General features: G+C 37.0%; 7 protein-coding genes, 2 long non-coding RNA genes and 2 pseudogenes across 10 annotated transcripts in view; 8 read left to right on the top strand and 3 right to left on the bottom strand.

The window, feature by feature from the left end:
* The window catches only part of LOC125222334 (phospholipase D beta 1), a 1236-nt gene extending 939 nt beyond the window's left edge, over window positions 1–297 (top strand). Inside the window, exon 1 of the mRNA XM_048124866.1 lies at window positions 1–297. This exon is cut by the window's left edge and continues 939 nt beyond it. Within this exon, the coding sequence (XP_047980823.1) occupies window positions 1–32 (32 nt within the window). The 3' untranslated portion in view covers window positions 33–297.
* Window positions 298–2552: 2255 nt separating this feature from the next.
* Window positions 2553–3340, top strand: LOC125188296 (the record flags this gene model as incomplete). The annotated part of the gene is made up of 2 exons (XM_048085075.1): window positions 2553–3000; window positions 3075–3340. Coding segments are annotated over 2 exons (495 nt in total), but the record flags the coding sequence as incomplete, so codon positions are not given.
* Window positions 3341–4364: 1024 nt separating this feature from the next.
* LOC125202725 lies at window positions 4365–5188 on the bottom strand. Of its 2 annotated transcripts, none has more exons than XM_048101170.1 (3): window positions 4936–5188; window positions 4690–4872; window positions 4365–4630 (listed from the first exon to the last, which is right to left on the bottom strand). In XM_048101170.1, the coding sequence occupies exons 1-3, from the start codon at window positions 5128–5130 to the stop codon at window positions 4559–4561; spliced, it is 450 nt and encodes a 149-aa protein (XP_047957127.1). In that variant the 5' UTR covers window positions 5131–5188; the 3' UTR covers window positions 4365–4558. The 2 variants fall into 2 exon arrangements, with proteins under 2 accessions (XP_047957127.1, XP_047957128.1); XM_048101171.1 differs by having other exon boundaries at window positions 4939–5188.
* A 13555-nt stretch (window positions 5189–18743) lies between these two features.
* LOC125188287 lies at window positions 18744–19178 on the bottom strand. Its single transcript, XM_048085064.1, has one exon. It carries the CDS (start codon window positions 19176–19178, stop codon window positions 18744–18746), a length of 435 nt encoding a protein of 144 aa, XP_047941021.1.
* Window positions 19179–20085: 907 nt separating this feature from the next.
* On the top strand, window positions 20086–22784 carry LOC125202720 (exo-alpha-bergamotene synthase-like). The gene is made up of 7 exons (XM_048101166.1): window positions 20086–20189; window positions 20637–20892; window positions 20999–21374; window positions 21442–21660; window positions 21734–21872; window positions 21963–22208; window positions 22292–22784. Exons 1-7 carry the CDS (start codon window positions 20100–20102, stop codon window positions 22583–22585), a joined length of 1620 nt encoding a protein of 539 aa, XP_047957123.1. The 5' UTR covers window positions 20086–20099; the 3' UTR covers window positions 22586–22784.
* A 1064-nt stretch (window positions 22785–23848) lies between these two features.
* Window positions 23849–44445, bottom strand: LOC125188277 (transcription factor DYT1). The gene is given in 7 exon segments (XM_048085053.1): window positions 23849–23984; window positions 24044–24225; window positions 32261–32293; window positions 37050–37065; window positions 44104–44160; window positions 44163–44213; window positions 44290–44445. Coding segments are annotated over 7 exon segments (567 nt in total). The 3' UTR covers window positions 23849–23912.
* On the top strand, window positions 40016–42125 carry LOC125202722 (annotated as a pseudogene).
* A 10008-nt stretch (window positions 44446–54453) lies between the features above and the next one.
* On the top strand, window positions 54454–57517 carry LOC125202727. The gene is made up of 2 exons (XR_007173176.1): window positions 54454–55229; window positions 57322–57517. It is a non-coding gene; the product is annotated as an uncharacterized LOC125202727 (long non-coding RNA).
* An 8102-nt stretch (window positions 57518–65619) lies between these two features.
* LOC125202721 (exo-alpha-bergamotene synthase-like) lies at window positions 65620–68005 on the top strand. The gene is made up of 7 exons (XM_048101167.1): window positions 65620–65750; window positions 65836–66091; window positions 66180–66555; window positions 66634–66852; window positions 66923–67061; window positions 67154–67399; window positions 67481–68005. The coding sequence occupies exons 1-7, from the start codon at window positions 65664–65666 to the stop codon at window positions 67772–67774; spliced, it is 1617 nt and encodes a 538-aa protein (XP_047957124.1). The 5' UTR covers window positions 65620–65663; the 3' UTR covers window positions 67775–68005.
* An 846-nt stretch (window positions 68006–68851) lies between these two features.
* The window catches only part of LOC125202724, a 4555-nt pseudogene continuing 1317 nt past the window's right edge, over window positions 68852–72089 (top strand).
* The window catches only part of LOC125202726, a 1410-nt gene continuing 605 nt past the window's right edge, over window positions 71285–72089 (top strand). Inside the window, exons 1-2 of the long non-coding RNA XR_007173175.1 lie at window positions 71285–71385; window positions 72030–72089. The exon at window positions 72030–72089 is cut by the window's right edge and continues 5 nt beyond it. This is a non-coding gene — a long non-coding RNA (uncharacterized LOC125202726). The remainder of the gene's footprint in view (window positions 71386–72029) is intronic.

Genomic DNA, 72089 nt, shown 5'->3' with positions numbered 1-72089 from the left:
AGTCTCTCTACCAGTATGATCAAATTTCTTGACTTCAGTAATTATTCTTGGTATGATTTTCGTGTTATTTCTTGGCTGCAAAATAAACATGTCTAGTTGGGTTATTGAATTGGGCAATAAACTGTACTATCCACATTGAAGAAGCATTGTGCAAAATGCAAATTGGTGGAAGGCAAAATCATGGCATTTTTTTAATAATTTAATTTTGTTATTCTTGCTTTCTTCTTTGTAAAGGGATGTGTAACCCACCTCTTAACACACTGTAATAATGCAATGGCACACACTTTATTTGCAAAATCCGACAATTTCCTATGCGTTGTGGAATTATGCAACTAGGGCCAATCTCAAGAAATGATGGATTATGTACAATTTTCTTCTAAATAAGTATGCAAAATGAAGGTAAAGTATAAATGAAAAATATTCATGAAATGATGAATAGTGAGGTCAACATGTGAATAGAATACAATGAGTGTTACATGTACGAAAATGTTACTAGGAAAGATAAAAGTCATAAAGTGAAAGCATGGCTATTTTGAAAAATAATTTTGTATCCATTCCGCCTCTTAATCAATGGATTGAAGACTAAAAAGCAAGTAACTATCGGTACTGCAAATTCTTGCAACAGGAATCTTTGGGAAAGGTATATATCCACATAAATTTTTTTAGGATTAATCATGTATGAGCCGACGTTGCTTTTACCAATTTATAATAGTGAAATACTCCAATTTTCAACTAAAACTTACCCAACTCTAATTCTTGGCGGCGCTCTCTGCCATTAGGGTTTGCAATCAATATCAGTTTTCTTGGTGAGGGTATTTTGGTCTTTCACCATTTCTTTTTTCACTTTTTTTTCATTAGTCTCCCCACAGTTGAACTTTATACATAAGTGAGTAGGAATGTGATCAAATGAAAACTCTAAATATTGTACAAACTCAAAACTATGATCTGAGCCATTGAAAAATGTCAACGGATCACAAAAAAGTATCAACAATAAAATATCAACAGAATTTCAACGGTAGTCAATCAATGATGTTGTGTTGATATTGTGTTGATACTGTGTTGACATTAAAATCGTGAACTTTTACACTATGTTGATATTGTGTTGAAACTGTGTTGAAGCTGTATTGAGGAGTTTGGAGTTTGTACAAAATATATAAGTTTGCATTTTATCATTACCCTAAGTGAGTAAACATCACTATGTTTGTGAATTGTGGTTATATATTTCTGTTAACTATGGGTATTTGACTATTTGTCCATGTACAACAAACATATTTTTCTGCCATTTAAAATAAATATTGAAGAGTAGTGATAAATTATATACATGTATATAGATAACTGGATAGTTTTGTCGATTAATAGAATTTATATATTTTAATTGAAAATTGCTATTTAGTTAATTACCCCTCATATAATCAAGGAAGAGATTATATTGATTATTTCACCTCTGTTTTTGGATATTAAATGAGAAAGAAAACAAGCTAACGAAAAACACAAATGGTAAATAACATATAAACAGAAGATGCAGAAAAAGCTTTAATCATTATTTTATTATGTAATTCACATTTCAATAAGGAAAATTTTTAATTAATTTTTGTTTTCATATATTAAGATAAATGATTTTATTATTACTATATTGATGATTTATTTTAAAAATTACAGTTGAGCAAAAAAAAAAAAAAAAAAAGGAAAGAAGCCATGACTGAATAATTCAAAAGAGAAAAGATAAACTAGATATCAAACTAAAGTGACAAAATAAAATTTATTTGAAAAAAAAATATAGTGTAAAATTATTCTATAATTATAGCAATTGAATCATATAGTACGTACGTTAATTAATATTACCATAATTAATTTATAATCTAAATTAATAATTTCTTCCTAAATGATAGTGTTAAAAATATCCAAAATAGAACTAAATTAAACGAATACGCTGAGAATATAGCAATCCATCATAGTAATAATATTTATATTTGAGATTAATAGGAATAAATGAACAAGAAAGTTCCAAAAGTGGGGACAAGAACCTCGTCATTTCCGTCATCGGACTTGCTCTAAAGAAATGCCAACTTTATCCTGCCCAATTGATGCATCACCATATGATCTTTCCTTTTCTCATGATTTCCTCTTCTGCTACATACACTTCTATATTTATTACTACTACTAATTTACAACTTTTTTTATAAGTATTTGGTGTATTTCATAATCTTCCTGTTTGGTACACTAACCATGTCACAATTGATCACTAATTAACATTAGTAATTGAAATTATCTGGTTTGTCAATGAAGATATATAGTACGACATGAATTGAGACATTGCCTCGTCAATACAATAATGACAATCATGTATTGGAGTATAGTATGTCCAACAATTATTGGCTCTTAGGTAGATCTCCTCTGGCAAGAAAATGCATTTTCATCTGTCACCAAAACGCCAGCCTTTTTTTTAATCACACACTCCCAAAAATCACACACAACATTTTAGTAACAAGACAATGCTAATATAGAAATAAAATTTCATGACCCCACATTTCAAATTCACCCCATAATAAATAAATCCTTGCTCTTTCACATTTCACATTTCATTACTCACTATGCTGCTGCTATTGAAAATTCTAATACTCTGTCTGGTCACACTGGCCTCGGCCTCGATTCATGACCTGCTGAGGAGCCGGGGCCTCCCGGCCGGGCTTTTCCCGAAGAATGGGGTGAAGTCGTACGAATTGAGTGAAGATGGATTGCTGCAGGTGTTTTTGGAGAGCCCGTGCATGGCGAGGATGGAGACGAGGATTTGGTTCGAGAGCGTGGTGAGGGCGAATCTCAGCTATGGAGGGTTGATGGGAGTTGAGGGGCTGTCTCAAGAAGAGCTGTTTTTATGGCTTCCGGTGAAGGACATCATCGTGTATGATCCTTCCTCCGGCCTTATCTTGTTCGACATCGGCCTCGCTCACAAGCAGATGTCTCTTTCTCTGTTTGAAGAACCTCCTCTTTGCTATCCCACTTGTAAGATCCTTTTTTTTTTTTTTAATTTTTATTTCTAATGTATCTGATTGTTGTCGTTGTTGTTGTTGTTGCAGCTGTGATGCTGGACCGCGGCTTGGGTTTGGAGCCCAGAGAGGAATAATGTCTCATTTGTTTGCCTTTGTAGGCATGCCAGAGAAGTTGCTCCGTACCCAAAGTCAAAGATCGGTCTTGTCTCCCTTTGGTTAAGGATGAATGAGTCTCTCCCACTCAACTTCGGGACTGTTTTCTAATATACATCTTTGTAGAATTGTAAAAACATGGATGCTAACTGCAGATTTTTTGAGATGAATGAAGAGATTGTGGCTCTGATTTTGTTCTACATGACTAATTTATTGTGTTCTGACAAAATCTTGATGAGTTTAAGGTTGGCAGAATCATTCCGGTTGAAAAATTAGTAAATGGCAACTTCCTAACTGGAATTGGTTGCTATTCACATTATTTTCATGAATAGATTGTAGAATACCTGAAGTGAGATGGAATGAGGAAAGAAGTGAGTTAATTGATGTGGGGCCAGGAAATTTGGTTTTATAATGAAGCTTTTCAACAGACCATTGGCATATGATCTGTTTGAATGATGAAAATGGGGCCCACAAACGGTTGGAGAAAAAGATTAGAGTTTGGTTAGAAATGGAAAATTGAAGAGGAAGATTGTCATCAAATCAGTAATTTGGCAAATTTAAGGGTTAAAGTTGAGAAAAAAGAAATGTTTTGATATCTTGTTGAAAGGCACATTTGATAGTAATTATTAAATTAAATTGTTCACGAGTCCAAAGACATGCATATATGGACAAATTTAAGGCTGTGAATCATCTCTACTGGGCCTCTTAATGTTTCTGGAAAGCACCATTAGTTTAGATATTAGCTATCTTGTACCTCGTGGTCCCAAATTAGGCTGTTGTATTCTTGTCAATTTGTTTTTGACATTCATGGTGTTTGGAATCAAACTTAACGATTGGCATAAATCATACATGTTGAATACGAAGTGAGAGCTATTCATTTCGTCTTTTGAAGAATTTGAAGGAAGGAAATCGTCTTCAAGTAATTTCTCGTTTGTATCATTGATGAGAATTAGATTTTATCGATGCATTTATACGTTTCACTTGGGGACCATGACCCGTATCCAGTTAAATCTGTCTGTTTTGGGCCTCTTTCGCACAAATACAGAGCCCATAATAACATGAGTAATCTGCTTAAGATTAATGGCCTGAATTTGTAACCAATGTCTAAATTTGAGTATTTTTATTCATGTTATTGATGGACTAAAACTAAATTTAGGTTATTGCATATGTTTTTTCTTGCTGTAGAACAGAGTGTAGAATAGAAATTCTTTATTGCCATCTCTGTAATAACTGCAAACAAATAAGATTTTGTTCACTTCTTTTACCAGAAAAAATATTGAAGAATACAATGGCCATGTCCAGAATTAGTGTTTAGTATTGGACTTGTTCTGTTTTTCAACACCTCAATCTCAAAACTTGTTTAATTATTGGATGGATTAATGATCAATCAATGCGAATTAATCGCGGTTATAATATCTCTAGATGCTCCTTATGATCTCCAACAAGTATATCTTCATCTGGTCAGCCTCCGGCAGTCCACCACGAATTCCCTATTCGAACAAATAAAATCAGAATCTCTTCATTTTGTACTTAAGTGTGATAGTTATACCTGACCAAATGAGGTGAAGAGAACTGCTCCTCTGGAAGTAGTAATGGCGGTGTCAATGAGATCAATCCCGAGCAAGGTAATCGCTTCCATCAGTTTAGTAAGCGCGCCTCTCTTCTTCTGGAACACGATGCGTATCCATAGCTTAGTCCCACAGACACGGTTCACCTCAACCTCAGCCTCCACCTGTTAAGAAATGATAAGTAAGAGCACATTATAATGCTGATCAATTTGAGATAGAATGCATACTACTTTTATTCCATGTTTCTTCATCTCTTTCTCATCGTCAATCTCCTTCAGTTTGATCTTCTCTTCATCGACGCTAGTCTCCTCCAATTCCAGGAGATGGTTGCTTAGTTCTTCCACGGTCGTTTTCAGCTCTTCGATGTACGTGATTGCATCAGTTATTATAGTGGATTTAGTCATCTGCACCAACAAACTCATATTCAGAGAGACTAAATTGCGAGTAAGGATTCATACTGAGAGGTTTTCGATTACTTGCATTGGTGATGTTGGGTACTAAGGCGCGCAGCTCTAGCTGTCTGTCCCCGAGCTTCTTGCGCCTTCTCCTCTCAGCTTCGAGGTTCTTGGATTTGAACCTTTCATCGCCCTCGTTGCTGGTGTTGTGGCACTCGTTGTCCATGCCTCCTCCCCCCATTGCTTTGCCAAATGATGGGAGGGGATTCCTATTTATAAGTGTATTTCACAAGATTAGCACATGACAGAGTCAAGTGGGAATCTTCTTGTTGAAGTTTGTTAGGCTTCCTTTGGTCAACATACACATTTGATTAGTGTCTTTGGGAGTTGAGAGGCTCATTTCTAGCATGAGAGAGAGAGAAAGAGAGTGGGAGGGGTTTTACAACTTAATGTAAAAATATGTTATATCAGATCAAAGCCATTAAGAAATTGAGTTTCTGACCCTTTTTAACCGTAATAGCATCAAACTACTCGTGGCCTTGTTATATATGGTTGAAAGTAGCATAGTACAATATAGTGTGAGCATAGCTGTCTAAGCATGCAGAAGTTACAAGTACATTATTCTCTTGTCAAGTTGTTTTTCTCTCTACCTTCAGTGTCAGTTATGTTTGTTAGAGTGGAAGCATCCTGATATCTTATTACTAGTACATTATTTTTGTAGAATTATGTTCAGAGGATTTTACTTGTTCAGAGCATGATATGTACAAGTGATGGTTTGGATATTAATTATGCACAAAAGACTAGACGTTATAAGTGTTGAATTCCACAATTTAGTTGCTAAGAAATTAAAGTGATACAGTCCTAAAGGTGAAGGTCACAAGTTCAAACCTTCATGGATACAATTTCATGTTTTTGAATCCAAGTTAGAGCTAATTGGCCCAATCTATTTGACAACTATATGTGATTTTCAGCAAAAGATGTGTTAGTTGGTTTGACTCACACTGAGTGTTATTTTAGTTAATGCATTCATCTCCATCTTTATTGCATCTCTATAGTGCTTTGACTTCAAAACATGTTCTATTAATGCTCGTAGAATTTTTTCTCATTCATAAAGAACATGTATGCTTGATCACATTCCATATGAAAGGCTTAACCAAGTTATCATTTCAAATGCAATACTCCTCCGTTCCCATATAGTTGAGGCAAAACTTTTTGGCACAGAGTTTACAAAATGAGTGTGTTAAATAAATAGATAAAAAAGTAAGAAAGATAAAAAAGTAGAAAGAATAAAGTAAAAAGTGAATAATGTAAGAGAGAGTAAAGTAAGAAAGAGAAAAAAGTTACTATATATGGAAATGACTCAACTATGAGGAAACTTCTCAAAGTGAAAAATTGACTCAACTATGATGGAACGAAGATAGTATTATTTCTTAAGTTAGGTTAAGTAATGAATGGTTGTAATGACTGAGTTTTTTCAAGTTTTTCCTTGAGCCTATAAATAAGTGTAGGCTTTGCAAGAGAGAAACACACCACATTCGTACTTCTACATTTAGCAACGCTTGCCTCTCAAAGTTTACAATAGTTTGCATCATACGCATTCACCACTTAGTTTCTTTAATAGCATTGTGTGCTCAATTCTCGAAACTCTATTAAATTAACCAATGCCCAGTAAATTTGAGATACTTCTATATAAAAATAGGGTGTCTTTTTTTTTTTATCATTAGTGACAATATGTCAATATGAGTGATCATCAGTCAAAGGTGTAATTTGGTGTAATTTGTCTTATGTAAAGAGGATTTCCTTTCCCTAGCTTAACCCAAACTATTACATATAGTCTGAAACACCCTTGTAGGGGTTGGAGATTCTGATTTTTTACAAAAACTAAACAAGGGCTTCTTGGGTAACTATACCATAAGTTTAGGAACTAATAATGCAATTTTTTTTCTAAAGCATTCACAGTGAAACGGACGATAGTCCGCCCGATGCATCGAGCCGGCTATCGTCCGTCACTGTAGCCATGCGGACGATAGGTCTTGGAGCACGCATCGGGCGTGCTATCGTCCGCCTCATTGCGGGCGACGCGGACGATAGCGCGCCCGATGCAACACGTTTTACATTTTTTTTAATTCTTCAAAATTTACATATATACACCACAATTCTATTTCGTCCTTTCACTCTTTCATCTCATTCTCTCTATTTCAATTTATAAAATGAATCCCGGTGATTTCCCAAGTCAGAATTGTCCCGACGGATTTCCGTTGTTCGGTGATGGTGCACGGTGACCGGGTACAAGCCTTGATGAATACCGGCCCTTCAACTCCAACACCCAGTACGATCCCGATTTCAGCACGGATTCGTACAAACTGTCAGACATGGAGCCGTCTCCCACCTACGCCCCCGCTACACCCCGCGGCCGCGCCTCTGCCTCTGCCGCCGTTGCTGCCGCCGCCGCCTCGGGCTCCACCACCAAGAAGAAGAGGAACAAGCAAAGAGCCCAGAAGTTGCCGCCTCCGGAGAAGAATGAAGAATTCGCCCCAGGGAGGACGAACTACAACCCGGATGAAACCAATGTCTTGACGAAGTGTTGGGTTGATATTTCAGAGGACCCGGTGTTTGCCAATAACCAAAAGCAAATCGCGTACTGGGAGCGCATCGCTGATCGCTACAACGAGGCCAAGCCGACGGCCGCTTACAATCGCCATAGGGAGCAGCTCCGCAAGCACTGAGATCAGGTGAAGAAGCAGGTCAATTTGTTCTCTTCAGAGTACGAGAAGTGCTTGAGAGAGAAGGGCAGCGGCGAGAGTTTGACGGATGTGCGCGTCGTACATTTCATTGTACGGCGATTTCAAGCATTACAGCTCCTGGCTCATCTTGAAGGACAAGCAGAAGTTCCAAGGCGGGATTCTGCCCATATCGGTTGTGGCGAAGAGGACGAAGAACACCACCGCCGGTGATTATAAGAGCAGCGATAGCGGCGCACCTCCGATGGACCTCAACCAGCCGATGTACGAGGATGAGAGTTCCGGCACACCGTTGTCCTCCCGGTGTCCCATTGGCAGCAAGACTGCCAAGAACAAGGGCAAGGCGAAGGCGACATCCTCACAGAACCCAGCCCCGGCCCCGACCCCAACCCTGATCGCGACCCTGGCCCCTGCTTCGTCTTCGGCTGCGGGACATTCCTACGCGGAGTTGGTGGCGGCCGCCAACCGGAGGATGTTGTTGGACACGCACCACGCCTTCAGGCAGTGCGAGGACCCGGGCGAAGCCGAATACCACAAGTGGTTGATCGATGATCTGCGCCGCAAGTTGGGAATGATGCAGAGTATGCTTTGATCTGTAGTGCACTTGTTTTTTTATCTCCATTCTTTTAACTTTTTTTAATGAAGTAAATGTAGATGAGTGGCTCCGACTCGAGTGAGGAGAATGGAAGAGCTGACAGGAAGGGGCGATCGAAATAAAAACCTTAACCCACTAATATTAACTAATCAGAATAAGGAAGTAAGGATCGATCCCACATAGATGAGGCGTTTGATATGTTTGTGTGATACGGCTTGGGGCTTGGCTGCTGCCACGCTTTACTTTGGGGTGAGTTAAGTTTAACTACGAGTTTGGAAAAGAAGAAAACTAATTAAGCTGAACAACTAAACTACCTAACCGATCAACTCGGAAAACATTACTATAAAAAGACAAACAGAATAAACGGGGTTGTCAGGCCCTGCAAAAAGGTACGAAAAGCATAACAACTTTAACAGAATCGTCTTCCTCAACAGATCAGCATAAAGAAACAGAGCAACAACAGATCTGAAAAGCTGAAGAAGACGAAACAAAAGAAAACACATAAAACTTAAAATCACTCCTACGATCTAAACTACGACAACGTAAAAACAAGAACCACGACTATCACATGCAGAAATGAAAAGAGAACACGTAGATCTAAGCAGAAAACGAAGACTCAAACAAAAACATCAAATCTAAGCTAAGACTCAAACAAAACAATGAAAGCGAAAACAGATCTAAAATATTAAAATGTAAAACAAACACGAAGCTAAGAAAACGAAAACAGAAAACTTAGATTTAAACTAGAACGAAACAGGAAAGAGTCGATTACATGAAAATAAAACAGAACTAAGCTAGGAAAGCAAGAAATTGTTTCATCACCCCTTCTCGGAGTGGGATTACTGAACAGAAACGGAAATGCGAGTGTAAACAACAATCAACCAGCTAACTACCAGCTATCTAGACTGAACCAAGTGTGTGCAGGAGATTGAAAAGCAAGGAAACGAGGGGAACTTTGATTTCAGCTCTAGAAGAGAGCTAGAAATCCTGCCTACTCTAAAGAGAACCCCCTACACTACAAAGCAAGAAATGAAATTGGGGGAACTCCCTTCTCTTAGTGTGAAAGACTCCTTTATATATGGAGGCGTAGGGCTCTGATCCCTAGGGTACCATTCCCCTGAAATGACGCTTCTGCCCTTCACACTTTAGAGTGGAGTTCGTAGTCTTCTCTCCAGCGCAGAGGTTGACTGGCTCCTGGCTCCGGTTGAATAATGACTTGATCAGCTCAAATGCCGCCTCTTTTTTCTCCTTCTTTTCCCAACTTTTGCTTTCACCCTCTGAAATGATGTGATCTTCGGTTTTCGGCGAAATCTACACACACCTGGCTCAAAAAGGGTCGTTAGTTCGCTGATTTCATTGCAGTTTTACTATAAAACACATGCATGAATCAGGCCTAATCAGTAGGATTTGCCTTAATTGTGGTGCTTTTTTATTTATTTATTTTGCTTGATATATTTGCAAACATAAAAATTAAATACAAAATTAAATTGTGGTGCTATAGGGCGGAATATAGGGCATCCCACTGTAGGTGGAAGGGTAGGAGAATAAATTGCAGATGTGGCAGAGGATAGGGCGTCCTATAGAGCGGATTATAGGGCACCCCATTGTGGATGCTCTAAGGATAACGTGTGCTATTGACGGATCCAGGAATTGATCACCATGGGCAGTGACAGAGCAAGAATTTAATCCTAGAGGGCCCAATTACTGTTGAAATTTGTTGAGTTGTTTTAGTGTCAATGACGCAGAAACAACTCTAACATATAATAGAGAGCTGCACGCAAGAGATGAATACTGGGATAAAATTTTGAGACATCAAATATTGATAATTTTTAATGCAGATAAAGATGTTAATTTATTTTTTTTAAATATACCATTAATGTTTTAAAATCGTCCTCATTCTTGGTGTTTCAACTAAAATTAATTTATCCTCAATTTAGAGATGCTTTCTTTTGCGTCCTACTCCCTCCATCCGGGAATAGGAGTCTCATTTCTTTCTGACATGAGTTAGTGGGTGGAAGAAAGTTAGTGAAGTATACATGAGTCTCACTTGTATATATTAGTTTTAATGATATATGAAAGGAATGAGGTGGTGAATGTGGGGCCTTTTTAACATTTATGGTAATTATGAACTGAGACTCCTATTCGCGGATGGGCTAAAATAGAAAAAAATGAGACTCCTATTTACAGACGGATGAAGTATAAATTATGGTCATTTATGGTAATTATGAACTGAGACTCCTATTCGCGGACGGACTAAAATAAAAAAAACGAGACTCCTATTTACAGATGGATGAAGTATAAATTATGGTCATTTTTCAAAATTTCCAACAAAATAATTTGTCTCAATTTTTGTTTCATTATGAAAAAATACTATCTCGTCTCGCTGTAGTTGAGTTAGACTCATTTCTTTTTTAGAAAATAACATACACATCTTAACTACTTTATTCTCTCTTTATCTTTATACTTTATTTTCTCTCAACTTAACTCATTTAATAAATTTTTTTGCATCATGTGCTAAAAAAATGACTCTAAAAGAAAAAAGAATAAATCTTTTAACTGATAGTAGTACTCAGTATGTCCCTGAAAAATATGAACATATAGTTCGACACAGGTTTTAATATACAGTAGTAATTGGTAAAGTAAGACGGAGAGTGATAAAAGGTAGTGTAAGTAGTGTTAGTGGAGAGTGAGCTCCACAGTAGTGGAATGTAAGAATATTTCCATGTATACTAAACTCAAACCCATTTTTGTGTGTAAATGTCATATCCAATATGATTTTACACCAGTCATTTACACTAAACTCAAATTTAAAAGAATATTCTTTATATTATGTTTTTTTTACTCATAAAATTTGAAAATATTTTGGTTTTGGTTTAGAGTAAACCTAAAAATAGGTAGTTCATCCGTCCCAACTAAATTTGAGTGGCATTCCATTTTGAGAGGTCCCAATTAAGTTGAGTCATTTCCTTTTTTGACAAAAAAATTTCCAGTCACTCCTACTTTATTCTGTCTCCTACTTTGCTCGTCTTTATTCATCTCTTCCACTTTTCAACACAATTTCTTAATCTCTGTGCCCAATAATTTTAGTTCAACTTAGTTGGGACAGATGGAGTACTATTTTTTACTCAAAAACCAAAATGAGTCGGATTGATTTTGGAGTATCATTGAAGTTAATTACCTATATCTCATTTTAGGTTTTAGATTTAATTGTATAATTTGTAGTAAATAAAATGATATGTAAGGGTAATATGTTATTTAATTATTCCAAAATTAGAAAGTTCATACTTTCCAAGGACGGACTAATAAAGAGATAGTTTATACATTTCAGGAATGGAGGAAATAGTTTATACTTTTCAAGGACGGAGAGAATATTATTTAATTTATTTAATGCGCCATAGAAATAGTGTTCGATGATTCTTCTAGCTAGGGCTGTCAAATCGTGCGGGTTGGGTCGTTATCGTGTCGACCGATTATCGACCCAACCCAATAAGGTCAAAACCCAACCTAACCCGAAATCATAGGGTTCTTATCGTGTCCCAACCCAACAGGTTCGTGTCGGATTCATGCATGTTATCGTGTACCCAAAAAAAGTCAACCCTCTGTTAATGATAGTCAGTTAGCTTGACACGACACGATAACGACTAAAACATGATACAATTATACGATTTAAACATGATATTACACGATAAAATAAAAAAATTCTAAATTAAAATAATTATTTTCTTAATCAAAATAATAAAATTAAAGCATAGCAATATTAAATCTAAATAACGAAATTAAATAATTTAAAAAAAATTAATTTATAATAACATTAAACAAAAAATTTTCTTAAAATTCATAAAAAATAGTAATTAATAGTATTTTTTAATTAATAAAAGTAAAGTATAGTATTTTTTAATTAATTAAAATTAGAGTATAATATTTTTTAATTAATTAAAGTAAAAGTATAATCTTTTCTAATCAAAAAAATAACTAAAGTTAAAGTTTAATAATTTTTTAATAAATAAAAAGTAATTATTTTTTTCTCAGCGCATAACACTAACCCGACCCAAACCGGACCCGACCCAACCCATTATCTTCGGATTCTTATTAGGTCGGCCCTATAAGGACCCAAATCCTAAACGTGCATGTTTGTGTCGTGTTAATTTCGCGCGGGTCCGTGTCGTATCAAAATTTGCCAGTTCTACTTTCAACGACATTGAAATAAAGAAAAAGATTGTTAAGTGGATGCTATGTTTTTGAACCCCACATATCATAAATATGTTTTTCCAATCTACTTGACTAAATAATGTAAGTGTTATTATTTGATAATGAAACTCCCTGTGAGGAATAGTTTTAGAAGAAAACGTTTGCATCGTGTATCTCTAATATATTAGCAATCCATTATGTTTCATTATTAATGAAACGTCCTATTTATATCATTAAAAATAATACATTTCGTAAAGTATAAATCACATTATTTCAATTTTTTCTCTATTTTATTTTATTATTTCTATATAAACAACACTAAATAAAATCTTTGTTTAAAACCAAATATTTCATATTTAAGCGTGATTTTGTTTCTTCTTGTAGTTTTTCTCGTTACTTATTCAAATGATTATCATTAAGTTCACGTGTGAATATATGTTCATATTTCTTAAATTTATCACAATGTCTTTATAGAGTTGTTGTAATGTATATATATTTTGCGCATTTAACAAGTTGAAATATGGGAGCCGCAGTGGCGGACACATGATTTCAACTCGGGGGAGGGTCCAAATTACTCATTAACAGTTTCAGGGTATTTTGCGATATTTACCTCATCACAAATAGTTATGACATGAGTGAAGTTGTATTTTTCGATATTTACCTCATCACAAATAGTTATGACATGAGTGAAGTTGTAAGATATACTCCCTCCGTCTCATTCAAGATGGCCACATTCACGGAATTTTAGGAAGAGTTGTTAGGTGGAATGAAGCAAAGATGAAAAAGATAGTTGAATATTTTAATGAGGAAAGAGGGGAGAGGATGTTATTTCCAAAATTGAAAATTGGTCATCTTGATTGTGACAAAAAAAAAAAAAAAGGAAAAGTGGTAATCTTGAATGGGACAGAGGAAGTATAGATTATAGTGTGACAAATAATAAAAAGGGATGACAATAACTAGAAATACATATAAATATATATGTATCATTGTCGTTAAAAATAACGTGGGCATTAGAAAAGCTAACATTATTATGATATTATTTGTGTTCCATAATAATAAAATTTCAAAATATTTTATATTGAATAATAGTAAAGACAATGACTATTATGAGAATACTTTTTATTGCAAAGAGTGTGTAGTTTGTGGTGGACAAAATAGTAACTGTGTAAATATAAACATAAACCACATAAAACCATGCGAATAAATTAACGAGATCAGCAAGAATCGTCTCGGCTCTCTGTAATGGTTACACCACTTGCACTATAAGATCTGCATGTAATATTGTGAACCTATTATATATATATAGTGAAATTTATAAATCTTGGGGGTTCCATGGGACCCCATATATGGCTCCATGCATGTAGGTCTGCCAGTGATGGGAGCTTAATATTATTTCTGATCTTCATTCTCCTGATTAAATGTGATGGATTGCAGACTTGCAGTAGTATATCTATCCAGTTGATCCATTACTTTTGAGCACATATTTTAAAAAATAAAAAATATTAAAATTTATATGAATTGAGAGAATAAAATACGAATATCAAATATATGGTGCATGAAATAACATGATTCGAATTTACTAAATTTATAAAATCCGAACATTCTAAATTTAAAATCATAAATATTGAAAAGAGAGACAAATTGGATCAGACAATAAAATATTGGGAATCCTGCAAGCTTATCGTTTTATTTTAATTCTTAAACTAGTCAATTTTATTTGATTGAGGGAAAACGATATTTATGTTTTTTTCGACCAGAACATCAATAAACTTAGAATGCGTGACATAACATGATTTGAATTAACTAAATTTATAAAATCCGAACATATAGATTTAAAAATCATAAATATTGAAAAGAGACAAATTGGAGCAGACAATAAAATATTGAGAATCCTGCAAGCTTATCATTTTGTCTAAAATGTCGACCAGATCATCGATAATACTACTCTTCTAAAATTCTAGTTAGCCCTTGTTTAATTCAAGGTTACGTATTCAATTTTACAACACAACAATTTTCTGAGATGCCTGGAAAATACAATCAATTTCATAATTGCTTGACATAATAAATTACAACACTCCAAAATATCATATGCGTGTTATCTAGACGTAGAATTGTTATTTTTGGTTCTTGTTTTTTTTCTTACTCTATTATGCAATTTAAATAATGACTAAAGTACAAAATTATTTTTTGAATATTGTTATGCAATATTCTCTTGAGTTTGAGACAATGAATTGGTTCTAACCTCGATTAGATGCATGCACCATATACATAATTTAGGATTAGATATATCACCAGAAAAACATAATAACTTGGACCTCAGTCAGTATACCATATATCGACCAATAACCAAGTTACCAAGATGATAAGTTTAGATTTCGAAAATGTATTGTGTAACTATAAATCATACGCAGATCTCTACACCAAAATACATTGACTTTAAAAGTACTTTTAAATAAATACACAAACTTATGCATTGCTATATACTCCCTCCGTCCGGGCTAAGATGACACATTCCTTAGCCTGCATGGGATTTTAGGAGTTATTGGTTAATATGTTTAGTTGGAGAGAGGAAATGTGTCATCTTAGTTGGGACAAACTAAAAAGGAAAACGTGTCATTTTAAGTGGGACGGAGGGAGTAGTTTTTTCGCAAACTGAATACCAATCAAAATGATCCGATCGCAATCTCCAATGATGGATCGGAGAATTCGAGGACACGAAGAGTGAGGAACTGAATAAATCATACGATCACAATCTCCAATGAAGAGATCGCAATCAAAATGATACGATAGCCCAACCGCCGGAACGCAAGCCGAGAGAAAAGAGATGATGGCCTTGGCGCCAAACGCGCCCGCTAGATAGATATCAAGACTAGAAACCGCGACGGAACACAAGCCGATCGCCGATCTTCGGACGCCGATCGTTGGGAGCAGCTTCCTAACACAAAAACTAAATAGAAAATGCATGTGTTGGCAATTGAAACTAAAAAATACTTACAACTATCCCGCAACATATAAAAGAACTGAAATCACTATATAAGTCTCATGGGCCCTCCTTGTATAAAAGAAAATAAAAAGTATATGACTATTTTTCATAACTACTTTTGTGCCATTGATTTACTAATCACATGAATATGTATATGAATAATGTGAAGAGTACGTATGACTATTTGTCATTTCATGATATGTATATATATAAAGACAGTCAACGGTATAAGAAACATTGAAGAATCGATTCATGCAATCAAGAATTGATTCGTTCAATGTTGTCCGTTTCCATTGGCGGATTTTGGAGCTATGCAGAGGCGGCGGGATGTTTAATAGTTAAGTAATATGTATAATGTGAAGATTACACATGAATAAGCACAGTGTGTATGCCATTTGATAAGACTATCAATAGTACTATAAGAAACTTCTAAGATTTAAATTTGATAGAAATTTATAGAGTTCCATCCTAAAATTAAATTAACTGGCAATAGAAGTAGTGATTCATGTGATTTATATAATGGTAAGATATTGTTATATTCCGTCCTCAATTGTAACGATCGCACTTTTAGGGTACAATAAATACGGCGATCGCTACCTAGGCGGACTTAAATACAACAAGAATATAGGCTAAGGTTTCATTTAAAGGGATTTTACCAAAGTATTTAATGAACAATTAGAACGATAAAAGTAACGGCTTAGCAATTAAGTTCAATAAAAAAGGGCTATCACAATTAATATACAAAACGACAAGGTCTTATGATAATCCAAACCGTATCATGTCTCAATAATCTAACAAAATGAAATAGTTCAAACTCAAACAAACGATAATAAGTTTCATGTTTCAGCGGAAGCATCCAAGAGAAGGGTGAAGCCATGTATGAAGACACAACTACACTCGGAGTTTCAAAATGATCATATTATTCATTAACTTGCTCAACACCGCCAACCGCTCGTCGCCGCTCAACCTGCACATAGGGAAAACAAATGCAGGGGTGAGTACTATAAACATACTCAGTGGACTTATGCTGAAAACAGTTTTATCAAAAATATTAGTTATCATGCCATTTTCAAGTGTCCATCAGAGCTTTATCTTTAGAAATGCCCGAGGCACCAAAATATGTCCTTTATCAAAATCACGGTCGCGCAACCATTTTTCACATCGACGTTTTTCATATCCTCATTTTACATGACAAGGAATGCGGCCGCAATCCAGGTCACTAGACCGGCCAACACGTACGCCGGCACACGGTCTAACATTGGTGTACACTAACCCAAGTAGAGTTTGCGGCTCTACAAAGATCCGAATTCGATTAAATCAATAGTGGCATAGCCACAAGGGATAGGCACGACAAAACAAATCAAGGCATGATAAGCACAGATTTCATTCTCATCAATAAAGATTTAGGACGTTGTCCTTATTTTAAAAGAAAAGCCCACCTCGACGGCTTAGATCGCAAGTATTCTCTTCCCCTTGCTATCACGCTGAGAGCGCGAGTTATCACCTTTAAATTATGTGTATAACAAATCAGTCTCAAACATTGATTCAAAAATCATGCATGTTCCCAACGTTTCCCTTTTCCCATCAATTCATTTTAATATCACAATTCAAAATCAAGACATGATTATCATATCACTTTTTATTCACACTACAACTCCAAATCTATCCTCAAAACATGTCACGCATGAGTGTTTTACAACACACATCACACGCACACACACAACACACATGCACACACACACACAACACACGCACGATCCACACACACACACATATGCATCTCATTCATCAATTGGTTTTCCCCTTTTCACTCGATCTATATGCATGAGGGTTCAAGAACACCGATTAATCGGTTAGATGAGAAACGATAAATCAAAATACCTCTTCTTGATAAAAACGATCGGTAGAAACAAAGTAGAATCTTGATTCTTCAATAATTCTTTAGGCATCAACTTGAATTCTTCTCAAAAGATGAAGAACTCTTGGAGAAAAATAGAAGAAAAATTGAGAGAGAGTGGGGGAGTGAGAGGCGTGAATTTGAGAGAGAGGGGGGGCGATTTTTTTTTATTTAGGTTTAGGGTTTCACTCTTATTTATAGAGTGCAAGATATAATATCTTTAATTAAATAAATTAAAGATTTGAGAAGATTTGGTAGTGGAAGTTGGCGTGTAATCTAGGGAGAAAAATAAGGAGTATTCGAATTATATGCTATTTAATTAGCATATGATTTAATTTGGGATTTCACGGAGTAAAATAAAATATCACGGAGCAGAATAAAAATAATAATTCTCCCAATAAGAATATGGAATAGGTGATTTTTATTCCTCTTCCACAAGGAATTTAAATAATTTCCTAATTAAAATAGGATATGGCAAGATCTTCTTAGATATGGTAAAATATGCTAGAATATTCATATTTATTCATGAAATAAAATAAATGAGGGATCAAATAATATAATAAACAATTCCTTCTTCCCTTAATAAGGGGATTTTCGAAATATCCCTAGGAATAAGGTGGGTTTCGAAAATTCCATGGAGGAATTAGAGAACAATTGGACTTTGGATTTAATTTGGATAATTATCCCAAGCGAATAATTAAATCCAAGAAAAATAGGATTTCTTCTCCAATAATAATAGGGATCGAAAATTCCAATAAAATGTGTATGATATTCATGAATATCCTATTAATAATCACTCATCCCTTAGGAAATAATTCGCCACAATATATATTTCACTCTGCATCAAAATATTCACACAATTATTTCACAAAATCAACCATTTTTTACTTCCACCTCATATTCTCAACACATTGACCTTTCAACGGCCACGTCATATTTTCCACATCTTTGACTTTTCAACAGCCACGTCAAATACTCAACATATTTGACTATTCAAATAAATCTCAACTCCAAATCGCAATTAGGTCACAAAGAAAATCATGCAATTAACTCACTCATCAATTAATCCTCATACTTCATAACATTAAAAGCATTTAATGCCAAAAATTTTTATGACTCGAAAATTAGTGTTCGAAAAAGTGGGGCGTTACATTCTACCACTTTTAAAAGAAATTTCGTCCCGAAATTTGGTACCTTCATGGGAAGAGTTCAGGGTACAGTTCCATCATCTTGTCCTCAAGCTCCCACGTGGCTTCTTCGTGCCCGTGATTTCTCCACAGTATTTTCATAGAGGTAATAGATTTGTTCCTCAAGATTTGAACCCCTTACGGTCCAAGATCTCTGGGGTCGCTCCTCGTAGCTCAAGTTTGGATTCAAGGCAACTTCTTCGTAGTGAATCACGTGCTTCGGGTCGAACACGTATTTCTGCAACTGCGACACATGAAAGACGTTGTGCACGTTCCCAAGGCTTGGCGGTAGCGCCAATCGATAGGCTACGAGTCCTACTTCTTCAAGAATTTCATAAGGTCCGATAAAACGCAGTTTCAACTTTCCTTTAACACCAAAACGCGTTATCCATTTCGACGGGGATACTTTATCGTCGGCTTGAAATTGTAAGTCGGTCCGTCGGACGTCAGCGTATGACTTTTGTCTGTCTTGGGCTTCCTTCATTCTCACACGAATTTGTCGAACAATTTCAATAATCTCTTCAACTGCATCGGGTCCGAGTACCCTTCGCTCGCCAACTTCATCCCAGTAGAGCGGTGATCTACACTTTCTTCCATATAGTGCTTCATACGGCGCATGTTGATCGTTGCTTGGAAGCTGTTGTTGTAAGCGAATTCGATCAGAGGTAGTGCGGTCTCCCAACTTCCGCCTCGGTCGAGCACCACGGCTCTTAGCATATCCTCGAGAGTTTGTATCGTCCTCTTGGATTGCCCATCGGACTGCGGGTGAAACGCCGTGCTAAAATTTAATCGTGTTCCAAGCTCGCGCCGTAGACTAATCTAAAATTTTGAAGTGAACTTCGGGTCACGATCAGACGTAATCGTCACTGGGACTCCATCGATATCCAATTGGTGATAAAACCCTAAAAATTTAAGTTCACTCTTCCCATAACCAAGTCAACAACCAACGAGACTTATATAGTGGTATCAGTTTAATACTCCCTCCGTCCCATAGAAATTGGCCATATTTCCTTTTTCGTCCATCCCGTACAAATAGTCACATATCCATTTATGATAACCTTTTTCTCCTTCTTTTTTACCTTTTCATTTATGGGCCTACCATCCACTACACAATTTCAACTACTTTTTCTCCTTCTCTCTTACTTTACCAAATTACGCATTAAAATCCTTGCCAACCCTAAAGGGTCAATTTCTATGAGACGGAGGGAATATTTATTTATTTTTCAATTGGTCAATTTCTATGGGATGGAGGGAGTATTTATTTATTTTTCAATTGACAGCTAGCTTGTGCAATCTTATTTTCTTATTAGTGGTACTAGTATCACTATAGTCTATATATACCCCATCCAATCTTATTTTCTCATTACACATTATTAAACCAGTTTGTTAAGATCGAAATATATTGATGATGGAGGAGGTGATTAGGAGGTCTGCAAACTATGGAGCCAGTATCTGGGACGACGATTACGTTCAGTCCTTGGCAACTCCATACACGGTAAAACCAGAATCATTAATTTCATTGCATGCACGAACAAATGGAATGTATGTTAAAATTCTAATATCTTGTCCCACGTCGGCTTGGTGATGATCCTAGCTTCTCTATATAAGTGTGGATAACCCTCCCCCTTATGAGGCCTTTTAAGGGGTGAGTGGCCCATTTCTAATATGGTATCAGAGCAGGGCCCAAGTCGATGATGGTTTATCTCTTTATCTCTTCTCTTGCCTACCCACGTGATGGAAGTCCGATGTGTCGTTCCGGCCCACACGTGAGGGGGCGTGTTAAAATTCTAATATCTTGTCCCACATCGGCTTGGTGATGATCCTAGCTTATCTATATAAGTGTGGATAACCCTCCCCCTTATGAGGCCTTTTAAGGGGTGAGTGGCTCATTTCTAATAATGTATTCCACTGCCACACAATTTGTCGAACATTAATCATGCAGGGGGAGAAGTACGTTGGCGAAGCTGAGAAGCTGAAAGATCTGGTGAGAATACTGATCCGCGAAACTAAAGAAGAGCTCGACCAGCTTCACCTTATCGACAATGTGACGAGACTAGGCCTATCTGGCCACTTCAAGGACCAGATAGCTAAAATGTTGGACAAGATTTATGAGGCACAAGAATGGTTAGAAAAGGACTTGCATTTCACATCTCTCAAATTCAGACTTCTCAGACAGCATGGTTATCATGTTCCTCAAGGTTAATTATAGTAACACATTTTGATGAAACTAAATTAATTAACACTAACAATATTTTCTTAACTAACTAACTAACTAACTAATCCTTAACTGATTTGTTGCTGCAGAGGTTTTCTGTAGTTTGATGGATGAGGAAGGAAGTTTCAAGGCAATTCTGTTCGAAGATGTGAGAGGGCTCGTATCTCTGTATGAAGCTTCGTATTTAAGCATGGAAGGGGAGAGCCTAATGGATTTAGCCAAAGATTTCTCACTGAATCACCTTACTCGAAGGCTTGACCAAATCACAGAGCCGCGTCTAAAGGAGCAAGTGAGGCATGCTTTGGAGGTTCCTCTGCACTGGAGATTGCAGAGGCTAGAAGCCAAATGGTTCATACAAGTGTATGAGAATACTTTCGAAGCAAACCTTACTCTGGTGGAGCTGGCTAAGTTGGACTATAACATGGTACAAGCAACATACCAGCAAGAGCTCAAGCGACTGTCAAGGTAAATTTATTAGATTTAATTTTTAGTAAGAGTGGAAGCATTCATTGTTGATGAGTTACAATTTCAGTTGGTATAAAGAGACTGCTCTGCCGGAAAAGCTGGGATTTGTTAGGCACCGGTTGGCAGAGAGCTTCTTGTGGGCTCTGGGATCCGTTCCGGAACCTCATCTTGGATATTCAAGGGAGATTTTGAGCAAGATGACTGTTATAGTTACCATTATAGACGACATATACGACGTATATGGAACCTTGGAAGAACTTGAATTGTTCACTCACACAATTGAGAGGTTAGTTTGATTGCTTCATTTATTCAAATATATCATCACTGTCAATTGCAACCACTGATGCTACTATCTTCAGGTGGGATATTAATTCACTGGACAGCCTTCCAGAATATATGAAGATATCCTTCTTAGCTCTCTTCAATTCTGTGAATGAATTTGCTTATCATATACTCATAGGCCAAGGTTTCAATGTTATCTCTAATCTGAGGAATCTGGTAAAAACATATGTATCTATTATCTATATTTAGTGTGATTATGATAATATCTTAGGAAGTTTAGTAGTAATAATGTGTTTGTTGTTTCAGTGGGCAGAACTGTGCAGAGCTTACTATTTAGAAGCAACATGGTTTCACAGTGGTTATGTCCCAACCACAGATGAGTACCTATATACCGCATGGATTTCCGTTGCCGGTCCTCTACTTCTTTTTTGTGGTTACTTCACCACAAATCCAATCAACATGAAGGAAATGAAGAGCTTAGAGCAATATCCCGGTATCATTCGTTGGCCATCCACAGTTCTTCGTCTGGCCGATGACTTGGGAACTTCATCTGTAAGAAAGCAATGCACTAATTTATAATATAGCTCAAGCCTCAACACATCTATTTTTGAATATAGTAGTATTTTCTTAAACAGGATGAAATGAAACGAGGGGATGTTCCAAAATCAATCCAGTGCTACATGAAGGAAACAGGATGCTCTGAGGAGGATGCTCGCAAACATATAAAGCAGTTGATAGACATGGCACTGAAGCGAATGAACAAAGAGATATTGATGGAGAATCCCATAAAGAATTTCGGGCAGACTGCAATGAATGTTGGACGAATCTCGCTCTGCGTGTATCAGCATGGAGATGGCTTTGGCCTTCCCCATTCCGAAACCAAGAAAAACTTGATGTCCCTTGTCGTTCAGCCCATTCCCATGCCTTGAATTCCTATGCCGCAGCTTTAAACATATGTTGTATTTCAATAAGTTGAGTCCCTATGCCTTGATCTCAACTCATAAGATATGTGTTCTGATCATGAAGACTAGTTGCTGTTTCTTTCCTCATTAAGTTTCATGCTTCTTAGTTTGTATCCATCATTATGTATAACTATCAAGTAATCCACTCTAAAGATATTTCTCTTTGCTACTAGAGAGAATGTCTCTGAGTAATCCACTCTATATATCTCAGTACAGTCTTTTTGCCATAAGTCATGCTCAGTACCTTAATTTCTATCGATCCATTTGATCTTCGTTTAATGGTGAAGACACCTTGACATCCAACTTGTCTCTTCCCTTTTATGAACTCACAATATTGTTGAGTTATTTTTTGTTAATGCATTCATCTTATCCTTTATTGCATCTCTCTAGTGCTTTGACTTCAAAACATTTGTAGAATTTTTTCTCCTTCATAAAGATTTATGCCTAGCATAGCATTCACTATGGAAGGTTCAAATCTTCATGTTATTATTCCAAATGCATTATTATTAATTTCTCAAAAGTTAAGCTAATTGTTTGCATGCATGCATGTGCATTTTTCTAATGGAAGATTGTTAGAAAGTTGGTTTTAGATTTTAGGACTCTAATCAATGACGAGTATTGTTGGAACGTATGAAAGACTATTAGCCTTTATCTGGACAAGGTCTTTTGTCTTTTCAGTTGCTGTAACCGACTTTTTTCAAGTTTTTTTTTTTTTTTGAGACTATAGATAAGTGTAAGCTTTGGAAGAGAGCCACAGACGACCATTTCGTATTTCTACAACCCTTGCCTCTCAAGTTCACAATAGTTCACAATAGTTTGATGGGAATTAGACTCTATCGATGCATTTATACGTTTCACTTGGGGACCATGACCCGTATCAAGTGCAATCTGTTTGTTTTGGGCCTCTTTCGCACAAATACAGAGCCCATAATAACATGAGTAATCAGCTGTAGATTATTGGCCTGAATTTGTAACCAGTGTCTAAATTTGAGTATTTTTTTTCATGTTATTGATGGATTAAAACAAAATTTAGGTTATTCCATATGTTTTTTCTTGCTGTAGAACAGAGTGTAGAATAGAAATTCTTTATTGCCATCTCTGTAATAACTGCAAACAAATAAGATTTTGTTCACTTCTTTTACCAGAAAAATATTGAAGAATACAATGGCCATGTCCAGAATTAGTGTTTAGTATTGGACTTGTTTTGTTTTTCATCACCTCAATCTCAAAACTTGTTTAATTATTGGATGGATTAATGATCAATCAATGCGAATTAATCGCGGTTATAATATCTCTAGATGCTCCTTATGATCTCCAACAAGTATATCTTCATCTGGTCAGCCTCCGGCAGTCCACCACGAATTCCCTATTCGAACAAATAAAATCAGAATCTCTTCATTTTGTATTTAAGTGTGATAGTTATACCTGACCAAATGAGGTGAAGAGAACTGCTCCTCTGGAAGTAGTAATGGCGGTGTCAATGAGATCAATCCCGAGCAAGGTAATCGCTTCCATTAGTTTAGTAAGCGCGCCTCTCTTCTTCTGGAACACGATGCGTATCCATAGCTTAGTCCCACAGACATGGTTCACCTCAACTCAACCTCCACCTGTTAACAAATGATAAGTAAGAGCAATTATAATGCTGATCAAAGCCATTAAGAAATTGAGTTTCTGACTCTTTTTAACCGTAATAGCATCAAACTACTCGTGGCCTTGTTATATATGGTTGAAAGTAGAATAGTAAAATATAGTGTGAGCATAGCTGTCTAAACATTCAGAAGTTACAAGTACATTATTCTCTTGTCAAGTTGTTTTTCTCTCTACTTTCAGTGTCAGTTATGTTTGTTAGAGTGGAAGTCTCCTCATATCTAATTACTACATTATTTTTCTAGAATTATGTCTAGAGGATTCTACTTGTCAGAGCATTATATGTACAAGTGATGGTTTGGATATTAATTATGCACAAAATACAAGACGTTATAAGTGTTGAATTCCACAATTTAGTTGCTAAGATCCGCCCTATAGGGGCGCCCTAAGGTCCGCCCTATAGGGCGCTCTATGCTCCGCCACATCAGCATTTTATCCTCCAATCCATTCACCTGCAGTGGGATGCCCTATAGGCCGCCCTATAGTCCGCCCTAAGCATTTTATTTATTTGAATATTTAAAACACTACAAAAAATTAAAAAAAAAACTTCATTTCATTAAAAGTTTAAACATTACAGTACGAAATAAAAAAAAAACTACAAATTCTCAATGGTAGTTACGCTTCCAAACTTCTTCAATCATGTCGTTCATGAGCTGAGCATGATCTTGTTAGTTGCGCATTGAGGCCTGTCTAGATGGAACCTCATTGAGCCCATCAGTAATCCTCGAAATTAGGGCGGGGTCGCCATGCTGGAGCTAGATCCAGCTTCTTCATCGCCCCAATCGGTGATTCTTCTACCTTCGTGTTCGACTATCATGTTATGCAAGATGTTGCACGAATATATGACATCGGCGATGGCGTCCTTGTACCAGAACCGCGTCGGACCCTTCACTATTGCCCATAGCGATTGGAGCACTCCAAATGCCCGCTGACCCCGCTCCACATCCTTCCGCGCAGCCTCCTACTTTTGCGCAAAAAATTGCTAAAAGCCCCCACAACTCCCCTACAAAAATTCTTCAAGCACTCGCGCCCAGTTGTCTCCCCGACGTGAAGGTACTCATCGAACATATCCGCCGTGGTGCCGTAGGCCAACTGCCGGAGCGCAACTATGCACTTCTGCAATGGCGTAAGTCCAGGTCTGCCGATGCCATCTTCCCGATACTGGAAGTATTCATCACGAGCCTCCAACGTTTGGACAATGCTAAGAAAAAGTTCTTGCCGTATTCTGAAACGTCGGTGAAAAACGGTCGCGCCCCACCGTGGTTGCTCAGCAAAATAGTCTGCGAACAGACGTTGGTCAGCTACGTCGTGTTCGTGGCGGACAAACGTCCGGCGTCGAATCAGCCTCTAGATCTGCTCCACCGCTTCGCGCTCGCGCTCCATTTCGGCCAAGCATTCCACCACAGCCTCATGAACGCAATCGAATAAAGCCCGAGTCAAGGCCCAAGTAATGCCCTCCGATGTACTCCAGTCGTCGCTGGGTCTCATTTTTTAGTGAGAAAGTTAGGGAGAGAAATATTGGAAAGTGAGAGATGGAAGAGAATAATTGGTGTGGGAAATGGAAGAGAAATGAGAGTTTAAATAGATAACAAATTCGAAAAAAAAAAAGGAAAACGCGTTGCATCGTCTGTGTCGCCCGCAGTGGGGCGGACGATACCGCGAACGATGCCTGGTCTAAGGCCTTATCGTCCGCGGACGATGGATGTGCCATCGTCTGCATGGCTACAGTATCGGGCGGACGATGGATGCTCTTATATAGTACTCCTAAATGTGTAGGTCACAAGTTCAAACCTTCATGGGTACAATTTCATTTTTTTGAAGACAAGAGGATTCTGATTGTTGGTCCAACCTATTTGACAATTCTATCTGTGATTTTCCGCAAAAGATGTGTTAGTTGGTTTGCAAATCCTTCCTTGTGACGCTTCCATATAAATCTCATTCTTTAATTAACATGTACAAACTATTTGTGGCATCGAACCGACATAGATGTCATTCCTTGTGTTCCGCCATTGAATACAATGCTTGTAACGATATCTATCCTTGCTAATAGAGAAAAGGTTTATAAGCAATCCACTCGATATATCTCAGTAGAGTCTTTTTGCTATAAGTCTTGACCTCTATCTTCATTTAATGGTGAAGACACATTGGTTTTCAACTAATCTCTTCCTTTCCTTTTTATAAACTCACACTACTCTCCTAGTGTTATTTTTAGTTAATGTATTAATCTCCATCTTTATGCATCTCTATAGTGCTTTGACTTCAAAACATGTTCTAATGCTTGTAGGATTTTTTTCTCATTCATAAAGAGCATGTATGCTTGATCACATTCCATATAAAAGGCTTAAACCAAGTTATCCTTTCAAATGCAATATTATTTCTTAAAAGTTAGGTTAAGTAATGAAAGGTTGTAATGACTGAGTCTTTTCAAGTTTTTTCTTGAGCCTATAAATAAGCGTAGGCTTTGCAAGAGAGAAACACACCACATTCGTACTTCCACGTTTAGCAACCCTTGCCTCTCAAAGTTTCCAATAGCTTGAATTATACACATTCACCACTTAGTTTCTTTAAGCACTGTGTGCTTTATTCTCGAAACTCAATTAAGTTAATAAATGACCAGTAAATTGAAGACGCTTCTATAGAAAAATAGGGTGTCTTTTTAATCATTAGTGACAATATGTCATTATGAGTGAGCATCAGTCAAGGTATAATTAGTCTTATGCAAAGAGGATTTCCTTACCCTAACTTAAAAACCCAAACTATTACATATAGTCTAAAACACCCTTGTAGAGTTTGGAGATTCTGGTTTAAAAATGAAAAACTAAACAAGGGCTTCTCGGGTAACCTATACCGTAAGTTTAGGAACTAATAATGAGATTTTTTTTTCTCTAAGGATAGCGTGTGTGCTATTGGCCGATTCAAGAATCAATCACCATGGGTAGTGACAGAGCCAAAATTTTAATTCTAGAGGACTCAATTATTGTTAAAATTTATTGAGTTATTTTAGTGTCAACTACACAAAAACAACTAACGTATAATAGAGAGCTGCACACCAGAGATGGATACTAGGATAAAATTCAGAGACATTAAATAATGATAATATTTAATGCAATTAAAGATATTAATTTTTTTCTTCTAAATATATACACCACTAATGCTTAAAAATCATCCTTATTCTTGGTGCTTCAACTAAAATTAATTAATCCTCAAGTTAAGGATGCTTTATTTTGTGTCCTACTCCCTCCGCCCGCGAATAAGAATCCATTCCATTCCAACACGGGTTTTTAAGAAATATTAAGAATAGTGGGTGGAAGAAAGTTAGTGAAATATGAGTCTCACTTGTATATATTAGTTTTAAATTATATGTGAGTGAATGATGTGGTGAATATGGGTCCTTTTTACCATTTATGGTAATTATGAACCGGGATTCCTATTTGCGAACAGACTAAAATAGAAAAACGAGACTTCTATTCGCGGACGGAGGAAGTATAAATTTTGGTCATTTTTCAAAATTTCCAACAAAATAATTGCGTCTCAATTTCTGTTTCATTATAAAAAAATACTATCTCGCCTCGCTGTAGTTGAGTCATTTATTATTTAGGAAATAATAGCATACACATCTTTATTACTTTATTCTCTCTCTATCTCTATACTTTATATTCTTTCTCAACTTAACTCATTTAACACAATTTTTTGACATCTAAAAAAATGACTCTAAAAGATAAAAGAATAAATCTTTTCACTGATAGTAGTACTCCATCTTTCCCTGAAAAATATAAACATATGATTCGACATGAGTTTTAATATATAATTAGTAAAGTAAGACATAGAGTGATAAAAGATAGTGTAAGTAGTGCTAGTGGAGAGTGAACTCCACATCATTAGTAGTGTAATGTAAGAACATCTCCAACTATTTTCACTAAATTCAAACTCATTTTATTGTGTAATTACGTCACATCCACTATGATTTTACTCCAATCATTTACACTAAACTCAAACTTAAAAAGAATATCTCTATATTATGTCTTTTTTACTCAAACAATTTAAAATTTTTCTGGTTTTGGTTTAGTGTAAACATAAAAATAGGGAGTTCATCCGTCTCAACTAAATTGAGTGTTATTGCATTTTAGGATGTTAAGTTGAGTTATTTGTTTTGTTGACAAAAAACAAAACATCCAATTACTCTTACTTTATTCTGTCATCTATTTTACTCGTCTTTATCTTTTTTACTTTATTCATCTCTCCTACTTTTCAACACAATTTCTTAATTTTCGTATCCAAAAGTTTTGACTCAACTTAGTTGGGATAGATGGAGTACTATTTTTTACTCAAAAACCAAAATGGGTCGGATTGATTTTGCAGTATCATTGGAGCTAATTACTTACTTCCTCCGTTTTTTTTAAAAAATAGCAACTAATTTCATTTTTGGTCGTTCCTTAAAAATAGAAACTTTAAAATCTTTTTAGGACATGGACCCCACAATCCACTAACTCTACTTTCACTACTTTTTCTCTTCCCCTCTCTTACTTTACTCAATTTTCTTGTTCTCTATCTTACTTTACCAGTTCTTCTCACATACTTTAACAATTGTGCATTAAAATCCGTGTCATTTCAAATGTTTCTATTTTTTGAATACGGAGGGAGTATATCTCATTTTAGGTTTTAGTGTATTATTAGAAATTACCTACTTGTATAAGTTGTAAATAATAGGATGTGTAAGGGTAATGCGTTATTTAACTATTCCAAAATTAGAAGGTTCATACTCCATCTGTCCCATAATAGATGGCACACTTAGGGATTGACACAAGGTTTTAGGTGATGTTGTTTTATATGTTAGGTGGAGAGAGGAAATAATATATTTATATTAATGTTAGAAGAAACTTTTTTCATAAAAGGAAATGTGACATTTTTTATGGGACAAATTAAAAAGAAAAGTGTAACATCTATTATATGATGGAGAGGGTAATTTTTAAGGATGGACTAATAAAAAAATAGTAATTTATATTTTTCAGAAATGAATTAAATAATTTATATTTTTTTTCAAGGACGGAGAGACTGGTATTTATTTAATGCGCCATAGAAATAGTGTACGATGATTCTTCCAAGGACATTGAAAAAAAGAAAAAAAATTGTTAAGTGGATGCTATGTTTTTGAACCCCACGGAGAGACTTGTATTTATTTAATGCGCCATAGAAATAGTGTACGATGATTCTTCCAAGGACATTGAAAAAAAGAAAAAAAATTGTTAAGTGGATGCTATGCTTTTGAACCCCACGGAGAGACTAGTTTTTGAACCCCACTTCATAAATTTGTTTTTCCAATCTACTTGACTAAATAATGCAAGTGCTATTATTTGAAAATGAAACTCATGCTAGGAATAGTTTTAGAAGAAAACGTTTGCATCGTGTATCTCTAATATATTAGTACTCCATTATGTTTCATTATTATGAAAAGTTTTTTTATATCATTAATAACAATACATTTCCTAAAGTACAAATCATACTCCCTCCGTCCCATTGAAGATGACCCACTTTCCTTTTTGGTTTGTCCCAACTAAGATGACCCATTACTTAAAATGGAAACACCTTTATCTCTACTTATCTCTACTTTATTCCCTCTCTCTTACTTTACTCTCTCCTCTTAACACACAAAATATAACTGCATAAAATCCCGCGCCGCCCAAGAAAGGGGTCATCTTCCTTGGGATGGAGGGAGTATTATTTTTTTTTTCTCTCTTTTTTTATTTTTTCTTTACTTAACTCATAAAATAACACTGTATAAAACGTTTGCTGAAAATCAAATGTTTCATATTTAAGCGTGATTTTGTTTCTTGTTTTTTCTCTCGTTTCTTATTCAAATGATTATCGTTCACATGCGAGAATATGTGTTCACGTTTCTTAAAATTGTCGCAAGTCTTTATACAGTTGATGTAATGTATATATGTTTTGCGCATTTAACAAGTTAATGAAATATATAGGGGAGCTTAATATTATTTTGATCTTCTTTCTCGTGATTTTATGTGATTGATTGCAGTAATATATCTATTTAGTTGATACATTACTTTTTGAGCATGTATTATAAAAAAATAATAATATTAAAATTTATATGAAGGGAAAATAAAATATGAATACCAAACTTAGGATGCATAACATACGTGATTTGAATTTACTAAATTTATAAAATCCTAACATTCTAAATTTAAAATCATAAATATTGAAAAGAGAGACAAATTGGATCAGACAATAAAATATTGAAAATCCTGCAAGCTTATCGTTTTATCTTAATTCTTACACTAGTCAAATACTAATTTATAAGGCTATGTTTTATTTGATTGAGGGAAAACGATATTTATGTTTTTATCGACCAGATCATCAATAAACCTAGAATGCATGACATAACATGATTTGAAATTACTAAATTTATAAAATCCGAACATTTAGATTTAAAAATCATAAATATTGAAAAGAGACAAATTGGAGGAGGCAATAAAATATTGAGAATCCTACAAGCTTATCATTTTGTCTAAAACTAGTCAAATACTAATAAGAGTGAACTACCGTATAACTGATGTTTCACTTTCGCATGCAAATAATACCTGATCTTTATTTTATATTATTTTTGGTATCTAGTGACAAAATAACCTAGGTATCAAATATGTGATATTTTTGTTATTGAGGATACTTTTAGAAATTTTCATTAAATGGTATCAAACATGTGATTATTTTTTAATTACTTTCTTATTTCTTTTTTTCATCTTTAGTTTCTTCTTCTTTTTTTTTTTATTTTTTTATTTTCTTCTTTCTATTTAGTATTTTATCTTCCTTTCTCCTTTTTTTTACTCCCTCCGTCCCTAAAAATTTATCGCTTATTTCCTTTTTTGTCCGTCCCTAAAAATTTGTCACTTTTCACTTTTACCATTTTTGATAGTAGACTCCACATTCCACTAACTCATTCTCATTCACATAATTATTTTAAAACTATTATATAAAAGTAGTACCCACATGTCAATAACTTTTTCAACCCACTTTCTATTACATTTCTTAAAACCCGTGCCTGATCAAATGGTGCTAAATTTTAAGGGACGGAGGGAGTAGTATTTTATCTCCCTTTCTTCTTTATTTTTCTCCTTAATTTATGTTTCCTCTTTTTTCCTTTCTCTTCATTTTCTTCTTTCTTTTTAGTGTTTTATACATACATCTAATTGCATTCATAATATAAATCAAGAAAAAAACACCTAAATAAATTAATTATTTAAATATTTAAATCAATTAAATAATTTTTATTTGAATTATTTTATACTCATTTTAGGATTGAAACACCTAACTAAAAATATTCAACTCTTAATATCATTAAGAATACAATTCACAATTTTAAATTTTTATTAAGACTATATTGATTAGTTATTAATTTAATGTAAAATAACAATAATAATAATTATTATATAATATTGTATGATTCATAATTTAAATAATTATAATATAATTATTTATTAATTACAACTAGTTTTTAGTATTATAATAATAATATTATTACAATAATTAAATATAATTATAACTATAATTATAATTAAGCATATTTGAATGATATTAAAAAATAAATTAATTATTAATTTATAACATCAAAATAATAATATTAATAATAATAGTATAAAGAGTGAGAAGAATGAGAGAAGATATTATAATATCACTTTTGGTACTTAATTTTATGTATGCTCAAAATATCCTCAATGACACAAATGGAAAAATGTATTTGTTTAGAGGGCATTTTGGGACTGAAAATTGCATCATATACCAAAAATGTGATTTATAGGTAGCAAAAATGATGTAAAATAAAAATCAGGTACAATCGCCGCACATCACAAAAAAGTTGACAACTTACCAAGTTTTGATCTTTACATACAATCGCCGCACATAACAAAAATTCTAGTATTCGATGTTATGCTAGAATGCACAAATGACTAGCCTATTTATAGGCTCCATCCACTTGCAAGGGTCAACAGCGTTGATGGCTGTCATCATGGATATTGAATCCTGGGGGTTACAAAAACGTTACGGATTTTGAATCCCGGATGTATCTAAACATGTACATTCTCCAACTTGATCAGGTCGTTGGTCCAAAAAGTAATACCTTGGCGCCCAAGAGCCCAAAAACCACCCAAAGACCAATTGCCAAGATCCAAGGACACGGGCGCGACGCGGCTCGGCTCGGCGGGCGGGCGGCGGCGGCGTGCGCGCGTGCTCGCATGTGGGCTCTTCGGCTCCACTTGATCCACTAGAATTTATTAAGTGTAGTAGAACACTTAATTTATACACCTCACAAGAGGCTCTCACTTCCAATGTGGGACAACTAACACTAGTTGTTTGGTCACTACATCCAAGCTTAGATAAAGCTCTATTGTGCCCAACTTTAATCCACTATTTCTCACTCACCGGGAATCGGATTTGAGAAAGTGAATATACTACGATCATTTACGCGGAACGTAGACCGACGTTGTAGTATTTAATTTCAGAGAATTAAATGTCTCGTCACATTTATTATTCGATCAAAGTCCATTGACCGGCACATTTAATCCATGATTCTTACAATCCCCCACATGAGTGGAAATTGCCGAAGGCATATGCATGCAGACACAAGCTCAACCCTCGAGAGGTATAAAATCATAAGGATAGGTAGTTTTTACCTTTGAACCTTCCATAGTCAACGTCATCGGATACACAGACGGGCTAGTAGTGCGATGCTTTGAACTAGTCCCCCACGGCGTGCACCGAGACAATGGTGTTAACACTTAAACACCTCAACCTCATCCTTTCTCACGTTTTGTGTCCTTTGCGGCCTTGGACACCACTTTGCATTCATAAGTGTGTAATTTTGAAGCGGTCACACTTCACACTTACATAGGTGATTCCTCTTGGAGTAACTTGCCCTACTCGGTCCTTAGGAGTCATTATAAGTCATAGACTTATCCTCACCACAAGGCACGATTTCAACACTTTATTGCTCTCTAGGGAATAGATATAGATAAGTGTTTCACACGAACTTTCATAGCTTAGTTTTCCCATTGAACCAAGTTATTGGGATCTCCAGTCACCATGGTTGGGTTACCACTATGATAATTCTTTAGTTTGTGGATTTCACACCCATTCCCTCTAGCAACTTATTCATTTGCTCACGGTTTAACCCTTTGGTTAGCGGATCCTCTAGATTATCTATGGACTTCACATAGTCAATTGTAATCACACTTGTTGAGATCAAATGCCTCACGGTATTATGTCGTCGATGTATGTGTCGAGACTTACCGTTATAGAAGCCATTATTTGCCCTTCCGAGAGCTGCTTGGCTATCACAGTGAATCAACACTGGTGGCACTGGCTTACACCAACTTGAAATACCTTCAAGGAAGTTCTTAAACCACTCGGCTTCTTCCCCAGCTTTATCCAAAGCTATGAATTCCGATTTCATGGTTGATCGGGCTATACATGTCTGTTTCGTGGATTTCCACGAGACAGCACCACCTCCAATAGTAAAGACGTATCCACTTGTTGAAAGTGAGTCTTTGTTATCGGATATCCAATTAGCATCACAGTACCCTTCAAGTACCGGGGGATATCTCGCGAATTTCAGCCCATGATTTTGAGTATGTTTTAGATATCTCAAAACGCTTACAAGAGCTCTCCAATGCTCTTTGCATGGATTACTCGTGTAACGACTTAACTTGTTCACGGCACAAGTTATGTCCGGCCGAGTGCAATTAGTCAAGTACATAATGCACCCAATGAGCCGTGTATATTCTTCTTGTGCAACGGGTTCGCCTTTGTTCTTGCTCAAGTGAAAATCTAGTTCAATTGGAGTCTTAGCAGGCGCGCCATCATAGGCATTGAATTTCTTCAATATCTTCTTAACATAATGAGATTGGGTTAAGATGATTCCATCGGATGTCCTTAGAATTTTTATTCCAAGAATTACATCAGCTAGACCTATGTCTTTCATGTCAAAGTTTCTCTTTAACATGGCCTTTGTCTCGTTAATCACTTGAATATTACTACCCATGATTAATATGTCATCAACGTAAAGACACACTATAACATATCCGTTATCAGTGTTCTTAATATAGACACATTTGTCACATTCGTTGATTTTAAACCCATTTGATTGAAGGAATTGGCAGTGGAAGCGTTCGAATTTAAATCAAACAAATAAATCACATAATAATCAGATCTATTTAACAGATTATTTAGACAAATTCTATTCGCGAAATTTTCACATGTATCATGCTCATAACTTGAATTATTCATGCTTTAAGTATAACTGAAACCTAAAACATGCTTTTCTACGGAGCAGAAATAATACCTTGTTGATTCTCTAAAGAATCGACGATGGCTAGCTACTTCTCCACGTGACGCTTTGAATACTAGACCACGGATCTTCACTCTGGTTCCCGAACTGTACTCCAATATCAGTGTGGGCTGATCTCACCGGAATACTAGGACCTAAATAAAAGAGACATAAATTCGACTCCACGAAGGAGAGGAAATTTCGACCACCACTATAATGGGGGCGAAAATTTTAATGATTAAAATTGTGATAATTTTGTCTCCCTTATTCTTCTATTTATATTAAGTTCCTTTTGGGCCCAAACATGGATCTATGGAAGGTTTTGGATATGGCTCACCCAATTTACTTTTTTACTAATTAAATTGAACCCACAATTTAATACAAGCTTTAATTTGAATATTACGAGCAGCCACTACAAAATTAATATTGAACTCTCCCCATCCAAATCCGAAATTATAAGTAATCCGGGTTTCCGTTTTAACTTTCATTTCCCGCGCTAAAGATAAAAATGTCCATTAATTAATTAATGTTTGCTATGGACTTAATTAATTAACTTCTTATTAATTCCAAGAGTGGACTTAGCATGAAACACTTATTTATTATTCTTAGAGTAATCAAACTCCAACTAACTAGGTTCCGAATAATAAAACCTTGTTTCGCGCTCCTCTTGAGGACATTATCAAACGAGACTCACCTCGCGCACGATTCAATATTAATAGCATTCCTAGCACCGCTACGTATTAATCACCACTATCCAATATATCAGGATTATTGGGTTGTGAAAAACCCACAGCATTTGATAAGTCAAAGTAATGCATAATCAATACCGTATGCTCAATGCTAACCTACATTGATTAAGAAACAAATATTTATCAAGACCTCGTCTTTCAGTAGATAGCACAAAGACTCGTCTTGCTGTTAGATCCGTTCAGTGCTTTACCACACCAATGTCATCTTATTTCAGTAAGGCTTAGAAATATGCGGACTGACATTGCAACCTTTCACGATGAATAATATAATTCTATCTAGGTCGTGAAATTTTTCTTTTTCTTTGTTTAGGACTGACCGTGTTACCATTAAGTGAACGTCGCCCACAACCGGTCTACTAAAACAAAGACTTAGACTTTGTTAAGTTAACTTATACATTTAAACATGCAATTAACATCCATTAAATGTAAAACATAACAACATTATGACAAGAATAATCTGTTTTATTCATTGGAAAATAAAATAAGAGTTTTACAGTATTCAATCACTCAAAACGTAATTTCTAGTATACAAACTCTAACATTGATAACATCACATTATCAAACTTCAAGTGCTATTGCAATGACACTTGTTTCAATCCATATAAGGACTTGATCAGTTTGCATACCTTTCTCTCTTGTTCAGGTACTACAAACCCTTCGGGTTGTTCCCTATAGATTTCATCTTCTAGTTCACCATTTAGAAATGCAGTCTTAATATCCATTTGATGAATCTCAAGATTGTGCAAAGCAGCAATCGCGAGAAGCACTCGGATAGATGTAATCTTTGTTACAGGTGAATAGGTATCGAAGAAGTCATGTCCTTCCTCTTGTTTAAAACCCTTGACTACCAGTCGGACTTTATACTTATCAATGTTCCATCAGCCTTAAATTTCCTTTTAAGCACTCATTTGTACCCTAAAGGTTTAGCACCTTCATGCAAATCAACTAACACCCAAGTGTGGTTTAGCAAAATTGAATCAATTTCGCTTTGAACAGCTTCTCTCCAATGCAACCTGTCTGGGCCAGCAAAGACTACTTTTATTGACGTTGGTTCTTCATCCAACATAAAAGCAATATAGTCACGGCCAAATATTTTTTGTGTTCTGACTCTACTACCACGTCTTAGTACTGCATCACTTGGATCAGGCCTTGCACGCTTATGCGATTCGGGCTCTTCATCCACTGATTTAGAACTAGTGGCTTCATCTTCAATTCTTTTTTCATAATTGGTTATGACCTCTTCTTGGTCTTTGCAAGGAAATGTATTTTCTAGAAATACGGCATTCCTTGACTCGATTGTTGTTCCAACTGTTATAGTCAATATTTTAGACTTATGAACAACGAATCTATTTGCACTACTGTTAAGTGCATCTCCAATGAAGATACGATCAACTATTTTAGGTCTGATTGTAACTTCCTTGGGCGGGGGAACCATCACCTTTGCCAAAACCCCCCACACATTGAGGTATTTGTAAGATGGTTTCCTTCCTTTCCACAACTCATAAGGAGTAGTCTCCTTTCCTTTTAGTGGAATTTTGTTTAGGATATAGTTGGCTGTCAAGATAGCCTCCCACCCACATGTTATGTGGTAATCCTGAAATTAGTAGCAACGCATTCATCATCTCTTTTAGAGTTTGGTTTTTACGTTCTGCTACACCATTAGATTGTGGTGAATATGGAGCCGTTGTTTGATGAATTATACCACTTGTGTTGCTTAACTCCTCAAACGGTGCTACATACTCGCCTCCTTTATCACTTCGAATCGTTTTGATTTTACAACCAAGTTGATTCTCAACTTCGTTCTTATAATTTTTGAACGCTTCTATTGATTCATCTTTACTTCTTAAAAGATAAACATAGCAATATCTCGTGCAATCATCTATGAAAGTGATAAAGTACTTTTTACCACCTCTAGTTTGCACAATCTTTAAATCACATAGATCCGTGTGAATTAATTCAAGGGGTCTAGTTTTCCGTTCAACTGGGTGAAACGGTAACTTAGTCATTTTAGCCTCAAGACATATTTCACATTTGTCTTGGCTATCCACTTCAATAGCCTTTAGTAAATCTAAATTTACTAATATTTTAACGGCTTTTGAATTTGCATATCCCAATCTATAATGCCATAAATTTGAACACTCAGTCAAATAAGAGGAAGTAGATGCTTTATTATTAGCCAAAGGCTTCGTGACAACTCTAGTTGTCAGACTAAGCTTGAAGAGTCCATCAGTTACATAACCTTTTCCGATGGACTTCCCAAACTTATACAATGCGAACCTATCAGACTCAAATACAAGTTTAAATCCCTTATTAACTAGTATTGATCCTGACACTAGGTTCTTGCAGATATCCGAGACATGCAACACATCCTTCAGCATAATTCTGACGCCAGACGTCATCATGAGAATCACATTTCCGATCCCGAGGACTTCGGAGGATGTTTGATTCCCCATGTTGATCTTTCTTCCTTCCACAACATTATAGGAGGAGAACTTGCTTCTGTCTGAGCAGACATGAGCAGTCGCGCCGGTGTCTATGTACCAGCCTCCCTTGTTATCAACAAGGTTAAACTCTTTAGTGATCACAGCCACGAGGTCATCTTCATCCCAGTCCTTAAATTCCTTCTCAACGATGTGGGCTGCCGTCTTCTTCTTCTTGCTTCGGCAGTCTTTGGCAAAGTGGCCAATCTTGCCACACTTTTAGCATTCTCCTTTAAACTTCTTTGTAGACTGCTTTCCCTTCCCCTTGTCCTTCTCATTGGGACGACTTGGGCGAGGGCATTTGTTGGAGGGGCCGCCCCGCTCCAACAAGTTGGCTTTTGCATCAAGGGGGTTGAAGCCCTTAGCCTTTTGATCGCTTTTGCGCACGTCAGCCTCGATGCGCAACTTCACAATCAAGTCTTCAAGACTCATCCTCTTTCGCTTGTGGTTGAGGTAGTTCTTGAAGTCCTTCCAATAAGGTGGAAGCTTCTCGATGAGTATGCACCGTACAAAGTTGTCGGGCAAGCTCATCCCTTCAGCCACAAGTCCGTGGATGATCATCTGGAACTCTTGAACTTGTTCCACGACTGGTTTAGAATCGACCATCTTGTAGTCCATAAACTTGGATACTATAACATGTTCCGTACCGGCAGCATTGTCGATACTATAGTTCTTTTTTAGGCTTTCCCACATCTCTTTGGATGTGGTTACAATGGAGTATACATTGTACAAACTATCATCTAAGTGTAAAGCACTTAGAATGAAATTTTACAAAGATAATCTCCTTTGCGGCCATTGTTCATAGTCCGCCATGATCTCAACGCTTGTCTCTTGATCTTGGCGCGGGTGGCTCGCTTTCCATGAGGAAGTTGACGACGCCCAATGTTGTCAAGTAGAACAACATCTTTTAGTACCACCGTTTGAAGTCAGATCCTCCAAACTTAGGTGGTTTCTCGGCGGGTGGCATCATTCTTGGTGCCATTGGTGCCGAATTTGGTCCATGGAAGGAACCAATCCCGTTGCCCCCGAAGGAGCCAACAACATGGTTGGTCATAGAGCCCCCACCATTCATGTTAGGCGTAGAACCTGTCATGTTCATGTTGGGCATTAAGCCCGCCATGGTCATATTGGTCCCAAAGGAGCCAATACCTGTGTTGAACCCGAAGGTTCCAACACTCGCATGAGACCCGAAGGCCCCAACAATCGCGTGAGACTCAAAGGTCCTAGCAGTCGTGTGAGACCCGAAGGCCCCAACACACGATCTATTAAAGGATCCGAAGGAACCACATGGAACAAACTGATCCACTCGAGGTGGATCCACCAGTGAGCCCATGGGTGTTAACATACACCCAAGGGGTTGTTGATGAAGATGGATATAGCCCGGGAGTTGGCATCATAGATGGAATCGACGACGTGTTGACCGGACCTACGGTAGACACCATGGTGGAGGAGATGATGGCGGCGGTGGTGGCTGGAGTGGTGGCAGCAGTACTCGATTCAATCGATTCATGCAATCAAGAATTGATACGTGCAATGTTATCCATTTACTTTGGCAGATTTAGGAGAGACAGAAGCGGCGGGTTGTTCAACAGTTAATTAATATGTATAATGTGAAGATTACACGTGAATAAGCACAATGTGTATGTCATTTCATAAGAAACTCAATAGTATAAGAAACTTCTAAGATTTAATTTTGGTGGAAATTTTTAGAGTTTTACCCTAAAATTAACTGGCGACAGAAGGAGTGATTCATATGACTTATATAATGGTGAGATATTGTTATATTCCACCCTCAAATTCGTCAGGGTGAAATTTGGAGGGGTTGGAATTTTTCGTATTGGATTGGACCAGCCCTCTATTCAACTAACCCAAATTTATAGTTAGGTCAGTGATTTTTTCATTTTCAGTCCAAATATGCCGTTAGGTCAGTTACATTTGGATCATAGTCAGCGACTCACTCTGATACCATGATAAAACCTTATAAATTTAAGTTCTCTCTTCCTAAATCCAAGTCGACGAACAAATGAGACTTATATAGTGGTATTAGTTCTCTCAATTGACAGCCCATGCAATCTTATTTTCTTACTGTGGTACTAGTATCACTATAGTCTATAAATACGCCCTCAAACTCAACTAATAATATCAAGGCAAATCTCACTACTCATTATTAAACCAGCTTGTTATATTGATCATGGAGAAGGTGATTAGGAGGTCTGCAAACTATGAAGCCAGTATCTGGGACGACGACTACATTCAGTCGTTCGCTAGTCCATACACGGTAAAACTCTAGAATCATTAATCACAGTTCATGCACGAACACATTGAATGAGTTTCACATTCATGCAGGGGGAGAAATACATTCGTGAAGCTGAGAAGCTGAAAGATCTGGTGAGAATACTGATCCACGAAACTGAACAAGAGCTCGACCAGCTTCTCCTTATCGACAATCTACAGAGGCTGGGCTTATCTTACCACTTTAAGGACCAGATAGCTAAAATGTTGGACAACATTTATGAAGCACACGAATGGTTAGAAAAGGACTTGCATTTCACATCTCTCAAATTCAGACTTCTCAGACAGCATGGTTATCATGTTCCTCAAGGTTAATTATAACACATTTGAATGAAACTAAACTAATTAAAACTAACAATATTATCTTAACTAACTAACTAATCCTTAACTGATTTGTTGGTGCAGAGGTTTTCTGTAGTTTGATGGATGAGGAAGGAAACTTCAAGGCCTCCCTGTATAAAGATGTGAGAGGGCTCGTATCTCTGTATGAAGCTTCGTATTTAACCATGGAAGGGGAAAGCATAACGGATTTAGCCAAAGATTTTTCACTGACTCACCTTGCTCGAAGGCTTGACCAAATCACAGAGCCAAGTCTAAGGGAGCAAGTGAGGCATGCTTTGGAGGTTCCTCTACACTGGAGATTGCAGAAGCTAAAAGCCAAATGGTTCATACAAGTGTACGAGAATACGTCCGAAGCAAACCTTGCTCTGGTGGAGCTGGCTAAGTTGGACTATAACATGGTACAAGCAACATACCAGCAAGAGCTCAAGCAACTGTCAAGGTAAATTAGTTAGTAGTACATTGGTACTAGTTTTTACTTTTTAGTAAGATTGGAAGCATAAATTGTTGGTGAGTTACAATTTCAGTTGGTATAAAGAGACTGGTCTGCCGGAAAAGCTAGGATTTGTTAGGCACCGGCTGGCAGAGAGCTTCTTCTGGGCTCTGGGATTCATTCTGGAGCCTCATCTTGGATATTCAAGGGAGATTTTAAGCAAGATGACTGTTATGATTACCATTATAGACGACATATACGACGTATATGGAACCATGGAAGAACTTGAATTGTTCACTCACACAATTGAGAGGTTAGTTTGATTGCTTCATATATTCACATATATCATCACTGTCAATTGCAACCACTAATGCTGCTATCTTCAGGTGGGATATTAACTCACTGGACAGCCTTCCAGAATACATGAAGATTTGCTTCTTAGCTCTTTTCAATTCTGTGAATGAATTGGCTTATCATATACTCAGAGACCAAGGTTTTAATATTATCTGAAATCTGAGGAATCTGGTAAAAACATGTGTATATATTATCTATATATATACTAAGATTATGATAATTTTGAGGATGTTTGGTAGTAATAATGTGTTTGTTGACTCAGTGGGCAGAACTGTGTAGAGCTTACTACTTAGAAGCAACATGGTTTCACAGTGGTTATGTCCCAACCACAAATGAGTACCTAAATACAGCATGCATTTCCGTTGCCGGTCCTCTAATTCTTTTTTGCGGTTACTTCACCACAAATACTATCAAAATGAAGGAATTGAAGAGCTTAGAACAGTATCCCGGTATCATTCGCTGGCCATCCACAGTTCTTCGTCTGGCTGATGACTTGGGAACTTCATCTGTAAGAAAACAATATATGTAGTATAGCCTATATGTATCTTAAGCCTTCTACGTTTGAATATAGTAGTATGTTCTTAAACAGGATGAAATGAAACGAGGGGATGTTCCGAAGTCAATCCAGTGCTACATGAAGGAAACAGGATGCTCTGAGGAGGATGCTCACAAACATATAATGCAGCTGATAGACACGGCACTGAAGCGAATGAACAAAGAGATATTGATGGAGAATCCCATAAAGAATTTCAGGGACACTGCCATGAATCTTGGACGGATCTCACTCTGCATGTATCAACATGGAGATGGCTACGGCCTTCCCCATTCCGAAACCAAGAAAAATTTGATGCCCCTTGTCGTTCAGCCCTTTTCGATGCCTTGAATTCCTACACAGCAGCTATAAACATATATATATATATATGTTGTATTTCAATAAGGATGAGTCCCTATATATGCCTTGGTTTAGGGAACTGGTTGTTGTTTCATGTCACAACATACGCTTCTTAATATGTATCCGACATAAATCAAACAAGTGGTCTGTTTTGTAATAAGTCGTGCCTTGTACATCATTATCGATCATTTGATCTTCGTAGATACATTCACATCCAACTAGTCTCTCTCCTTTTATAAACTCACACCACTCTTGAGTGTTTATAAGCATGTTTTACTGTTTTACTCTATGCATTTTTCTTATGAAAGTTGGATTGAACTTGTAGGATCAGGGTCCTGGGTCCAAAGTAATTAAATATATTGTGCAATTGCTATATATATATTTATATAAGACATTTAATTAACAAACTTATATGAAACGTTCGCAACTAACAAAACTAAAGAAAATGTTCGGTCGAATTTTACAGCTACACAGTTCGACTCTACAATAATATAGGAAAATTACTACTAGCCTACTAGGAGTACTTTTCATAACTACTTTTTGCATTTAATTTACTATTCCCACGGGTTTAATATGTAGAATATGTATAATGGGAAAAGTACACATGACTATTTGTCATTTCATAAGACTATCGACAGTATATGAAACATTCAAGATTTTATTACTGTAACATTATTTATTTCCATTTGCGGGTGTAGGGTAGGATGTTTGATATGTACTCCCTCCGCCCCATATAATTTTACACAATTTGACGTGACACGGGTTTTAAGAAATATAATAGAAAATGAGTTGAAAAAGTTGGTGGGATGTGGGTCCTACTTTTAAAGTATTGGTTTTATAATAAAATGTGAGTAGAAATGAGTTAGTGGAATATGGGGTCAACTACCAAAAATGGTAAAAGTGAAATGGGTAAAATTATGTGGGACGGACTAAAATGAAATACTGGGTAAAATTATGTGGGACGGAGGGAGTATAATGTGAAGAGTACACATGAAAAATCACGATTAATGTGTATGTCATTTTATATGACTAAAATGTGGTCCTGAAGATTTTATTAATTTGTTCAAAACATTATTTTTTGAATTATTTTGTCCATCACAAATGAGAACGGCCCGGATTAAGTCCTTTTTGGACGACCATGTTTAAATTTAACAGTCAACGACGGTTTATGAATTTTGACTAGATTAAGAGTTTATATTAGACTTTTATATTTTTTTTCCAAAAAATATTCTAATTTAATTTGAAAAAAACAAATTAAAAATAACAACTTGTCTTTTATGAACACGTAGTCAACTATGGACCTTTAGAACTACAGAAGAGAGACAGGTGAGCGAGCGGTGGACGATACCTCCAATTTCGGTACGAATTTTTCCATTGCAAGATTCGGGCTTTATTCTGAACCGTCAGCAACCATGGGAAACCTACAATGGGGAAGCTATTCTTTGTTTGTGAGAGAAAAGATTGTCGTTTTTTCAAGTGGTGTGAGCCAATCGACGAAGACGCCGCCGTGTCTTCTTCAATCTCACTGTCCGAGACAGAACGTGCGAGTTTTAGTTTGATTTTGTGCAAAGTGAGAGAGAGAGGGAGAGAGACGGCGATTCTTAATTTTAGGTTTTGTTGTAGTATTTTTTTACTTAAGAGTGATAGTTATACCTGACCGATAGAGGTGAAGAGAACTGCTCCTCTGGAAGTAGTAATGGTGGTGTCAATAGATCGATCCCGAGCAAGGTAATCGCTTCCATTATTTTAGTAAGCGCGCCTCTCTTCTTCTGAAACACGATGCGTATCCATAGCTTAGTCCCACAGACACGGTTCACCTCAACCTCAACCTCCACCTGTTAATAAATGATAAGTAATTGCAGTTATAATGCTGATCAATTTGAGATAGAATGAGTACTACTTTTATTCCATGTTTCTTAATCTCTTTCTCGTCGTCAGTCTCCTTCAGTTTGATCTTCTCTTCATCGACACTAGTCTCCTCCAATTCCAGGAGATGGTTGCTTAGTTCTTCCACGCCACGGTCATTATCAGCTCTTCGATGTACGTGATTGCATCGGTGATTATAGTGGATTTAGTCATCTGCACCAACAAACTCATATTCAGAGAGACTAAATCACAAGTAAGGATTCGTACTGAGAGGTTTTCGATTACTTGCATTGGTGATGTTGGGTACTAAGGCGCGCAGCTCTAGCTGTCTGTCCCCGAGCTTCTTGCGCCTTCTCCTCTCAGCTTCGAGGTTCTTGGATTTGAACCTTTCATCGCCCTCGTTGCTGGTGTTGTGGCACTCGTTGTCCATGCCTCCTCCTCCCATTGCTTTGCCAAATGATGGGAGGGAAATTATTATTTATAAGTGTATTTCACAAGATTAGCACATGACAGAGTCAAGTGGGAATCTTCTTGTTGAAATTTGTTAGGCTTCCTTTGGTCAACATACACATTTGATTAGTGTCTTTGGGAGTTGAGAGGTTCATTTCTAGCATGAGAGAGAGAAAGAGAAATAGAGGGATTTTTCAGCTTAATGTAAAAATATGTTATTAAGAAATTGAATTTCTGACCCTTTTTAACCGTAATATCAGCAAACTACTCGTGGCCTTGTTAATTTATATACATATGGTTGAAAGTAGCACAGTAGTACAATATAGTGTGAGCATAGCTGTCTAAGGGTGTGTCTGGTAGCCCAAACAATTTTTATCATGTTTTGATGGATAATGGGCTTTCTTTAATTGGTGGATAGGATAGTATGTGGTTTGGTTCAGTCCATGGAGGCTGATTGAGCTTATATCAAGAGTTTGGTTCAACCAAGGAATGAAGGAAACAAAATGCCATCTGCCTAAACTACCCTCTCACGTCTGGGCAAATATTAGCGCCGCACATCAACTCCAAAAAGTGTACCAAGTGCAAATGCTCCTATGATTACTCATCCTAACTGATATGATATGCTATATAATTCACACTTTATTGTTTCATAAAAGACTCGAAAACAGACTATCGATGCAAGGTCCAATTCTAGCATGCTTCGAAGAACATATAAATGAGAGACAACCAATGCAACAACCATTGTCACGTACTTAGTTCAAGTTGAGAAGAGGAAGAGTTAACAACAAAATGCTTCACTGAGTTAGCTAACCTATGCTAAGTTGTGCATAAAATTGATACTATTATAGATGTGGGAGAGTGTTCACCCATGTCAAAGCTCAACAAGCTGTGGGATGAGATCAGAGTCCCATAGTCCAACAATGGCAAAAGAGGTGGTTTGAACAGCGTGAGATGTCATAGCGATTAGAGATTGCAGCTTCTTTATTGAGGCCTTTGTTTTGTCCAATTTCGACTCCTCTTCACCGTGGTACTCCTGCCCCTGAAGTGCAGATAGCTTCTTCTCATGCTCGATTTTCGCTGCTTCACGAGCCAGCAATTGTGATCACACACATAAGACATGAAATTTTGAAATAAGTAGACACGATTTACAAGCTTATTATACCTTCACTTCCTGATACAGTTTCTTCTCCCAAGCCAAGAGGCGTTCCCAGAGTGGAACACAAGCTCTAATTGCCATTGGAGAGCTCGACTGAGCTGGGCTCGAACCGGTATTTAAGCGTCAATGGAGGCTTTGAAGTCCAGCTTGAGCTCAAGTTGCTCAACATTCCACTAGAGTGATACACTCTCTCTACAACACCAAATCAAATTCACAGTCATATGTTAAAGAAACACAACTCAAACTCAAAAGCATATATAGCATGTGAAACAAAGCAATCAGCATATTCAGTTCTCAACTGCTTGAAGCTTCGATGCAGCTGATCCCGCCCAGCCTCCAGCATCTCTGTCACCTGCTCGCCAGCGGAAGCAGCCTTGTCGAAATACTCCATGAGAGCTGCAGGTCAATGCACAACAATCATATGGGTAATCGTAATCAGTTTGATGGAACGAAATCAATTAATTAAGCTGACCAAATCGGGCTGAAAAAAATTAAGCAACAGATCGATACGACACCCATGAATCGAACATTGAAAAAAACCTGACCCGGATTTCAGGGCGAAATCAACTATGCAATCCAGTCTTATCGAACACAAATTTGCAAAATTGGCACAAATGCAGAACGACTTTAGCTTACCAGACTTTTACCAGATGCAGAGACAAAATTTGTTCAAATCGGACTCGAATTCAAACATCAACACCAAATCCCACATTCACTGCCAACAGATCGAAGCCAAAAATTGACAATTCGGCATACCCGGAAGGTAGCACGAAAGAACCGGATAGAAAACAGTCTGACACCGGAATTGAAAAGAGTGCGACGCCGCCGAGTTTATACTTGCACACCAGCGACGACCCGATTTCACCTGCAACGGTTCACAAAACGCAAGTAATTAACGGCTTCAGAGGGCAAATTGGGCACAATACGCTTCCTTTCAGCGCATTCGGCGGAAGCCGAAAACTAATACCACTCCTCACCTTGACAGAGTTAACACACTTGTGCTGATTGTAGTATGTATAAGCCTGAAACCCGGCTGCTTTATTCCGGGTCGGCCGTTTGGTGTTCGGCGAACCAAACGGTGGAATAGGCGTGTAAGATTTGGGTTTCACGGCATTTTCGGGCTACCAGACGAGCCCTAAACATGTAGAAGTTACAAGTACATTATTCTCTTGTCAAGTTGTTTTTCTCTCACTTTTCAGTGTCAGTTATGTTTGTTAGAGTACTTTATTTTTCTAGAATTATGTTCAGAGCATTATATGTACAGGTGATGGTTTGGATATTAATTATGCACAAAAGACTATACGTTATAAGTGTTGAATTCCACAATTTAGTTGCTAAGAGATTAGAGTTATGTAGTACTAAATGTGAAGGTCACAACTTCAAACCTTCATGGATACAATTTCATGTTTTTGAAGATAAGGGTACTCTGATTGGAGCTAATTGGCCCAACCTATTTGACAACATCATCATATACTCGGGCTCCTGCTTCTCTCTAACTTTCTCTCTCTAGCAACTCCCGTCGACGGAAATCTTGGGGGTACAGATGGGACGCCGATCACCTTCACGGCGACGGACGCATCGGGGAAGAAGATAGCAGGTGGCAAGAGAGAAACCGAGAGGAGCATCGGAGGAAGACTAAAAATGAGGAAAGCCAGTCCAAGACCAGTCATGAAAGGAGATTGTAAGAAGAGGTTTAATCTTACTCCTTCACCTAAGGTTAAGCCGGTGTTCAAGCGTACAATAGTCTGCGACAAATCTGTCGGAGGAAATTCCAAGGAGATAGTGCAGCTGGAGAGAATGAAAAAGAGGCTGATAATAAATCGCACAAAGAAGATGATCAAGGGAGCGAGAAGGCCTGTTCCGTTGAGGCAGAGATGGTGAATACCCAGCAAGGGGGGTCGGAGACAGAAATTGCGCCGGTGGAAAGCCCGAATACTCTATAGACCCCAGCTGGGGACCCTTCGATCCAAATAGAACCTGCAGCTGGGAATATAGCATCGCCGGAGACTGTGGTGTCGCAACCGGAAATTGCAGAATCGAACGTTGGAGGGGACAGCCTACATCCATCAATGGACAGCCATACGGTACAAGACACGCAAGCTATCTTTTTGGCGGGTTCTGAAGTTGAATTCCAAAATGGGAAAGAGTGGGAAGAAGGTACCAAAAGTGGGATTCAAACGAAGTCAAACCTAGACTCTAGCTGGTCAACATCCACCTTGCCGTTTGTCTCTTGTCATGAAAATGACACACAGCTAGACAAAATAACAGCTCAGCCTCTACTTTGCCTTTTCCCTAACCTGTTGAATAGTCAAACTCCAATCTTGGAGGATGTAGAAATGCACGTGGCAGCCATGTCGGATACCAACACCCTGTTTGACGAGAATTTTCCACCCCTCTCTCATGGAACAACGAGGTCCTATTGCTGCGAAGTTTGAAGGGATGCGTCACAAAGAAAATGCTTGGAGTCGCCATCCAGCCTCGGCAGGTAACCAGAATATCCCAAAGAGCCTTATTGGCGGTCCAAACGCAGCGGTGCCTAGGAGACAGGAGGCACCCGCTCACTCAATTAAAATGAACGCCTCTGCTCCAAACAACACCAACCAACCATCGATGGCTAATAGAGTTGTGGAGGGTGTTGCTGCATCCAAAAACAACGAGCCTTTCGTTCTTCAACCCGACAAGATCAAGAAGATTGGCTGCGTGGGGCTAAGGGAGGGTCGACCGTCACTCTACTTCTTGGGAGAAGACACACACTTTCTTGCAGAAAAGATGGGTCACGCGGTTGTTGGTAAGTTCTCACATTCGATTCCATCCACTAACCAAGTTCAGAAAATGCTAGGTAATATCAAGTTCACCAAGGGCTTCAAGTGGAACTACATCAATGCTAAACATCTCATCATTCAATTTGACGATATCGAGGACTATGCAAAGATGCTGAATGGACCCAGCGGCACCCCGGTTTGGTATGCTGATCACCATCAAATGAGGGTGTTCAAATGGACGCCGGACTTAGACTCATTCTTCGAAACACCAATCAATGTAGTCTGGTGCAACGTGATTGCTGTTCCTATTCATATTTTTGAGGTGTCAGCTCTATATGCAATCGACAGCTTACTCGGCAACCCCATTCAGCTAGATCATGACACGGCAAACAGAAAACGGCTTTCATTCGCACGCATTTGTGTCGAAATAGATATATCAAAACCACCTACGGAGGAGATAGTTCTTGAGATTCTTGGGAAGAGACGATTCTAAAAGTAAAGTGGGAAAAGATCCCAACTTATTGTAAGGAGTGTAAACAGGTCGGCCATGCTAGTAGAAACTGTCATGCCTATGGGAAGAAAGATAATCCGGCAGAAAACTTCCCCAACCCGGCCTATAACTGGCGGCAATGGAACTACCGAGCTAAACAACTGAACAGCATAGAGGGAGGGGCTAAATCACAACCCCACGAGCACAAGAGAGAATCTGACTTTGAGAGGGAGAAAACGAAGCAACATGAGCTACAAATGAGAAATGAGGAGGCCTATAATTATGAGAAAGATCTAGACAACTCTGGCCGTCCGAAGTCTCCAACAATCGCGGACTTCATCAATGAGGATGGTTTTATCAAGCAAGGACGCCGAGGGAAGAAGGATAAGCAAGGCAATAACATAAATGATCAGTTATCGAGATCAAACTCGATGGATAATGTGGAGCTCGGAGTCAGGGCCTCCTCTTTCATGGCAAGATTTCCAAAACAGAGGAGTTCGGAGGGCCGACCACAACAAGACCAGGGCTCTTGGTCTCTACAACGATTTGAAAAACCTAACTACTTTCGACAACTAGAGGAAGGGGTGTTCGTGGAAGATCTGATCGGCGAAGATCATGAGATGGAGGAAAGGCCTGGCCCTCGGGAGAATGGTGAAAGCTCCACAGATCCGCTGATAGACTCTACATCATGGCCAAGAAAGATGTTGAGATGAATGGGAGCAAACAATCAGAGGGGGCCTCCGCCTCATACCCGAGATAGTTTCCTCATGACGTGCAATATTTTGGTTTGGAATGCGCGGGGCTTGGCTAATGCCAAAACCCAGAGCGTACTCAATCATTTAATTATAACATACAAATTATCGTTTGTAGCTATTATTGAGCCTCTAACTCTCCCTCGGCCGGAAATCTTCAGGCTAGTTAAATTGGACTTCAAGGGTGGCAACATCATTTAATTATAACATACAAATTATCGTTTGTAGCTATTATTGAGCCTCTAACTCTCCCTCGGCCGGAAATCTTCAGGCTAGTTAAATTGGACTTCAAGGGTGGCAACATCACAAATAAAATTTGGCTCTTTGCTGAACGGGACTGGAAAGTGGAGTCAGGATTCGGAGCAGGTGCTCCACGTTCAAATATCATCATGTGCCCTCAAAAATCCCTTCTACGTTTCGGTTGTGCATGGTAAATGGTCACGATGAGATAGAATGCCTTTGTGGAACTCGCTTAGGGAGATTGCGGAGAACATAGGAGTTCTGTGGGCAGTAGATGGTGACTTCAACATCTATCTCAACGAACAAGAACGATGTGGAGGTGCCTTGGAAGGAGCAAGGGGAAAAACTTGCGAAATGTTAGATTTTGCATAAGTTATCACAGACTGCCACCTTATCGACCCTAGTTTTGATGGTCCTCTGTTTACTTGGGCACGAGGGGATCTCTTCGAAAGACTTGATCGGATTCTGATTAATGAGGGGTGGGGAACCAATTTTGCATTAACACGAGTTACAGTTCTTCCAAGAGTGGTGTCGGACCATGGTCCCTTACTTCTACGATGCATGGAATCGGAAAACAGAGCACATTCCCCGTTTCATTTTCAAGCAATGTGGACCAGACATCACCTTTTCCTTGAGGAGGTCAGAAAGTTATGGAACATCGATACTGGATGGCAGGGTATGAGGAACCTTCAAATCAAACTTGACTCGGCTAAAAAGGGGTTGAAGCGGTGGAATAAAGAGGTATTTTGTTACATCTTTGTGCGTCTAAAGATGGCCGAAAGTGAGGCAAAAGAAGCCCAACAAACTTATATGAAGCCTGCCCTTCGGTAGAAAACATAGAGCTACACCATAAAAAAACAGCAGAGTACCTTCTCAGTCTTTGAATGGAAGAGGACTTCTGGAGGCAAAAAGCTGTTATCCGATGGGTGGTCGAGGGAGAACGGAATACAAAATTTTTTCAAGGATGGGTGCGACAAAGAAGAGTGAGATCCCATATCCATGAAATCCAAGATGGTGATCGAAATATTTTAAATGAAGATGAATTTCGGCTGTCTGCAACAGCTTTTTATCAAAACCTCCTCACATCTGATACTTCAATGCTTGGAGAACCTAGCCTGGAAATTTTACAACAACTTCCCGATGGCCTAGATGTGGAGGCCATGAGTGACACACCACTGGGGGATGAAGTGAAACGGGTGGTGTTCGGCATTTCTGCAGATAGCACCCCAGGTCTAGATGGCTTTCATCTCTCTTCTTCCAAGTTTGTTGGGAAATTGTGGGGGAAGACGTTATCGCAGCTGTTGGGGATTTCTTTGCAGGAGCATTCATGCCAAGAAGCTTTACAGCTACAATGATTGTTCTCCTCCCGAAAAAGGAGAACCCAAAATCTTGGTCAGATTATCGGCCTATCAGCCTGTGTAATGTGACAAACAAAATCATTTCCAGGATTATCTCGGAAAGACTCGCCCCCTTCTTACCTTTGCTCACCGTCCCAAATCAGAGCGGGTTTGTTAAGGGGAGGTTACTCAGTGATAATGTCCTTCTTGTGCAGGAGATGATCCGAGATCTAGCGAAATGTTCTCCCACCCCCAACGTGGCGATTAAACTTGACATGGCCAAAGCTTACGATCGTGTCCAATGGCCTTTCGTGATGAAAGTGTTGAGGCAAATGGGCTTTACACACAAGTGGTTGAACCTGGTGGAGAGGTGCATTAACTCATGTTGGTTCTCGGTTCTTATCAATGGTACAGCCGCGGGGTTCTTTAAATACACTAGAGGTCTCCGTCAAGGTGATCCCTTTCTCCTACTTTGTTCATCATTGCAGCAGATTACTTATCAAGGAGCCTGGACAAACTTATTCTTGGTCGGAAAGAGATGAGGTTTACTAAGACGCTGAAGGGGCTTCAAGTTTCGCATCTCGCTTATGCTGACGACATCATTGTTTTCACGCAAACGAGACAAGAATCTCTGCATGAACTGGTCGAATGCCTGAGATAATTATGCGAGTGCCTCGATACAGAAAATCAACATGGAAAAGAGCCATTTTTTTATGGCCGAGAAGCATGGGAGCTGGGCGCCGCAAGTCGAAGCGGTTGGTGGGTTCCAACAAGGCGAGTTTCCTTTCACCTATCTCGGTGTCCCGATATTCAAACGTAGGAAGAAAACAGACATGTTCATGTTTATAAGGGAAAAGATCTCCGCCCATATACACTCCTGGTCACACAAGTTCCTGTCATTTGGTGGGAGATTGACCCTCATTAAAAGTACTCTCGGTGCCATCCCGCTCCATGTGTTACAAGTACTCGAGCCTACAAAAGAAGCAATGGAACAAATGGAGAGCCTCTTTGCTAGGTACTTTTGGGGAACAACACATGAATAGGGGTGGGTCGATACGATATATCGTTTCGAAAACGTCGTATCGTGTATCGTATCGAAAATATCGATATGAAAGAATTTCATATCGTTATCGTATCGAAATTCGATATATCGAACTTTCGATATAAAAAATTTCATATCGTTATCGTATCGATATTTCGATATATCGTTAAATATCGATATATATCGATATATATCGATATATCGAAAATTTTCAATATATATCGTATTTCCGATATAAAACGATATATCGTGATATAAGGAAATTCATATCGTTATCGTAAACGATATAAGGAAATTCATAAATTTTCACTTTGGGCGAAATTTATGCTACAAAAATACTGCAGAAACGTTGCGCCATCTAAAGCTCCTTTCGCCGGAAAACAAAGTCTCATCTGGAAAAGGATGGCGAAGGCAGGGAGTGCAATTCATAACTCTATCCACTGGGCACTTGGAGATGGTGAAATTCATTTCTGGGAGGACATCTGGTGGGGAGACAAACCCATGAGCGAGATATATAACCCAAGGAAGGTACCACGTCAAAAGAGAGTCAAGGACTTATGGATCAATGGGACTTGGAACGAGCCATTGGTCCAAAGTGTTTTAGTTCCAATGGGGGTTCCGAGGGAGGTTATTGAAAAAATCATCAATATCCCCATTGGTTCGGGGGGAAAGACACTCTTCGGTGGACTCGCTCATCACACGGCAACTTCTCAACAAGCTCCGCATGAGAATTGTGCAGACACCGGCAGCCGGATATGATGGTATTTAATCTGATTTGGAGCGACTGTATTCTTCCTTCCATATCCATCTTCATCTGGAGACTTCTTGCCAATAGAATTCCGGTTGATGCTAAACTTCAATGGAGAAAAATTAGTCTTGCCTCGAAATGTAGATGTTGTAGATCCCCGAATGTCGAAACGAGAGAGCACTTGTTTTTGAATGGTGAGGTAGCGGCTGAAGTCTGGGGGAAGGTCGCTGCCTGGTTTCCAAACATGCCAATCTGGAATAATAATGTTGCAGACCTGGAGACAAGAATCAGATTCTGGCACCGTCGTCTGTGCCAAACAACTAGTCCACACGCTAGCTCCATCATCCCCTGCTTGGTGCTCTGGTGGTTTTTATGGTCGCAGCGAAATGAACTAATCCACAGGGGATCTTTGTTCTCGGAAGATACGGTTCTGGGCAGGGTTGCACAGTATCTTCAGCAACTAATCACAACCGGTAAAATGAACAAGGAACATTGGAGTGGCTGTGACATTCCGGAGCTTCTGAATATATCTTCTTGGGGAGTAAAGCCACGCAAACTGGTCATATTGGTTAGATGGATCCCACCGAACATTGACTGGGTTAAACTAAACTCCAATGGAAAATGGAACTTAGTGGGGATGGGAGCATTTGGCATCCTCCGGGATACACGAGGTAATATGATCCGAGGGTACACAACGAAAATCTCTGCAGGATCTCCTATTGATGCGAAGTTGCAAGCTTTGTCGCTCGGGCTTGACCTCATTCGTGGAGGAGAACTGAGGCTATGGATTAAAATCGGATCAGCTGAAATTGTGGCATTGCTGCGAAACAACAAATATGGTGCTGCGAGTACGTGACATCGGATTACGAAGATCCCAAACAAATTGAAGAACTTCACGGTCAAGATTTCTCATAGTCCAAACGTGGGCAACAAAGTGGCAATCTGGCTGGCACAGCAAGGATGCAAGGAAACAAGCCTTATAGGGTTCGACCACATCACAACCCCGGCTATGGTCAAGGCGATGGTGAGAATGGAACAGTTTGGAATCCCAAATTTCCAATTTCTTGATAGATAATGACCTATTTCCTGGTTTTTGTTCGCACTAATTGTAAGCCTAGGAAGAGAGTAGATTGGTGTCCTTCCAAATATTGAGAGGTGGACCCCACGATACTCTCTTGTTTTCTCCGTCGAGCATGTCACTTTTGGACATGGCTTGGACTGTATGCAAGTATCTCATATCAGAAGGAGTAGATATGAGAAAGATTCAAAAGGAGAAGATCGAGAAATTTGATTGGATATATGAAGAGAAATTTGGCCGAAGGGCGCAATAGTTAAGTGATTGGTCGGTTTTCATCAATAAGTTGTTAGGGAAACACCACGGACATGAGAAGGCTACACGAGAATTGGATATAAGGTGAACGAGAAATGGAGAACGGTTTAAAGGACGTAATCAAATTTCGGGACGAAATTTTTGTTAAGGTGGATAGAATGTAACACCCCGAGTGTTCATGCACTCGTTTTGTAGTATAAAAAAAAATTTGGACGAAGAGACGATTGGAATTAAAGTGCAATAATCAGATAGAATGTTCTACACCCATTTATACACAAGAAAGGAACTTGCTACATCTTAGCTATTCTACAAGCCAAAGTCTACAAGTTTGACTCTAGCTAAAAGTGGTAATGGAACCAAAGAAAGCTTGAAGCATGAGTCATCTTCTCTTCCCTTCTCGATTTTGGGACAACCACAAAATGCCAAGTTCCACCTTGCAACCTGCCAAGATACACCAAAATGGTTAGGAAGAGATCCCCAAGCAAAGTGATGACAAGTTAAAAAACCATTAGGAGATCAGCTGAGATACACTCTCCAGGAAGTGAGATCAGCCAAGGACATGTCTCCCAAGAATTTCACCAATTTGGCAAAAAATGGCTTTTTAGCTCAACTCAAAAAGAGAGGTGAATTGCTAGCTCAAAATAGAAATTGAATCTCTCCAATGCCTTACACCAATTTAATAGCGAAGCTTTAAACGCAAAACCATAAAGGAGAGAGAATGTTTAACTCAAATTATCCACAAAATGCCAAAAGTGAAGGCCTATATAAGAAGCTGCCGTCCCCTCCATCCTCCACACATTTCAACACTAAAATTTAACATATCAAGGAGTGCAGCAAGGAGGGGGAGGAAGAGGAGCAAGGAGCGACGGCAGTGGCAGCGCGAGAGTGCAGCCCGGTAAACCGGAGGAATCACCAAAGCAAGGTAAAACACTAGCACACCCTCTGCCTTTGTTTTAGACATCATGCTAAGCTCAAGAACATAGAATTATGGCAATAGAAACCTCATAACAGTAGCAAAACCATGTCAAGCCTCACCACTTTGATCAAATACAAGAATTTAAATCTCACAAAGCTAATGCCCAAAGAGGAACTCAACATAATGAACTAGATGATGGGAGTTAGAGGCTTAGCTTAGTGCGTAGATGATTTCCGGGGATGACGGGGTGAGGACGGAGCTCCGGAGCGGCGGCTGGTGCCGGCGCCGCCAAGCGAAGATAGAGAGAGGGGCGATGGTGTCGCTGAGCTCGATAGAGAGAGGGAGCTCAGAGCCGACGGGTGGCTACTGGCGAATTCAGCCGAGAGAGAAATAGAGAGAGCTCGACGGAGAAGATGACCGGCGGATTTCTGGCAGCGAGCACAGTGAGAAAGAGAGAGGGGAATGGAGGAGCGCCGGCGGTGCAAGGGCGCTGTCCAGAGGGAATTCCCGGCGGAGACGAGCGTTTCGCCGAAGGAGGCGGAGAAAGAGGCGTGAGGGAGAAGAAGGGAGGCGCTGCTGCTTCTTCAATTTCAATTAGGATTTTCAGATTTGGGGAAATAAGAGAGATGTGCAGATGAGAAATAAGAAAGGAGTGAAAGATGAGGAGAGATTTTGGATTTCTCAGAGGTAGGTTTCTGAATGTGAAATTGGAGAAGAAAGAGTAGAGATAGAAGAGAGAATATTGCGATGGCAGCTGGAGAAAGAAGTTGTAAATCTCTAAATTGGAGAAGAAGGCGTGTGGGTTGGAAATGAGTTATGGAGTCCATTTAGATGATTGGGCCACTTACTAATTTCTCAAGTTGGGCCTTTATTTTAATTGCTTGGTGTAGGTTGGGCCAATAAGTTACTGGAGAGACCATATTAAGTGAAGTTGGGCTGCTTTGGTTGGGCCCAAAGTAAATTAAAGAGGCAGAAGCGCAGTTGTACCGGATGGAAATAAATTTATAAAAGAGTGGTGCAGTAAAGTAATTTGGTTTTGAGCCGGAATTCTAATTAAGTTCTTGGGCCATAATTAATTAGGGGCATGCATTCTAATTAGAAGTTTAAGAATTTTCTTAAGTCTTGTTAGTAAGTTGTGTTGTTTTTAAAAAGGTTATCTCCGCGAGTTAAGGTTGGAGTCAGGAAAAAAATTCAAGTTAAGGAGCTTTAAGCGAACGAAGTGGGCTTTCGAACTAAAATATTTTTAGGTAGCTTTCAGTTTAAAGTATGTTTACAGTTTTTATGAAAAGTATTTGGTGCGCTTTCTATTTAAGATGTGATATTAAGTGCGAGTTTGCTATTTAATGTGCAGTCTTATGAAGAGTGCTATTTGCATAAAGTGAAAGTGATGTTATTTATGTTATGTGACAGTGTGTGTTACTTAACGAGTGCTTATGAACTGTTAGCCTTTGTCGATATTTGTGTTCGGCTTTGACCAATAGAAATGAGTTGGTTCGAAATATATTTCAGAGGGAAAAGAAGTTTTGAAAGTTATGTGTTCGGCTTTGACCGATAGAAATGAGTTTTGTTCCAAATATGTTTACGAGGAAAAGGAAGTTTTGAAAGTTATGTGTTCAGCTTTTGATAAAAGAAAAATGAGTTTATGTTTCAAAAAGGTTTTATGAGAAAATTAAAGTTGCGAAGGTTATGCCAAGCCATGTTTTGTTTTGAACTTTGCCTATCTGATTGACTAGCAAGGACGATGTCGCTACTAGACCAGGAGTTTCAGTTTTGTGAATTCGGGTTTGTAAGTGGGATGAGCCCATACATTCTGGTTCACCAGGAGTTTCGTGAATTCTGTTCACTAGGAGTTAGTGGGCTTGTGTTCCCAAGGAGTTAGTCAGATATGACATATGTTCCAGGAAAATAGATCGACAGATCGCTTTTGATAATGATAAGTTTTAGTCGAAAATGTTTTAGTGTTCTCGGATCTTTTAAATAAAACCCGAGTTCACTCAAATGCGGCTTGACAAAATCAGTTCCTAGTAAAATATATTTCGGCACGTGTCCACTGAGTACACCAAGTACTCAGCCCTGCATATGTTTTAAAAATGTGCAGGTTGAGCAGTGATGACGGCGGGCGGTGTTGAGCATAGACGATGAAGATCCTTCAATAGAATAGTACTTGGATGCGTCGTGTCTCCATACACGATGTCATCTGCTCTTGACTCTTCCGCTGCAATGTAAAAGTCGAGATTTCATTCTCTTGTACCATGCACTCTGATTTTTATATATTCCAAGTTATTTCAGTTCAAGTTCAGTTGTGCCACAGTATTCCCCTTTCTTCCCCGCTTCTTTCATCCTCCCCTAGTCGCGATCAACCGGGCTTTGTATCCTTAAAAGTGCGATCGTGACATGGTTTGACTCACACTACTCTCTGAATGTTATTTTTAGTTAATGCATTCATCTCCATCTTTATTGCATCTCTATAGTGATTTGACTTCAAAACATGTTCTAATGCTTGTAGAATTTTTTCTCATTCATAAAGAGCATGTATGCTTGATCACATTCCATGTGAAAGGCTTAAACCAAGTTATCATTTCAAATGCAATACTCCCTCCATTCCCTCATATATAGTTGAGAAAAATTTTCATCACAGAGTTTAAAAAATGAATATTGAGTGTGTGGGTTTTGATCTATGCAAAACCATTTTTAATACAAAAATGCGGAACCAATCATACAGAGGTCATTTTTAGGTCATCGTAAGCTTATTTTTACGTCATTATAACAAGGATGACATAAAAAGAACTTAACATGACCTCAACCCCGCTTTTTATAACATGACCTAAAACTGCTCTATAATGACCTTTCGTGTTTTTGTTTAATTATTGACCATTAGATTGTCAAATCTCATGGTCAGGATTTGGTCTGAATTTTGTATTGAGATCAATTTTTGTATTGATCATTTTCCTTGAGTGTGTTAAATAAATAGATAAAAAAGTAAGAAAGAGAAAAAGGCAGAGAGAATAAAGTAAAAAGTGAATAAAATAGAGAGAATAAAATAAGAGAGAGTAAAGTAAGAAAGATGCCATATATGAAAATGACTCAACTATGAGGGGACTTCTCAAAATGAAAAAATGATTTAAACTATGAGGGAACAAATGGAGTATTATTTCTTAAAAGTTAGGTTTAAATAATGAAAGGTTGTAATGACTGAGTTTTTTCAAGTTTTTCCTTGAGCCTATAAATATGTGTATGCTTTGCAAGAGAGAAACACACAACATTCGTATTTCTACATTTAGCAACGCTTGCCCCTCAAAGTTTATAATAGTTTGGATCATACACATTCACTGCTTAGTTTCTTTAATTGCACTGTGTGCTCAATTCTTGAAATTCTATCAAGTTAACCAATGCCCAGTAAATTTGAGATGCTACTATAAATTTTGCCTAAAATTTGGTATTTTCCACGAACTTTAAAATTGGTATATAATATCACAAACTTTGCACTTTGTTTGATATTTCCCATGGCATATATATTACTATATTTGACTAACGTACGAGACTTTTTTTTTATCATACTTGACACAATTAAATTAACGTGGTTTTCAACGTGACTTTTTATCCTACATGTTATGTCCTTAAAAGTGCTTTAAAATATCATAAAACGTATCACGGTTGTCTACGTAAAATAAGATTTTAATGAAAATATCTTATTTGAGCGAGTTTGGGAAATACCAAACAAAATGCAAAGTTTGTGATACTATAGACGAATTTCAAATTTATGGGAAATACTAAATTTTAGGCAAAGTTCATGATTTTAAAGATCAGTATCCCATAAAAATAGGGTGCCTTTTTTTATCATCAGTGAAAATATGTCAATATGAGTGATCATCAGTCAAGGTGTAATTTGTCTTATGTAAAGAGGATTTCCTTTCCCTAACTTAACCCAAACTATTGCATATAGTCTAAAACACCCTTGTAGGGTTTGGAGATTCTAGTTTTGAAAAAAAAAACTAAACAAGGGCTTCTTGGGTAACTAATACCATAAGTTTAGGAACTAATAATGCAATTTTTTTTCCAAAGGATAGCGTGTGTGCTAATGGCGGATCTAGAAATTAATTACGAATTAATCACCATGGGCAGTGACCGAGCAAAAATTTAATCCTTGAGGGCCCAATTACTGTTAAAATTTGTTGAGAATTTGTTGAGTTGTTTTAGTGTCAACGACGAAGAAACAACTCTAACATATTAGAGAGCTGCACGCAAGAGATGGATACTGGGATAAAATTTAGAGACATCAAATAATGATAATTTTTAATGCAGTTAAAGATATTGTTAATTTATTTTTTTAAATATACCATTAATGTTTAAAAATCGTCCTCATTCTTGGTGTTTCAACTAAAATTAATTTATCCTCAATTTAGGGATGGTTTCTTTTGCGTCCTACTCTCTCCGTCCGGGAATAAGAGTCTTATTTCTTTCCGACACGGGTTTTAAGAAATGCTAAGAGAAGTGGGTGAAAGAAAGTTAATGAAATATACATGAGTCTCACTTGTATATATTAGTTTTAAATGATATGAGAGTGGAATGAGGTGGTAAATGTGGGGCCTTTTTAAATTTATGATAATTATAAACTGAGACTCCTATTCGCGGACGGACTGAAGTAGAAAAAATGAGACTCCTATTCACGGACAGAGGAAGTATAAATTATGTTCATTTTTCAAAATTTCTAACAAAATAATTTGTCTCAATTTTGGTTTCATTATAAAAAATATTATCTCGCCTCGCTGTAGTTGAGTTATACCATAGTTGAGTCATTTCGTTTTTAGAAATTAACATACACATCTTTATTACTTTATTCTCTCTTTATCTCTATACTTTATATTCTCTCAACTTAACTCATTTAACACAATTTTTTGCATCATATGCTAAAAAAATTACTCTAAAAGATAAAAGAATACATCTTTTAACTGATAGTAGTACTTAGTCTGTCCCTAAAAAATATGAACATGTAGTTCGACATGGGGTTTAATACTCCCTCCGTTCCAAGATAAGTGACTTGTATTCCTTTTTGGGGTGTCCCACTATAAGTGATCTATTTCCATTTTTAGCAAAAAGTCATCTCTCTTACTTTATTCTCTACATACTTTATTCTCTTTTCTCTCATCTACTTTTCCATCTCTCATACTTTACTCTCTCCACTTTAACTTATTTAAATACCATTCCTTAAATCCCGTGCCCAAAAGAAGTAGGTCACTTATCTTGGGACGGAGGGAGTATATAATTGGTTAAGTAAGACGGAGAGTGATAAAGGGTAGTGTAAGTAGTGTTAGTGGAGAGTGAGCTCCGCATCATTAGTAGTATAATGTAAGAACATCTCCATGTATACTAAATTCAAACCCATTTTTTTGGGTAAATGTTACATCCAGTATGATTTTACTCCAATCATTTACACTAAACTCAAACTTAAAATAATATTCTCTATATTATGTCTGTTTTACTCAAAAAATTTGAAAATATTTTGGTTTTGGTTTAGTGTAAACCTAAAAATAGGTAGTTCATCCGTCCCAACTAAATTTGAGTGGTATTCCATTTTTGGATGTCCCAATTAAGTTGAGTCATTTCCTTTTTTGACAAAAAAAAAATTCCAATCACTCCTACTTTATTCTGTCACATACTTCACTCGTCTTTATTTTTTTTTTACTTTATTCCTCTCTTCTACTTTTCAATACAATTTTTTAATATTCGTGCCCAATAATTTTAATTCAACTTAGTTGGGACAGAGAGGGTATTATTTTTTACTCAAAAACCAAAATGGGTCGGATTGATTTTGGAGTATCATTGAAGCTAATTACCTATATCTCATTTTAAGTTTTACTATTGGAGATGATTTAATTGTATAAGTTGTACTATTCCAAAATTAGAAAGTTTACACTTTCCAAGGTCTGACTAATTAATAAGAAGATAATTTATATTTTTTAGGAACGGAGGAAATAGTTAAGGAGATAGTTTATACTTTTAAGGAACAGAGAAAATAGTTTATACTTTCAAGGAACGGAGAGAATAGTATTTAATTTATATAATGCGCCATAGAAATAGTGTTCGATGATTCTTCCAACGACATTGAAATAAAGAAAAAGGTTGTTAAGTGGATGCTATGTTTTTGAACCCCACATCATAAAGTTGTTTTTCCAATCTACTTGACTAAATAATGTAAGTGTTATTATTTGAAAATGAAACTCACTGTGAGGAATAGTTTTAGAAGAAATTAAAACGTTTGCATCGTATATCTCTAATATATTAGTACTCCATTATGTTTCATTATTAATGCAACGTTTTATTAATATCATTTAAAATAATACATTTTCTAAAATATAAATCACATTATTTCTATTTTTCAATTTTTTACTTTATTTTTTCTTTACTTAACTTATTAAACAATACTTACTAAATAAAATCTTTGTTTAAAACCAAATATTTCATATTTATTTATTCATTTATTTATTTATTTATTTATTTTTACCAAATATTTCATATAGCGTGCTTTTGTTTCTTCTTGAAGTTTTTCTCGTTACTTATTCAAATGATTATCGTTACGTTCACATGTGAATATATGTTCACATTTCTTAAATTTGCCGCAATGTCTTTATACAGTTGATGTAAGGAAATTGATCTCCACAAAAATTAATCTCAATACAAAATCCAGACCAAATCCTCACCATTAGATTTTGCAATCTAATGATCAATAATTAAATAAAAACATGAAGAATTATTATAAAGCAGTTTTAGGTTATATTATAAAATTCGAGTTTGAAGTTATATTAAGATCATTTTTATGTCATCCTTACTATAATGACCTAAAAATAAGCTACCAATGACCTACAAATGCTCTTTGTATACTTGGTTCTGTATTTTTGTATTAAGAATGAGTTTGCATAGATCAAAACCCGTTGATGTAATATATATATTTTGTGCATTTAACAAGTTAATGAAATATGGGAGCTTAATATTATTTCTGATCTTCATTCTAATGATTTTATGTGATGGATTGCAGTAAAATATCTATCTAGTTGATGCATTACTTTTGAGTACATATTTTAAAAAGAATAATATTAAAATTTATACGATGAGAGAATAAAATATGAATACCAAACATAGGAGGCATAAATAACATTATTCGAATTTACTAAATTTATAAAATCCGAACATTCTAAATTTAAAATCATAAATATTGAAAAGAGAGACAAGTTGGACCAGACAATAAAATATTGAGAATCCTGCAAGCTTCTCGCTTATCTTAATCCTTAAACTAGTACTAATTTATAAGGCCATGTTTTATTTGATTGAGGGAATACGATATTTATTGTTTTTTCGACCAGATCATCAATAAACTTAGAATGCATGACAATTGACATAACATGATTTGAATTTACTAAATTTATAAAATCCGAACATATAGATTTATAAATCATAAATATTGAAAAGAGACAAATTGGAGCAGACAATAAAATATTGAGAATCCTGCAAGCTTTATCACTTTGTCTAAAACTAGTCAAATACAGGCTACGTTTTATTTGATTGAGGGAAAACGATATGTTTTTTCGACCAGATCATCGATAATATACTACTCTTCTAAAATTCTAGTTAGCCCTTGTTTAATTCATGGTTACGAATTCAATTTTACAATACAACAATTTTCTGGGATGCCTCGAAAATACAATCAATTTCATAACTGCATGACATAATAAATTACATACATATCATATGCGTGTTATCTAGACGTAGAAAAGTTATTTTTGGTTCTTGTTTTTTTCTTACTCTATTATGCAATTTAAATAATGACTAAAGTACAAAATTATTTTTTTGAATATTGTTATGCAATATTTTCGATTGGATCTAAGGATAATCGCCGCACATCACAAAAAAGTTGACAGCTTACCAAGTTTTGATCTTTACATACAAAACTTATCATTCTCTTGAGTTTGAGACAATCAGTTCGTTCTAACATCGATTAGGTGCATGCACCATATACATAATTTAGGATTAGATATATTACCAGAAAAACACAATCACTTGGACCTCAGTATATTATATGTCGACCAATAACCAAGATGATAAGTTTAGATTTCGAAAATGTATTGTGTGTTACTATAAATCATACGAACATCTCTACACCAAAATACATTAACTTTAAAAGTACATTTGAATAAATATTCAGAGAAATGTGTTTGACTTTTACTAAAGGAAGAATAAAGTAGGAAATGATAAAGGCAAGAGATGAAGAGAGAATAAAGTATGAGAGTAAAGTAAGTGAGACGAAATGCGTTGACTTTTACTAAAAAGGGAAATGACTCCACTACTATGAAATATACCAAAATGGAAAATGACTCTACTACTATGGAACGGAAGGAGTAGTTTTTTTCACAAATTGAATACCAATCCAAATGATACGATCGCAATCTCCAATGATATATGGATTGGAGCACTCGAGGACACGAAGAGTGAGGAGGCCGAACCGGCCCAACCGCCGGAACCCAAGAGATGATGGCCTTGGCGCCAAACGCGCCCGCTAGATAGATATCAAGACTAGAAACCACGGCGGAACACAAGCCGATCGCCAATCTTCGGATGCCGATCAATCGTTGGGAGCAGCTTCCTAACACAAAAACTAAATAGAAAATGCATGTGTTGGCAATTGAAACTAATTAAAAAATACTTACAACTATCGCTTATCGGTGTATAAAGAGAACTAAAATCACTATATAAGTCTCATGGACCCCTCCTCGTATAAAGAGAACTGAAATCACAATATAAGTCTTATGAGCGCTCCTCCTATCACTCGTTGGTTTTAGGATGGAACCCATGAATGTCTATTAGAATTGCCGAAGTTTTGTGTTAGGAAGCTTCTGTTCGTCCGTCTACTCATTGGACTAATTTTTCTCTTCCTAACACAAACAACATTAAGTGAGCATTGAACGAGTGGTGGTACTCAAACATATAAAGTGCTCGTACAAGGTATGTACCATATCATTTTTCTATATAATTATTCGCAATTGTCAAGTTTGTATGCAAAATCAGTAGCATCGTTTTCTCCCATACTTATAACCCTAGTATATATTAACGCTAGTAGTCAGGCAAAAATGTCTTTATTGTTAATTTCAGCTAGAATTTGAATCTACAATATAAGAGTATAAGAATATGACATTTTTCATAACTCTATTTTTGCCATTGATTTACTAATCACATGAATATGTATATGAATAACGTGAAGAGTACGCGTGACTATTTTGTCATTTCATATATATATATATGGTTTTGATCTATATATATATATATATATATATAGAGTAGTGATATATATATATATATATAGAGGGATGTATTCAAATACTTTTCATATCTTTTGTCCTTTTTCCTTCTTAATCCTAGTCCCACGATTTTGTCATCTGACGGTTAGATTAATGCCACGTGTCATTTAATAATGCACATTTTCATTCTAATAATGCACAGCGGCTAATAATGCAACATTATAGACTAATAATGCATTGATCACAACCATCCAATTCAAGGATCCAAGGGCTGAGATTAAGAAGGAAATAGGACACTTAAGGTGCAAAGGAGCCTAACGCACCCTATATATATATATATATATATATATATATATATATAAGACTATCAACAGTATTAAGAAACATTGAAGAATCGATTCATGCAATCGAGAATTGATACGTGCAATGTTATCCATATCCTTTGGCGAAATTAGGAAAGGCAGAGGCGGCGGGTTGTTCAACAGTTAATTAATATGTATAATGCGAAGATTACACATGAATAAGCACAGTGTGTATGTCATTTCATAAGACACTCAATAGTATAAGAAACTTCTAAGATTTAATTTTGATAGAAATTTATAGAGTTTCATCTTAAAATTAACTGGTGATAGAAGGAGTGATTCATGTGACATATATAATGGTGAGATATTGTTATATTCCTACCTCAAATCCTTCAAGGTGAAATTTGGAGGGGTTGGACTTTTTCGTATTGGATTAGACCAGTCATTTATTCAACTAACCCAAATTTATAGTTTGGTAAGTGATTTTTCCAATTTCAGTCCAAATATTCCGTTAGGTCAGTTACATTTACCACAATAGAAATTCTTAGGATTCTATCCTAACACCAATTGGTGATAAAACCCTATAAATTTAAGTTTTCTCTTCCTAAAACCAAGTCGACGAATCAATGAAACTTATATAGTGGTATCAGTTCTCTATTTTATATTATTACAGTACGTCTTTATTTACTATGTGTTTCAATTGACAGCCCATGCAATCTTATCTTCTTATGAGTGGTACTAGTATCACTATAGTCTATATATACCCCATCCAACTCAACTAATCATATCAAGGCAAATCTCATTACTCATTATTAAACCAGCTTGTTAAGATCGAGATATATTGATCAATCATGGAGAAGGTGATTAGGAGGTCAGCAAACTACGTAGCCAGTATCTGGGACAACGAATACATTCAGTCGTTTGCAAGTCCATACACGGTAAAACTAGAATCATTTATTACATTTCATGCACGAACAAATTGAACTAGTTTAATTCTCAATGTGTTGAACATTAATCATGCAGGGGGAGAAGTACGTTGGCGAAGCTGAGAAGCTGAAAGATCTGGTGAGAATACTGATCCACCAAACTGAACAAGAGCTCGACCAGCTGCACCTTATCGACAACGTGACGAGACTAGGCCTATCTGGCCACTTCAAGGACCAGATAGCTAAAATGTTGGACAAGATTTATGAGGCACAAGAATGGTTAGAAAAGGACTTGCATTTCACATCTCTCAAATTCAGACTTCTCAGACAGCATGGTTATCATGTTCCTCAAGGTTATTTATACTAATTAATAACAATATTTTCTTAACTAAAATAACTAACTAACTAACTAACTAATTCTTAACTGATTTGTTGGTGCAGAGGTTTTCTCTAGTTTGATGGATGAGGAAGGAAGATTCAAGGCATGTCTGTGTGAAGACGTGAGAGGGCTCGTATCTCTGTATGAAGCTTCGTATTTAAGCATGGAAGGGGAGAGCCTAATGGATTTAGCCAAAGATTTCTCACTGAATCATCTTACTCAAATGCTTGACCAAATCACAGAGCCGCATCTAAAGGAGCAAGTTAGGCATGCTTTGGAGGTTCCTCTGCACTGGAGATTGCAGAGGCTAGAAGCCAGGTGGTTCATACAAGCTTACGAGAATACAACCGAAGCAAACCTTACCCTGGTGGAGCTGGCTAAGTTGGACTATAACATGTTACAAGCAACATACCAGCAAGAGCTCAAGCGACTGTCAAGGTAAATTAGTTAGTAGTACTAGTTTTTTACTTTTTAGTAAGATTAAAAGCATTCATTGTTGGTGAGTTGTAATTTCAGTTGGTATAACGAGACTGGTCTCCCGGAAAAGCTAGGATTTGTTAGGCACCGGTTGGCAGAGAGCTTCTACTGGGCTCTGGGATTCGTTCCAGAGCATCATCTTGGATATTCAAGGGAGATGTCGAGCAAGATGACTGTTATGATTACCATTATAGACGACATATACGACGTATATGGAACCTTGGAAGAACTTGAATTGTTCACTCACACAATCGAGAGGTTGGTTTGATTGCTTCATTTATTCACATATATCAATGTCAATTGCAACCACTAATGCTACTATCTTCAGGTGGGATATTAACTCACTGGACAGCCTTCCAGAATATATGAAGATTTGCTTCTTAGCTCTCTTCAATTTTGTGAATGAATTGGCTTATCATATACTCAGAGACCAAGGATTCAATGTTATCTCAAATCTGAGGAATCTGGTAAAAACATATGTAACTATTATATCTATATATACTGTGATTATGATAATTTCTTGAGGAAGTTTGGTAGTAATGTTTGTTTATTGTTTCAGTGGGCAGAACTGTGTAGAACTTACTACTTAGAAGCAACATGGTTTCACAGTGGTTATGTTCCAACCACAAATGAGTACCTAAATACAGCTTGGATTTCCATTTCCGGTCCTGTAGATCTTTTTTATGGTTACTTCACCACAAATCCTATCAACCAGAAGGAATTGAAGAGCTTAGAACAATATCCCGGTATCATTCGCTGGCCATCCACAGTTCTTCGTCTGGCTGATGACTTGGGAACTTCATCTGTAAGAAAACAATATATGTAGTATAGCCTATATGTATCTTAAGCCTTCTATGTTTGAATATAGTAGTATGTTCTTAAACAGGATGAAATGAAACGAGGGGATGTTCCGAAGTCAATCCAGTGCTACATGAAGGAAACAGGATGCTCTGAGGAGGATGCTCGCAAACATATAATGCAGCTGATAGACACGGCACTGAAGCGAATGAACAAAGAGATATTGATGGAGAATCCCATAAAGAATTTCAGGGACACTGCCATGAATCTTGGACGGATCTCACTCTGCATGTATCAACATGGAGATGGCTATGGCCTTCCCCATTCCGAAACCAAGAAAAATTTGATGTCCCTTGTCGTTCAGCCCTTTTCGATGCCTTGAATTCCTACACAGCAGCTATAAACACACACACACACACACATATATATATATATATATATATATATATGTTGTATTTCAATAAGTATGAATCCTTATGCCTTGGTTTAGGGAACTGGTTGTTGTTTCATGTCACAATATATGCTTCTTAATATGTACTATCCGACATAATGTATAATTATCAAGTGTGGTTTCTCTCTTCGCATAAATAAAACAAGTGTGGTTTTTATGTAATCAGCTCATGCACTCGGCTTCATTCGATATTATCGATCATTTGATCTTCGTAGATACATTGACATCTCTCCTTTTATAAACTCACACTACTCTTGAGTGTTATTTTTAGTTAGTTGATGCATTCATCTTAGCCTATTGCATATGCATTTTTCTTACAAATGGTTGCCGGAAAGTTGGTTTGAACTTGTAGGCTTAGGGTCCAAAGTAATTTAATATGTTGTGCAATTGCTATATTTATATTTGTATAAGACAATTAATTAACAAACTTGTATGAAATGTTCACAACTAACATAATGGAAGAAAATTGTGAAGCTCAAAGTCTTTGCAAGTAAATAAAGCATCCCAAATAAAAATTTATTGATACGCCATGGCTCGTAGAGCTCTAATCAATGATGAGGATTGTTGGAAACATATGAAACACTTTTAGTCTTTCTATGGAGTTATTTTGTCATTTTGGTACATTCTATAATAGTGGAGTCATTTCTCTAACTACTAAAAGTCACCACATTTCTTCTCACTACTTTTCCCTCTCTCTTACTTTATTCTCTCTACTTTTCTCTCTCTCTTACTTTATTACTCCATTTTTTTATTTAATACATTACACATTTTTTTTTAATTCACCGTACTGGAAAGAAATGTCTCAACTACTATGGAACGAAAGTAGTACTATATATTAGTGAGACTCATATTCCATTAACTTATTCAACTCATTTTTTTAATATTTTTAAAAATTTGTGCCCAAATTAAATTGAATTAATTATTTTCAGATTCCTCATTTTAGCTCTATTTAACTCGTTGTTTTCTGATTAATTATTTTCAGCTTATTAGAATCCAAATCTATTGCTCATGGAGAAAGTGATTAGGAGGTCTGCAAACTAACAAGCTAGTGTTTGGGGTGACGATTACATTCAGTCCCTTGCAAGTCCATACACGGTAAAACTAGAATCATTAATCACAGTTCATGCACCAACACATTGAATGTATTGAATATTCATGCAGGGGGAGAAGTGCATTCGCGAAGCTTAGAGGCTGAAAGATCTGGTGAGAATACTGATCCACGAAACTGAACAAGAGCTCGATCAGCTTCACCTCATCGACAATGTGACGAGACTAGGTCTATCTGGCCACTTCAAGGACCAGATAGCTAAAATGTTGGACAACATTTATGAGGCTCGAGAGTGGCAAGAAAAGGACTTGCATTTCACATCTCTTAAATTCAGACTTCTCAGACAGCATGCTTATCATGTTCCTCAAGGTTAATTCTAACTCATTGGAATGAAACTAAACTAATGAATATCAATATTTTCTTAACTAACTGACTAATCCTTAACGGATTTGTTGGTGCAGAGGTTATCTGTACTTTGATGGATGGGGAAGGGAATTTCAAGGCATGTCTGTGTGAAGATGTGAGAGGGCTCGTATATCTGTATGAAGCTTCGTATTTAAGTATGGAAGGGGAGAGCATAATGGATTTAGCCAAAGATTTTTAACTGACTCACCTTACTCGAATGCTTGACCAAATCACAGAGCCGCGTCTAAAGGAGCAAGTGAGGCATGCTTTGGAGGTTCCTCTGCACTGGAGATTGCAGAGGCTAGAAGCCAGGTGGTTCATACAAGCGTACGAGAATATGTCCGAAGCAAACCTTACTCTGGTGGAGCTGTCTAAGTTGGAGTACATTATGGTACAAGCAACGTACCAGAAAGAGCTCAAGCGACTGTCAAGGTAAAGTTAGTACTAGTTTTTACTTTTTACTAAGAGTGGAAGCCTTCATTGTGGGTGAGTTACAATTTCAGTTGGTATAAAGAGACTGGTCTGCCGGAAAAGCTAGGATTTGTTAGGCATCGATTGGCAGAGAGCTTCTTGTGGGCTATGGGATTCGTTCCGGAGTCTCATCTTGGATATTCAAGGGAGACTTTGAGCAAGATGGTTGTTATGGTTACCATTATAGACGACATATACGACGTATATGGAACCTTGGAAGAACTTGAATTGTTCACTCACACAATTGAGAGGTTAGTTTGATTGCTTCATTTATTCACATATATCATCACTGTCAATTGCAGCCACTAATGATACTATCTTCAGGTGGGATATTAACTCACTGGACAGCCTTCCAGAATATATGAAGATTTGCTTCTTAGCTCTTTTCAATTCTGTGAATGAAATTGCTTATCATATACTCAGAGACCAAGGTTTCAATGTTATCTCAAATCTGAGGAATCTGGTAAAAACATTTGTATATGTTATCTATATACTGTGATTATGATAATGTCTTGAGGAAGTTTGGTAGTAATATTTGTTTGTTGTTTCAGTGGGCAGAACTCTGTAGAGCTTACTACTTAGAAGTAACATGGTTTTACAGTGGTCATGTCCCAACCACAAATGAACCACAAATGAGTACCTAAATACAGCATGGATTTCCGTTGCCGGTCCTCTAATTCTTTTTTGTGGTTACTTCACCACAAATACTATCAAAATGAAGGAATTGATGATCTTAGAGAAATATCCCGGTATCATTCGCTGGCCAGCCACAGTTCTTTGTCTGGCCGATGACTTGGGAACTTCATCTATAAGAAAACAATATATGTACTATAGCCTATATGTATCTTAAGCCTCAACACATCTATGTTTGAATATGGTAGTAAGTTCTTAAACTGTAACACTCCGGAAAATATAGTATTTAAAATACTACTCCCTCCGTCCCAGAAAGATTATCCCAGTTCGTTTTTTGCATCCGTTTTGCAAAAATAATAATAAATAGGTAAAGTTGAAAGAGAGTAAAATAAGAGAGAGAATAATGTAGGTAAGACTATTCTCTACATTATTCTCTCTTTTACTTTACTCTCTTTCTCTACTTTAACTATTTATTATTATTTATGCAAAACCAGTGTGAAAAAGAAAATGAGGCAATCTTTCTGGGACGGAGGGAGTATATAGTAAGAAAATTTTGTCAACTTAGAACCAAAGTATTTTTTTTTTTTTTTTAAGTTCTATGCATTTAGAGACACCTCATTCATAAGAAAAGTCACCACTTTAGTTGAGGATCTTTGTTGGAAGGTAGAATTTAATTTTAAGGAAGAATTGTTGGGATCGTTTGGACTACAAAATCTTTCAAATCCTGCTTCATTGGGATTGACTAAAGTTTATTTCATGATAATTGGGCCTGATTTATTGTTGCAACTGAAGCCCATTTGATCTAATTCTTATTTCTTCTAAACCTTAGGCCCAATTTTATATTAACTATAGAAATTGCTCAAACTTATCTACATATGTACAGAGTGTACATATGTAGAGACGTGAGTGTTTAGTAGAGATCAGAATCAAAACATTAGAAAAAGAAGGAGAAAGGGGAAAGGGGAAGAAAAAGAAAGATTAAGAGGTATGGATTATAATTTCTTCACAAAGTGGTCATCGTTTTGCCAAACAAATTAGTTAAATCCCATGAAATTTGTACCACAATTCTTTCCTCTTGCTGTATAGGTTAGATAAGTATTCTCTGTTTCTGGATTTTGGTCTAAAATTTTGGGAAAGAAAGGGGAAAGGTCGCTGCTGTTTCGGTTCGCCGCTGTGCGACGCAGCAACCTGTTCAACCCTTTCCTTATGTGAAATCATGGATTTTTCGTGTATTTTTATATCACGTTGAACCTATTATGATAGGCTTCGAGAATCTTGTCTCGGGTCTTCATTTTGATATTGTTTGATTTACCGTTTCGCTGTCGAAAGTTACAAAAAAGGGAAGGGAATAGTTTTGTTATGCCAAAAATAAAATTTATAATTTGACTCCCTTTTAAGAGTTCAGTGTGTTCTATAACAAAGAAGTAAATCCCTTTTCATTTTCTTTTGATTCTTTTTGAACACTCTAAACTTTCAAATCAAGTCAGTAGCTTGACTTAGTTTGTCAATCTCTCTTCCGCAGTTCGAGACAAGCTTAGTTACAAATGATCCCATCTACTAGGAAATTCCTAACTTATGTCATTTATGGACCTACACTAGAATTCTAAGTTAGAATTACAAATTTTGTAGGTCGAGACGAGCTGACAAGATAGGAACTTTTCACACATATTGCACTGTACTCTGAGATCG

Source organism: Salvia hispanica, chromosome 1 (genome assembly GCF_023119035.1).
Source record: "Salvia hispanica cultivar TCC Black 2014 chromosome 1, UniMelb_Shisp_WGS_1.0, whole genome shotgun sequence".
Classification (NCBI taxonomy): Eukaryota; Viridiplantae; Streptophyta; class Magnoliopsida; order Lamiales; family Lamiaceae; genus Salvia; species Salvia hispanica.
Note: the sequence above shows the minus strand (reverse complement) of the source record. Positions and strands in the feature narration are given on the sequence as shown.

Bases quoted from the DNA above. Each gene is read 5' to 3' on its own strand.
- LOC125188287 (XM_048085064.1), bottom strand. From the start codon at position 19,178: ATGAAGGAAGCCCAAGACAGACAAAAGTCATACGCTGACGTCCGACGG.
- LOC125202725 (XM_048101170.1), bottom strand. From the start codon at position 5,130: ATGAGTTTGTTGGTGCAGATGACTAAATCCACTATAATAACTGATGCA. The intron at 4,873-4,935 runs GTATGCATTCTA...ATTTCTTAACAG, and splicing joins AGAAACATGGAATAAAAGTA to GTGGAGGCTGAGGTTGAGGT. The intron at 4,631-4,689 runs GTATAACTATCA...TTGTTCGAATAG, and splicing joins TCTTCACCTCATTTGGTCAG to GGAATTCGTGGTGGACTGCC.
- LOC125202721 (XM_048101167.1), top strand. From the start codon at position 65,664: ATGGAGAAGGTGATTAGGAGGTCAGCAAACTACGTAGCCAGTATCTGG. The intron at 66,556-66,633 runs GTAAATTAGTTA...TTGTAATTTCAG, and splicing joins GAGCTCAAGCGACTGTCAAG to TTGGTATAACGAGACTGGTC. The intron at 67,400-67,480 runs GTAAGAAAACAA...GTTCTTAAACAG, and splicing joins ATGACTTGGGAACTTCATCT to GATGAAATGAAACGAGGGGA.
- LOC125202720 (XM_048101166.1), top strand. From the start codon at position 20,100: ATGATGGAGGAGGTGATTAGGAGGTCTGCAAACTATGGAGCCAGTATC. The intron at 20,893-20,998 runs GTTAATTATAGT...TTGTTGCTGCAG, and splicing joins TGGTTATCATGTTCCTCAAG to AGGTTTTCTGTAGTTTGATG. The intron at 21,661-21,733 runs GTTAGTTTGATT...TACTATCTTCAG, and splicing joins TTCACTCACACAATTGAGAG to GTGGGATATTAATTCACTGG.